This window comes from Maniola jurtina, chromosome 10, assembly GCF_905333055.1.
Source record: "Maniola jurtina chromosome 10, ilManJurt1.1, whole genome shotgun sequence".
NCBI classification, from domain to species: Eukaryota; Metazoa; Arthropoda; class Insecta; order Lepidoptera; family Nymphalidae; genus Maniola; species Maniola jurtina.
Genome location: NC_060038.1, coordinates 3,136,020 through 3,188,312, shown reverse-complemented (window position 1 = coordinate 3,188,312; position 52,293 = coordinate 3,136,020). Strand labels below are relative to the sequence as shown.

Here is a 52,293-nt window from a genome sequence, read left to right as displayed (position 1 = left end):
CCTATAGGGTAGGTACTTCCCGTTAACCTAGAGGTCAACGGGAAGTACCCTATAGGTTTTCTTGACAGACACGACGGACGGACAGACAGACAGACAGACAACAAAGTGATCCTACAAGGGTTCCGTTTTTCTTTTTGAGGTACGGAACCCTAAAAACTGGTAAAACAAAATAATATGAATAGCGGTATACACAGACAAATCGCGTAGAATTGCGCTGAAAACAAAAGATTTTACATTTGAATGGCCAAAGAATCTTTGTGCACACTCGTTTACAGACAGACAGAACTGTAAACGTGTAAATGAGATTTTTTGTTATGTTTTGCAATCATTGTAAGCAAATGTTAGTTACATGCCTCTTCAAAGAGTTGCAAACTATTGTGGAAGAAATAGTTAACGAACTGTAACATTTTCCTACACAAAATCAACGGTTCAGAAATTATGATTAGCTTACTAGATTTGTAATTTGATTGTTTCAATATTATTGAGTTAAAGTTCTATGCCGGCTATTTATATAATATCTATGGGTTCTATCATCATAGGCCTTAGTTCAATAGGGCATAGAGATTAGGTATCTAATACGAGAAATAAGTTAAGGTTCCCTAATTCTAAGACTTCAAAAAATAACTAAACAAAAGGGTGAAATAAAATAACAACAACAATTTCAAATTACTTTTTATCAATTGCCTGTATTTATAACATTTTAATGATTAATTTAATTACTGAAGGTGGAACATTCGATGTTACAAACTAAGTTCTATCAATGGTAAGTAGATAATATATAAATAGGTATAAAGTCTAATAGATATCAATTGACTAGTAATAGACTTGACATTAATTTTATAATCATTATTACAATAATTGGCACATTTATTTAAAGTAAATAAATAAAAATTATATGAATAAGGATGACCTTTAAATTTACGCCTCGTTCATACGAAGATAGTTTCTAACTACTAAGTTTTGTAGCAAAAAGTAGATATACTTATCTTTAGACAGTTTCAAAACCTAAGCGATTCGTATCAGAAACTTTAAACAAAACGTTTTGTGTGAGTAGAAAGAGTGAAGGAAGAATAAGATTGTGGAGTTCTTGAGCACACTCTCTAAAATATATCCGATAAAAACCTATACACATACATACATAGACTGCTAAAATCATAACCCTTCCTTTTAGCTTTGCCGCAGTCGGGTAAAAAACCAGTAGGCAGGCGACATTGCGACGGTATTGTAGACTGAGCAATTTCGCTTGAGCTAGTGATTGACAAATCTATTCTACAAAATTGCATTTGTTTATGGTCAAACAAAAATCCAAAACTTGTAATGAAGTAGATTAACGGCCGTATTCACAATCATTACTATGAGGTCTCACAGTGCACTCGAAAGCATAGTGTAGGTTCCACCAATCAGATCATTCTAAATTGACGTTATAGAGTCATCTGATTGGTGGAACCGACGCTGTGCGTTCGAGCACACTTATGAGATCTCTTTAGTAACGTTTGTGAATACGGGTATATAAGTGATTTATTCCCTACAATACAACGCACAATATTACCTATTTAATTAGTTTACACGTTTCTACAGGACCAAATTATTCAAGTCCAAGAAAAAAATTACCCTATCTTTGAGACGAGAAACTATCTTCATATAAATGAGGCTCAATAAAATACTTATTGGCTAATGATTTAGATTTAGTATGAAAGGATGGAAACACAATATTGTTGTCTGCTATGATGAGCGGCGTAAAGTATGATAGTTTGTTTTAGTTAATGTTGACTCGATGGCATTGCGCCCCTCATCTCCTGGCGTAAGCCAACCAGGCTGGTATATCCGGCTTCTGTAAACAAAAGTGATATTTAATAAATTAAACTTAACTAAAAAAGCGGCCAAGTGCGAGTTAGACTCGCGCACCGACGGTTCCGTACTCGGGTATTTTTTCCAACATTTTGCACGATAAATCAAAAACTATTGTGCATAAAAATAAATAAAAATCTGTTTTAGAATTTACAGTTAAAGCCCTTTCATATTATGATCCCCCCCCCCCCCCCCACTTGGTATAGTTATCTTACTTTGAAAATTGAAACATATTTTAACTGTTTTTCGCGGTTTTCACATTTATTCCTGTACTTGTGCTATAAGACCTACCTATCTGCCAAATTTCATGATTCTAGGTTAACGGGAAGGGAACGTGATCCTGTAAGGGATCCGTTTTTCCTTTTGAGGTACGAACCCTAACAAAGTTACAATACGCGTCTAATTTTACACTTTTTAGTGGATTTCAGTGTGGTCCATTACCATATAATATCTCAAAGCGACACGGTTATAGATTGGTACGATGGCTGCAGCTTACCACCAGATCTTATTGAGCGAATTTAAATAGAATAAAAATATTTCGATATACCTGTAGGTACCTTACTTTTCTGTACCTTATAATGGTGCAAGTAGTTCGCGCAAGTTGAAACACTTGCATGGATTACATGCGCCCTGTACATTAAGCATAAGAGGACTAAGCATATAGTAAGTAGACTTGATTATAAGAAATATTTAACGTCTTTGTGAAAATCACGCTACCTACTTAGCTACTATTCAAACATCGCGTTGCTTGTTTGCTCTAACATTTCCTTGATTTCGTCAAACCTTTCATTAAGAAATGTAGTATCGAAAGAAAACCAACTCAAATTAGGTTAGTTAATAAAAAAAATAGTTAACACAAAACTAGACTAAATTATATACCTATCTACAAACAATTTATTTGAAGTCATCTCATTAATTTCATATCATAAGTCCCCATTAATATTTATTAAATATATTTGCAAACTTAATATTATTTCCTTAAACTTAAATATATCGATAGGTAAGTAATATGCTTTGGCATATTATTTTCTTCGAAGAACTGTTCCAATTTTCAAATGATGCATATGGATTTTTTTAATAGTGAAAACCAACAATTAATTATTATTAATCTATTAGCCTTGATACTAACTAAGTATAACACTTTTGAGAAACAACAAAACGACAAACCATTCTCTAAAATTAAAATCTTATTTGAGGTTCAAGTGAATATAATGCTACGTAAGTTAATCGCAAAAGTTTAAATAGTTTTGTGTTTTCTAATATAAAACGAAATTAGATAATTTTCGTGATATATCCTCTTGAGGCGTTGAGGGATCAAAATCATTATAAGCAAAGAATCATATTAAAGCCAAATCAAAATAGATACATACCTATTAAATGTATAAATCATAATAACTCCAGGGAATATTTGTTACTCAAACTAATTATAGTTTTTGAATTATTGTTCTTTATGTAATTATGTTTGTTCTGGTTTTAATAAGAAATGTATAGATAGGCTTCACAGTTCACACTAATATTATAAAGGCGAAAGTTTGTATGTGTGTGTGTGTGTGTGTGATTGTGTGTGTGTGTCTGTGTGTGATTGTGTGTGTGTGTGTGTGTGTGTGTGTGTGTGTGTGTGTATGTGTGTTTGTGTGTGTGTGTGTGTGTGTGTGATTGTGTGTGTGTGTCTGTGTGTGTGTGTGTGTGTGTGTGTGTGTGTGTGTGTGTGTGTGTGTGATTGTATGTTTGTTACTTTTTCACGCAATAACTACTGAATGGATTTGGCTGAAATTTGGAATGGAGATAGATAATATCCTGGATTAGCAGTTAGCACATAGGCTACTTTTTATCCCGGAAAATCAAAGAGTTCCTACGGGATTTTAAAAAACCGAAATCCACGCGGGCGAAGCCGCGGGCATCTTCTAGTCAAAAATCCCTTCTTAGCGAATGTTTCCATCATAATCGTTATCTGCATGCCCAGACCGATCCGTCCAGTAGTTTGAGCTGTGCAAAATTATGATACGTAGCCACAAATTCATGGTTTTCGGATTTTTTCCTTTACACAGCACAAGCTATAAGACCTACCCAACTTTAACGGGAAGTACCTACCGTATAAGTTTTCTTAACAGACATGATAGACAGACAGACAACTAAGTGATCTTACAAGGGTTCCTTTTTTCTTTTTCAGGTACAAACTCTAAAAAGACCATATGGTTTTTAACAATAACAACGTTGCTTCGTAACTTATCAACAAAATGATAACAGACAGGAACGATTATTATTATTATAATTTTGGCTGCTAGTAACTGGATCAATCCCCTTTATCAAAATCTAAACTACCTAACCAAATAGAAGTAAAATGTTTAACATGGGTGTAGTAAACTCAATCGTTTCAAAGCGAGCCAGCTTTGTGGGAGAAGCGAACCGATTCTAACAATATTAAGTCACAATTTAATTTAACGATACGCAAGGAAATAATTCAGTTAACTATTTCCGATGAAAACCCGTTAATGACTTTAACGTAATATTATGTAAATTGCGACCTACGAGTTCCAGCTATTCGGGATTTTATTTAAGCTTAGTAGCTCTAATAAATCCAATCCGTCTGCTGTCAACTTTTCATGGTTTTTATGGTAGGGACCTAGGTACCAGTTTAACCGACATTGATGTTTGGCAGAGCTTGCATCCCGGGATAAAATACTTTTTATCCCGGAAAATTAAAGAATTATCATGGGATTTTTTAAAAACCTAAACCCGCCTAGTCCGAATCGTAGATATTCATCTAGTTACTAGGTTCTTTTTCATGAAGCCGTAAAGCCAACTTGAAAAATTATCTCTCTTGAAGTTAAAAGCTGTATTACGAAATTAAACTTGTAAGTAAGTTAAGGATTTATAGAGCATCTTTAAATAAAGTATGTTTTAAACAAATTATAAAAATTACAAAGAGACCGAATACTTTGGATGAATGTGTAGAATGGAGCAGGTTTAAGAGGGCCGTCTCCGTCACTCGTTTCATACAATCGTAGTTCCAATTTCATTTGAATATTAAGCAACCAAAGTCCATGAAATTTTGCAGACATATTCTAGAAACTAATATCTATGTCTGTGGTTTTCCAGATTTCTGTTAAAATATTCGGTTTCAAAGTTACGCGGTCTTAAAAATTTACATACAAATCTTTGAGCCCCTGTACTTTTAAAACTACATATTTTTAGAAAAATCTAAAACACCACAGACACAGATATTAGTTTCTAGAATACGTCTGCAAAATTTCATGGACTTTGGTTGGTTAATATTCAAATGAAATTGGAACTACGGTTGTATGAAACGAGTGGAAACGAGTGACGGAGAGAGCCCTGTTAACAAAAAATACGACCATTTTTGTTATAACAAAAAATGTACCTATCATTGATGATCGAATCAAATGGTAAAAAGGGATTATTAACATTATTTTCTTTTTTTACATACATATTATATCATTATACAATTGTAAATTGACACTGACTTTGTCAACAGTTAAAATCTTTTTTCCAAATAAAATTTTCTTTTATTTTATTTTTAATTCAGATACAAAGCCCTTGACTGCAATCTCACCTGGTGGTAAGTGATGATGCAGTCTAAGATGGAAGCGGGCTAACCCGGAAGGAGTATGGCAGTTTTCATTATACCCCCTACCCCTTTGGTTACACAGCATCGAACCGGAATGCTAAATCGCTTGGCGGCACGGCTATGCCGGTAGGATGGTTGGTAACTAGCCACAGCCGAAGCCGCTCACCAGAAATAATGCAGAAACATTATGGAACCAAATAAGATGTCATAATAGCGATCATAAGTATATCCTGGAATAAACGGCAGACGGAACGCAATATTGCAATATACAGCCGCATATTGTGGTCGCTCAGTACCGCATAAGCGATTTAAAAATCCCTTTTCATATGCAACCTAATGCAATATCCAATAAATGATTGTTGTGAAGAAGGATTTCTCTAGACACCTAACGCTACATCCTACCTACGTGACATTCTGAGTAGGTAGTAATGTTTTTAGCCTTCTTGAAAAGGAAAAACGGAACCCTTATAGCATCACTTTGTTGTCTGTCTGTCTGCCTGTATGTCGTGTCTGTCAAGAAAACCTATAGGGTATATCCCGGTGACCTAGAATCATGAAATTTGGCAAGTAGGTTCTAGGTAGGTCTTATAGCACAAGTAAAAGAAAAACTCCATCCAGTAGATCTTCGACCTGTGCGTTGACAGATCAGTCACCTTTTTTTTTATACACTTAGGTACATTTAGAAAACTGTCTCCAAGATCTGTTTCCAATAAACAGATCTTTGTAATTAGTAAATGTTGGTCATAAGCGTGTTAATTAAATCAAAGACAGTAATTTGTATTCAGACGTTGTCATTTTAACCCATCGTTACACTGGTCAGATAGCTACGAAACGTTTCTTGGTTATTGTTACTACTTCAAGATAGACACGACTTCGTTTAAAAATCTCGCGGGGACTCTTTGATTTTCCGGGTTATAACGTAGCCTATAGGTACCTATGTTAATTCAGAGTATAAGTATTCCCAATCATATCGGTTCTGTCAATGTGGCGTGAAGGAGTAACAAACATCCAAACTATCACAGTTATAATATTACTAGCTGATGTCCGCGACTTCGTTCGCGTGGATAAAAGTTTTTTTAAATCCCGTTGGAACTCATTGATTTTCCGGAGTGAAAAATAGCCTATCTATCACCATTCCGAATTTCAGCTAAAACCGTCCTATGTAATATGATTATTATCTATAGCTAAATTGTGCGCAGAGAACTCTAAAAAGTTATTCACTTAGGTACCAAGTTTGTTAAAGGCTGCAAATAGGCAAGCAATATTTTTCTTAACTAGGTATTCGACTGTTAGCAGAGTGATGATGAAAAGTAATTCCTTATTTTGATGCTGTGAAAAATTTTCATCGCGTCCACAGTTTTATAGCAGAGTGTACTTTAGAAAATGAACTTCTTTGATCCGAAAAAATAGTCCTTAATTTTCGGGCGTTTGTGTTAGCACAGTCGATGTAATTTTTAATAAAAATAAACTTGGAAAAAAAATTTCCTTGTAAAAAAATCTGATATAAAATGTTATGACTAATTTACTTTGTTAATATCATGTTAAAATATTCAACTAGAGCCAGGAAAAGTTATTTAAACCTTAGACGGTTTAATCCGTCGCACCCAGGCCATGGTGACAGACAGACAGATAGACAGACACACAGTTTTATTATTATTATTTTAGCCTACCTCTAAAAATATATATATTTACTTAATTCTTTTTATATTTTTTCCTTAATATTAACTATATGCAGGTATGTACATATATTTTTTCCTTCGAATTAGTAACAGACAGACAGAAGAGTGACATTAATATGGCTCCGTTTTTACCCTTTGGGGACGGATTAGGCCTTTACAAAGCGGTTTTAGTAACTGTAAAACTTCCACAAAGCTTTTATGCTATGCTTACTTCAAGATCCTTGGCCCAGTTCGACGTAGCTTCGGAGCGTTTCCCGTACCTGTTAACAAGGAGATTTAAATTAATTTAAAAAAAAAAATTAAAACATTAAGAGGGGTCCCTCCGTCACTCGCTTCATACAAACGTAGTTCCAATTTCATTTGAATATTAAGCAATCAAAGTCCGTGAAATTTTGCAGACATATTCTAGAAACTAATATCTATGCCTGTGGTTTTCCTGATTTCTGTTAAAATATTCGGTTTCAAAGTTACGCGGTCTTAAAAATTTATATACAAATCTTTGAGCCCCTGTAATTTTAAAACTACATATTTTTAGAAAAATTTAAAACACGACAGACACAGATATTAGTTTCTAGAATATGTCTGCAAAAATTCATGGACTTTGGTTGCTTAATATTCAAATGAAATTGGAACTACGATTGTATGAAGCGAGTGACGGAGAGAGCCCTGTTAAAACGTCGGTGAAAACTGCGTTGAAATTCACTTAAAGTTATAGATGAATACATACACGGTAGTTTACCCAGCAGAAATCAAAATCAAGACACGGAGGCAACTAAATTATTATTGTCAGAAGTGGAATTGCTTTCTGATATAAGAACAAAAATACTTAACCGCAATTTTAATTGGTGGTTAAAGATGGCAAGTATCTAAAATAGAAATAAGCTAACCTGAATTGCAGTAGCAATTGTCAATAAATGTAATGTATTCTGTGTACCAATTAGAAGGAACTCTGTTTATTCACCTATAAATGAAGCTCAAAGACAGTTTTCAAACATCTCTTAGAAACGCCCCGCAGCGAACGGTAAATAGTTTTAATTAGTGAACCGATGCAGTTCGTGTTTTACTTGAAATACCTACTCGATATACTGTTTAAACATGTTCTAATTGGTATTGCTTCCATGTGTACAAAACTTCTTTAATTTATCTACTTTTAGATTTTAATTGGTGTCAGTTTTCTCTTACGTAATGTCTATAAACTTAGCTTTAAAATCAAAATCAATATATTTTTATTTTATTTTAATCTTCTATAATATTATATATTAAGACAATCTATAATATTATATTCTATAATAATATTATATATTAGATATTAAGACAATAAGAAAGATAGATTGACTTATTACTATATAGTTATAAGTCAATCTATAAACTTAATGTCTACAACAGGGTTTCCCAAACTATGGGTCGCGACCCACTGGTGGGTCGCGAGCGAATATTGAGTGGGCCCTGCCTATAGTACCAACCGTCCGAATTAAAACTAAATACCGAAATAAATTGGACTTATCAAACTCACTGCGATTAAAAGTAACTAAAGTTGAAGTTGATGTCAAAACTGTAATGGCGAAACATAGGAAACAATTTCATCCTTCCCATTAAATTTATATAATTAAGTAATAAAAGATTGTATTAAAACAGTTTATTTCAAAAGTCCTTTATCAATATTGCTAACGCTTAAATTTCCTAGAGGTGGGTCCCGAGTGTGTAAACTTAAATCAGATGAGTCGTAGCCCAGTCAACTTTGGGAACCACTGGTCTACAAACTTAACTTTGAAATCAAAATCAATATTCTATTTTTATTTTACCGCCTTAGGGGGTAAATTTTCATAACTTCTTTACTATCGGTTGTACCTACCTACGTCATAATAGCCATCTGCATGTCCAGCCCAATCCGTCCAGTAATTGAACTCTGCATTGATAGCTCAGACAGTTAGTCTTTTACTCCCTTAGGGGTTGAATTTTCAAAAAGTTTTTCCTATTGGATGTCTAAATCATAATAGCTACCAACGCGCCTTTCAGCCCGATCCGTGAAGTAGTTAGAGCTGTGCGTTGATAGATCAGTCAGTCAGTTTTTTACTCTCTTAGGGGTTGAATTTTCAAAAATCTTTTCTTATCGGATGTTTACTTCATAATAGTTATCTGCATGCCTCAGCCCGATCCATCCAATAGTTTGAGCTGTGCGTTGATAGCTCACTCAGTCGTTTACTAGGGGTTGAATTTTCAAAAATCTTTTCTATCTGATTTTTTTTTAATGTAAATATTACAATAAAACTTAAAGCTAGCCTTATCTAATTATTAATCTTTTCTTAGCGGATGTCTACATCATGATAGTTTTTTTTTTATGTATGTTTTGCTGGCAACCCTCCGACATGGTTATCGGAGACTTTGTACCTATAGCTTAACACGGCATTTTTTTTTTTAACCTTCTGTTCCGATTGTCATGAAACAGGTTTTTTTTTGTACTATGATCATGATTTATACATCATAATAGTTATCTGCAGGCCAAACTTCAGTCGCATCGTTTGAGCTGGGCGTTGATAGATCAGTCAGTAAGTCAGTTTTTCCTTTTACATATATAGATTGGGGTATTAGTAAGATTTGTGGAAACATCGATATCGTACCTTGGTCGATTGTGGTAGGAGTAAATGCGGTCTAGTTTCTGCAGCTGGAGGAGCCGCACCGCGCGATCTAACGAGCCCGGGCTGAAGTCCCCGTCCGAAACGTCGCGGCGGTCAATCCTGCCAATGTATCGGTATATCGATATGATATGCATTCACAACACTACGGGACCAAAGTACGATACTGATTTTTAGGTTTCCGTACCTCATAATGAAAAACGGAACCCTTATTGGATCACTTTGTTGTCTATCTGTCTGTCTGTCCGTCGGTCCTAATGTCCGTCTGTCGTGCCTGTCAAGAAAATCTGTAGGGTACTTCCCGTTGACCTAGAATCATGAAATTTGGCAGACTGGTAGGTATTATAGCACAAGCGGAGGAAAAAGTCCGAAAACCGTAAATTTGTGGTTACATTACAAAAATTAAAATTAGGTAAAATGTGTTGTTCATGGACAAATAATAATTATTATTTTCAATTTTCAAAGCAAGATAACTATACTAAGTGGGGTATCATATGAAAGGGCTTTACTTGTACATTCTAAAACAGATTTTTATATATTTTTATACACAATAGATTTTGATTTATCGTGCTAATAATGTTGGAAAAAATACCCGAGTACGGAACCCTCAGTGCGCGAGTCTGACTCGCACTTGGCCGGTTTTTTATTATTGAAGGTTTTAACTTGTAACTTGGCCCTCCCTCTTAAAATGCATTGTTACTTACCATCAGAAATCAAAGTCAATAGCTAAGTTGTTATCAAATAAGTAAATAAATAGGAAGTTTAATAATAAAACTTTCCGTAGTTCCCGTCACGCAATGCTTAACTAGGTAATTAGCAATATAAGTTGTTTGCTCAAACTCGAATCCAATCTTATCTAACGTGTACGCAAACTGCAAAGCCGTCAGTAATCACGATACTGTTATACCTATTTATCGGTGATTATATGTCGCTCATTAGCGTAGCACTTGACGGATTTATTAAATGACTAGCCGATGCCCGCGACTTCGCTCGCGTGAAATTCGGTTTTTTCGAAATTCCGTGGGAACTCTTTGATTTTCCGAGATAAAAAGTAGCTTATGTGCTAATCCAGGATATTACCTATCTCCATTCCAAATTTCAGCCAAATCCGTCTAGTGGTTTTTGCGTGAAGGAGTAACAAACATACACACACACACATACAAACTTTCGCCTTTATAATATTAGTGTGAAGAACCAAGGTAGGTCTACATAATTTATGACTACACAGGACAACTGCGACTTTTTGTAGTGATGCAACCGCGTGTATCTTGAATGCACTTTTAACCCCCGACCCATAAAGAGGGGTGTTATAAGTTTGACGTGTGTATCTGTGTATCTGTCTGTGGCATCGTAGCTCCTAAACTAATGAACCGATTTTAATTTAGTTTTTTTTTTGTTTGAAAGGTGGCTTGATCGAAAGTGTTTTTATGTATAGTCCAAGCGGTTCAGCCGTTTGAAAATTATCAGCTCTTTTCTAGTTACTGTAACCTTCACTTGTCGGGGGTGTTATAAATTTTTAATTCACACTTGTGGAAATGGATGTTGACATTTGCCATACAGTTTAGCTGAGTTTATTATTGCAATTTTTTTAACTTAAATAAATTATTAATCTTGTTTGCTTCTATTCTTGTATAAAAAAAAATGCGGTACACAACTTGATCCTTGTGGTACACCTCGATACACCGATATCTCGTAACACCTTGCATTTTACGCTTGTTTGGGATAAATTGCCTCCCGTTAGCCACTAAAATATATGAAACAAGGAAAAATAGTAAAAAATTACTATAACAACAAACATTTTCGTCACATCGCCAAACAGATGGTTGTAAGACGCGTCTCAATTCTCCTCCTTTATTATGGGCCTACCACAGCTACGAAGGCTCATTTATATTCTAGTCCCTGTGGTTTCAACCGTTTTTCATTGACGAATCTATTTCACCATTTCTAATAAAAACCGGCCAAATGCGAGTCAAACTCGCACACCGAGGATTCCGTACTCGGGTATTTTTTCTACATTTTGCACGATAAATCAAAAACTGTTGCATAAAAATAAATAAAAATCAGTTTTAGTATGTACCTACAGGTAAAGTTCTTTCATATGATACCACATTTGATATAGTTATCTTACTTTGACAATTGAAAATTCTAATATGTGTTCGTGAACACATTTTAATTTATTTTTTGTGATGTAACCACAAATTTACGGTTTTCAGATTGTTTCCTTTACATGACGTGCTATAAGACCTACCTACCTGCTAAATTTCATAGACACGACAGACGGACAGACGGACAGACGAACAGACGGACAGACAGACAACAAAGTGTTCCTCTAAAGGTTCCGTTTTTCCTTTTGTGGTACGGACCCCTAAAAATGGTTAATATTGATACATTATTATTTATTTTGTCAGTCAGTTTATGCTTTTATTTGTATAAGTACTTAAGTATGTAGATTAATTAATGTCTGCCTCGTGTCTGCCTATCTAATCTAAGAAGCTGTAGTCTTTGCTAAAGTGCAACAGCATCCGTCACTCACGGAAATTACGATAAGCACACATTGTTGGGACCAAAAGATTTTACGTGGGTCGGTACCTTTGATCACTACCGTTCTAAAACAACATAAATAATTTCTACACACATTTAATTACAGATGCAATAAATGAGAGCATTGATAGCTTAGTGGTTAAGACGCCAGATACCTATTAGGGGTCCCGAGTTCGATCTCAGACATGTACCTCTAACTTTTTGAAGGTAGTAAGAACATTTTAAGCTATTTATCATTTAACGGTAAAGAAAACATCATGAGGATACATGCCTGAGAGTTTTCCATAATAATCTCAAAGTTATGTTAAATCTATGGTTAGGGTTGATAAAATGCTATTGATAATGATGGCCATAAATTACCTACCTACAATATGGTATTGTGAAATGGCATTATTTGCAACTTTCTAGGATTATCGTGGTGCTTAATTTTCACATTAAGTAATTTAGTATTCTATACGCATTTCCATGAAGTTCTTCACAAAGAAAGACTTCGGTTTTTAAAGCATTCACTGAAAGTTTGAAAAGCTTCGTATTATAACGTTAGAGTTGGTACAAGGCATTAGTTTCCAGCTCCAACGGCCATCGCCTCTACGATGGGCATAGCCTGCCCACTGCCACTTCAGCTTGCTAATAGTTTGGGATATGTCAGTGAACTTGGTTCTCCTGCGGATCTCCTCATTTTGGATCTAATCCCTCTGGAAAACTCCTAACTCTCCATAGCTCGCTAAGCAACTTTGAATTTGTGGACAAGACCGTTTGTCAGTGTCCATGTTTCAGCACCATAGCTGAGGACGGAAAGGACCCACAGAGATTAGTTTGAGTTAATCTGATTACCTAGTAGAGGGTACTGTAAAATTATCATGATTGTATGTTAGTAAAATCTCACTTATTAACCTTGTTGTGCCGATTCTACTTTTTTACAACCGCTAAGTGTCACTATTAGAATTTTTTAAGTGTTTCAGTTTTTTTTATACTTCTTTTACTTGCATTGATTGTGGCACATAAAATTGTGTGGCATTAACCGCTATTTCTTATAGCTTACGCCAGCTGTAGAAAGTACGATAAATTCGTCACGTAAGAAACATTTTGTAATAACGTGTTTCACCATTAGTAAGCTCTAAGCGATTGGAATATAAAATTGTGGTGGAAAGAGTCTTGAACGGTAAAATTACATTCTACTCGTGCTAAAAGTGTTTTAGCAACAAAAATAGTGACATAATAGGTATCTCCTGAATTTTATACCTTTAAATTTTTTCATAAACTAACTTACAATTTCCTACTGCGATTTCATCTGCTTTGGTTGTGAATATACTAAAAAATTCACCTACTAAAAACTTTTAAATAGGTATTCTGGTAACATAATATTTTAATGATCTTAATAAAAATCGCATTGAAATCCTCTTAAAAACACAGTAACATCTCCCTCTCTTTCTTCGACTTTGTTTGAAAAAAACAAGATACTGGGTAAAAACGTCCGTAGATTCTAAATACCGTTCGTGACACCCTACAGATATCCAAATACTTCATATCTACTAAAGCCTAATATGTCTAGGTACAAATATCTTGGTCAATAAACATAAATAGTTTAAAAAAAATGATTCGTTAGCCATTGCTCTCATACGCAATAAGAAGTAGTAACTCTATAGTAGAGTTTCTTTCAACTTCACTTGCGTAGTTCTTATACCTAGCTTCCTGGAAAGTCGGCAGGTGGTATAAAGAAATAAACAAATGACACCTGAGTTGCAACAGGAACTTCAAGAAACTAGATTATAGTTCAAACAGTACTATTCCTTGTGTTCCAACTATAAGTATTAAAGTTTTAAAGGTGAAACTTTTATTATTTTCAAGACACTGGTGTTGGAAAAGAAACATAATTATGTTCAGTGACAATACGACTTTACGAAGGTGGTTTGGCGTCTTCTCTAGCTTACCGGTACTTAAGAGGGCTCTCTCCGTCACTCGTTTCATACAATCGTAGTTCCAATTTCATTTGAATATTAAGCAACCAAAGTCCATGAAATTTTGCAGACATATTCTAAAACTAATATCTGTGTCTGTGGTGCTTTAGATTTTTCTAAAAATATGTAGTTTTAAAATTACAGGGGCTCAAAGATTTGTATGAAATTTTTTAAGACCGCGTAACTTTGAAACCGAATATTTTAACAGAAATCTGGATAACCACAGACATAGATATTAGAGTCTAGAATATGTCTGCAAAATTTCATGGACTTTGGTTGCTTAATATTCAAATGAAATTGGAACTACGATTGTATGAAACGAGTGACGGAGAGAGCCCTCTTAAGCGCTTTGTTTACCTTATAGAGATTCCAGATTTTACATAGAAAACTCAACTTAGAAGAATCCCAAACCAGACGTTCATGACTTTTGTAGCTTAGTTTTAATAGACAAAATATTATCAACGCCAATTTTTTAATTTTAATTTTTGGCATTCTTTGAATTTATCCCATTTGGTAACTTCCAAACTTGGAATATTTTATTGCGATCAGACCAGATTTTAAAACTAAAATCTGATCTGATCGCAAGCTTCCTCTGGCAGGCATTCTCACTTTCTTTGGTCACGTAGGTATCTATATGTGATGATATGTCTATTGAACATCTAATAGTTTAACGACATCCTCCTTCAGAAGGCACCAGAGCATCAAACTAATAACAATAATTATTTTTATTTTTGGCATAGGTACATTAACTTTGTCTTGTCTTGTGTAACTATTTGGTGCATGTGGCTTGGAATATTTTATAGACATTTTCAAATCTGGTCTGATACCAAGCTTACCTGGGTAGGCATCCCACTTTCTTTGATCACGTAGCCAGACGTGACGATATCTCTATTGAATGTCTACTTAATAGCTTAAGGAATTCTTTCTTGGGAGGGCACCAGAACACGTGGTAGATCGCCCATGAGTGCATAGGAAGACAGCCATCAGAGAGGAATGGAGACGCGTAGTCAAAATACTGCAGTAATGACCACAACCACTCTGCCATGAGTTTAATGACAGAGAAGAAGAAGAACAAGCGAAGGCTTTCGCCATGCCTAGACCCTACTCTACTGGCAAAACTGCACCTCCAAGCAATCTAGCTGTTAGGTACATTATAGCTGTTCAGATGCACTAAATCTTGATGTGAGAAAAGAGTCAAGAGCGCTGATTTTGAACAAAACATAATATTTTCTAGCGCAAAGCAGTAAATCACAATTTAATCGCTTAAGCACTTAAGGAATGCCAGTTAGCGCGTTAATTTTAGTTACCCCAATATGCGACTCTAAATCTTTATATAAAACAGCAGCTCTATGTAATTTAATTTTCTTAATGCTGAGGAGACGTTTCAAGTTTATACATTTTTATTTAGATTCTTTATTTTTCAGTGAAATTATTAATAATATAATCAATCAGTTTATTTTAGAGACGTTAACTTATAACATGAATTATTATTTCTAACAGCATAATCTTTCAATTAACATCTTATTTTGGTTGCACCAAGTCATGGTTACTTATACTTATACGTCCAAGGCTTAAAGAAGAAATAACAAAGGTCCCTCAATAATTAGAGTACTGTCATACTCGCAACTGGTCACAAGTCAGTAATCTATCCGTAACGTTGCAGTGACAGGGGGCAAATTACAGTTCACGTCCGTGACGTTTGTATGATGGCTGTGCGTGCCCCTGGGAACTACGGTAATAGAAAAGCTGGCACTTAGCAACTATGGTATTAACGATTTTATGGTGTAGGCGTGTTTTGGTAAATAAGAATAGGGCAAGGGATAGAACGATAGCCCGGGGAGCCGCTGAATGCAAGTGGTGCAAAATCGTGTCGTTTGGAAGTCCATACAATTAGCCTATATCCAGCAGAGGACGTATAACAGTTAGCAATGATGATTATGATGAAACAAAGTGTACTGATAATAAACAGATCAATTGAACAGAATAAGTGTTCAGTTCGTGAAATCTATACATAATAATATAGATCAGTGTTATTTCTATATCTATGGAACCCTAATAATTGTATCCTCAAGGTTTAGAATAGAAATAACAAAGGTCCTCTATAATTAGACACACTCTGTCTGTCACTGGTCATAAGTCAGTAATCTATCCGTAATATTGCAGTGACAGGGGGCAAATTACAGTTCACGTCCGTGACGTTTGTATGATGGCTGTGCGTGCCCCTGGGAACTGCGTTAATAGAAAAGCTGGCACTTAGCAACTGTGGTATTAACCATTTTACGGTGTAGGCATGTTTTGTTGAATAAGAATAGAGTTAAAAATATATTATTATATTTAGAAAGAAAGAAAGGAAAAGTATTTATTTGGTGCCACAGAAAGTACAGATAAAATAATTATATAATATATTTGCTAGAAATAAGATGCGTGGTTTGTGGTACCAAAATGGGCTCACCTCAGCATTTACCTTACTAAATTGCTTTACTTTTTTTAAATAGCTGATATCCGTGACTTTATCCACGTACAAGTTGGATTTTTCAAAAATCTTTGATTTTTACAGGATTAAAAGCATGCTGGACCGATGACCTGAAGAAGGTGGCGGGGAGCGGGTGGATGAGGAAGGCGGAGGACCGTGTTTGGTGGCGCGCTCTTGGAAAGGCCTATGTCCAGCAGTGGACGCTTACAGGCTGATGGATGGATGGATGGATGAAAAGCATGCTTGTAGCCATCTCATCATCAACGTCGCATGCTAATATCATCAACGTTGGTTGGTCGGTCGTATGATATACTCATATTATTACCTACTTACTAAATAAATCAAGTGACAAGCGTAAATTAAAAATTTTCAACACCCCCAACAAATCATTTTCAAATAAATAATTATGTATATCTAGCATGGACGTATTAAGGCAACGTCCATCTTGACAGCTTGACATTTGTCAATTGACACTTGAATATTATGAACCTAAGGGTTATCTAACCTTCTTTTCTACAAGAAAACTAGAAAATAGCTGATAACTTTTAAACGGCTGAACCAATTTTTTTGGATTATAGCTAAGAACACTCTCGATCAAGCCACCTTTCAAACAAAAAAAAGTAAATTAAAATCGGTTCATTCGTTTAGGCGCTACGATGCCACAGACAGATACACAGATACACAGATACACAGATACACAGACGCACAGATACACACGTCAAACTTATAACACCCCTCTTTTTGGGTCGGGGGTTAAAAAGGCAATCAAACGACACATGCTTACATAAATAATATAATGGATTTCCTCAAAGTGCAGGATTTGTATACATCGTCAGACTATTGTATATTTTAAAGCCATCTATATATTATTTACTTACCTACTATTTTATCAAAATCTAGAATTTCATTTCGGCTCACAAAATTTAGGCCAGGACTTTAAAATACTTCGATAAGACTTCGATACATTAACAAAACTAAAGTTTGTAAACTGTTTTGAAGTTAAGTTTAAGACCATTAAAATTTAAGACTTCTCTTTATTTTGTTTTCGTTTCAATGCTATCTCGTTCCTCCTATGTTATATGTTTTTCCTCTATATCCGGTTTTGATGTAGGTAAAAACTAAATAAACAGGTATTAACTACGTACGTTATTTCCTTCGTTTATTACATTTGAAGCCACAAGTGGCTGGAATTAGCTTTGCAACATCGAATAACAAAACCATTTTACTACGGAAGTGTTTCATAATGGAAACTTAGCTGTACTTTATGCTCGACGCAAGACTATTATTATGTAATTTTTTCCAGTTTTTATGTTTTTTATTGAAATCATCAGCTGAAATCCTAGCTGAAAGTTTTTTGCGATCTTCACGTATTAATTAGCTGGAAGTTAAATTAGTTACTATATGTACCTATACAATACAAACCAATTTACTATAAGCCGGTAAACAGAAAACCAAAAGTCACCTATGTTGTTTTAAATAGTTTTTGAATTCAAAACCAAAAAGGGAAAAAATACTACTATACCTAGACAATTAAATTTGCACCGACATCAAAAACTACCTTAGACCACTAAAACAATGCATTAAACTCATTTTTTTTTTTAGCATAGTAGCACACGCCGGCTATCCGCTAATACAAAATAATAAACCGATTGATACCTAGCTAACTGACTTTAGAAATAACTAACCCCTACACAATTATAACAGCAGTGGATGAATAAGTTAAAACGTTGAAATAACACCTGCATATGCGATAATTGAAGGAAAATATAAAACGGTATAGCGAACGCGTCTATGTTAATCAACGTCTCATTCAACCCCTATCTAATTTAAGACAAAGTCCTTAAGAAAAGGTTCAAGTAGGTATAATTTTAGAAAAGATTACAAAGCAGTTTTTTTAGAAACTTGATATCGGCGTCGTTGTTACAATTTAGAAAAAATATTCACCTTGTACTAAATTTTGCTGTCCTACGTGCAACTTAGTTTATTTTTAGGAAATCTTCACAAAATAGTAATTGTATGAGGAAAAAAAGAATTCGACGAATTGAGAACTTCCTCCTATTTTTGAAGTCTGTTAAAAACCGGACCAGTGCCAGTCAGACTCGCACGCGAAACGTTCTTTCACAAGTACAAGATAATAATATGGCAATGGCTTTTTTTTTAATTTGCATGCTAGCTATTTTGAAATTTTAATTTTAGTTATTGCAGCAATAGAAATATTATACAATCTGTGAAAATTTCAACTCTCTGCCTAGTACAGTAATATTATACTACTAAATAAGACTGTGTATTGCGTGTTACTAGTACTACTATCCAACAGACCTTGTTTCTCCTTTCATCAAAGGTTGCCTGGTGGAGATTGCTCTGAGCAATAAGGCCGCCTTTGCTTACAACTGTTTTTAGTTTTGTAGTTTCTTTGTTTTGTCTTGTTTATTTTATGTGTCTGTGCAACAAAGATTTCTATCATACTATCTAGTACAGTTCATGAGATACAATCCGTTGACAGACACACATAATCATGATCGACCCATCGCCAGCACACTACTGAGTGAGTTAACACCAAGTGAAGGTTACAATAACTAGAAAAGAGCTGATAACTTTCAAACGGCTGAACCGATTTTCTTGGATTATTATAGAAGCTAAGAACACTCTCGATCAAGAAGCTACCTTTCAAACAAAAAAAAAACAAAATTAAACTCGGTTCATTATTTTAGGAGCTACGATGCCACAGACAGATAGATACCCAATATGTCAAACTTATAACACCCCTCTTTTTGGATCGGGGGTTAAAAATAGGTAAGTATCTAAATATTTTGAAACAGTTTTATTTTCCACACTTTCGTTTATTTGATTTATAAGTAGGCTGTAAAACGAGTGTGAGCTCGACTTGCACGAGGATGATTTTTATTATTAGGTAGTGTAAGGTTATTTTTAAAAATTGATTTGAGTTGTCAAAAATAATATAAAATTATTAATTTATCTAATGCAGGTAGTTTGATAAAATCGATATTTGGCTCATTCGATGTCATACAATCTGTTGCTAGGAGGCCAACAAGATTGAACTTGCATAAATACGGGTGTTTCGAAGGTTTTAGTTCAGTCTCCTTCTGAGATTCGGAGCGATATCGCATATTTTCGGTATTTCGATTGTGAACTGGATAATTAGATGTTGTGATAGCAATCACGCTCTAATTAAATTACTTATATTGGCATTAGTTTGTTTAGATTATAACTCTCGGATAACCTTACACATTGAACTTGTGTTTTTTGTGTTGGTTTTGGAGAGGACATTCCAATAATTCGATAAAAATATTTAAATAATACCTGTTTTTCTGAGTGACGCCAATAGTAGATACCTACTGAACTGATTTTTATGAAATTTTGGAAAAGAATTTCATTTCCATGAAATCCTGCAGTGATACATTGTAAAAAAAACACTCATTGATTAGCGATACATAATACCTAAGTATGCACTACAAACTTGATTGAACTTGATTTGAAAAATCATGATTCTAGAGTTCCTGGAACTAAGAACGTCATGAGGATACTTCAATATTGGCTAACATCCAAAAGTGCCTCTATTATTATCTATGTCTGTGATCAAACGATGATAGGTGGTGATAGCATACGGAGTTTACCTATTATACCACCATAGTCCATAGCTATCTCATATCAAGTACCATCAACTTGATTGAATAGCTTGCATGCTTAAGCTTGATCTACTAGAAAAAATTAAAATAAGTATTCCTAGATTTTATGGTGATACTATACCGTTGAGTCTGGGCGATAAATCACGATAAAATCTAGGAATACTTATTCTAATTTATTACGTTTTATGGAATTAAGAAAGTAGAACTTACTAGATACCTGTAGCTAGGTAGAGTCAGCGACAAATGTAGGTTTGCACTCGTCCATAGTCGCTTACACTGGCGGATGCAAACTTAACTTTGTCGTTGTTTGTACTATTCTAATCAATACTTTAAGGAAAAACCGGTCAAGTGCGTGTCAAAATACGCTAGGTGGGGTTCCGTATCCACGCTAAAAACTTTAATGACCACCAGTCATTACTTCTTATATGGTACATACCCTATCAAAAAAAAAACTAAGAAACCTAATTATGATTTTAAAGTATTTATTTAACGAGGGCCATCATTTGAGATGGAAACCAATACGAATGGAGTGGAAACGTGGACATTGACGGTTGGCCTCGTCCACAAACTGTTACTCAGCGCGCTGTAGAGCAAGCTATGGAGGTTAGGTATCGTTGTCGGGGGCAAAATCCAGAACGAGGAAATTCGTAGAAGCATAAAAGTACTATCTACTAATGTACTAACACTATATGGGCCATGGCCTGAATTACAGAAATGTTATTTCATTTATAGCTCAAATGATAAGCTAACTAAACGATCAATGGGCAGGTCATGTCTGTCGCAGAAACGACGGCCGAGGAGCAAACGTGTTCTGAATTGGAGACCGTGTACCGGTACTTAAGCGCAACCAGGATGGACTGAAGAAGCTGGTAGGCTAGTTACCACCCTACTGGCAAAGCCGTGCCACCAAGCGATTTAGCGTTAAGGTACGATGCCGTCTAGAAACCAAAGGAGTATGGGTTCAATGAAAACTGGCAAACCCCTTCCAGGTTAGCCCGCTTCCATCTTAGACTGTATCATCACTTACCACCAGGTGAGATTGTAGTCAAGGGCTAACTTGTGTCTGAATAAAAAAAATGCGTGGTCACGTTTGAAAGCCCGCTCTCTTAAAGGGCTATGTCCAGTGGACACATACAGGCTGTGGTTTGGATTGGGCACATACCTCGGTCTAGCAGCTTGAGTGTACAGGCGATCCAGCTCCTGTAGCATGCGGAGTGCGTCAGCCATGTCGTGAGGACCTTCCTCCCTCGCCTCAGCTAGACACACAGCGGCAATGACGACTGCGATGGCGACGACGATCCTCTTGCTCAACATTGTGCCTGGAGGACAACCAAATATTTAGCGCCAAAAATAACCGGCCAAGTGCGAGTCAGACGGATAGACTGACAGACGGACAGACAGACAGGCTGACCGACAGACAGACCGGCAGACAACAAAGTGATCCTATAAGGGTTTTTCCTTTTGAAGTACGTAACTCTAAAAACCATTACCAAATTTTGATTTTGAAGAAGTTATAGATTCCTTACATATTAAATTCACATAGTATTTCAAAACTCAGAATTATACAGAAACCATAAAAATATAAACATCAAACCAAAATAGTCATAAAATATTAGGAAATGTCTAAAAATAAATTATACGTGACCGCAGACCACTTTAGTAATCCGCACACCCACCTATAAAACTCTACTTTATTATAATTAATAGCATTAACCTATGACCCGTTTAAATAACACCCTCGTAGATGATACAATGAATGCTTTATTGGCATTTAGAATTAATTTTATTCATGTCGCATTAATATTACTACGGTACGGAACCCTAAAAAAGGTTGACATACCTACTTACTAGACGCGAAAGTAAGAACTTACTTTCTAGATTCTAGATACAAAAATAAACTTGTGGCAGTCGTAGAGGGGTCTCTCGGTCACTCGCTTCATACAAACGTAGTTCCCATTTCATTTGAATATTTAAGTAACCAAAGTCCATGAAATTGTGCAGACATACTCTAGAAACTAATATCTATGTCTGTGGTTTTCCAGATTTCCGTTAAAATATTCGGTTTCAAAGTTACGCGGTCTTAAAAATTCACAAACAAATCTTTGAGCCCCTGTAATTTTAAAACTACATATTTTTAGAAAAATCTAAAACACCACAGGCACAGATATTAGTTTCTAGAATATGTCTGCAAACATGGACTTTGGTTGCTTAATATTCAAATTAAATTGGGACTACGATTGTATGGAGTAAGTGACGGAGAGCGCCCTGTTAATCGATGATAGTTGAATAAAAAACCGGAGAGAAAAATAAAAGTAAGTCATAAACAATTATAACGCGGGTACTTATTACGTACTTTGAAGCGCGTACAGCTTTCATACGCGGCAAATTGATAAAGTTTCACGTTCTCTCAAACGTAAATGGTTCTCTATTTTAAAAACCGACAGCGTCAGACTCGCCCATCGAGGGTTCCGTAGCTTGGAAAGAAGCATACCTAAACATAAATACCTAGTTATTAGCTTAAATTAGTCCCGACCCAAAAACAATCCCCTTTTATTTGGGACAACCAAAACACAGAATAAGGACCAGAGACTAGAATGTTAATCTGTGACGATTACCAACGCATGTTTTTTCGAACAGATTGTCAAAAAAGTAGATAACCATCATTGGACCCAATTCCCAGCTTCAGTTACGGATTTCGTTGACAGCACTGATATTACAGGAGCTCCGCGCTTATGAAGTTCCTAACTTTTATGATGAAGTTTGGTTGTAAAATAGGTACTTGGAGCATACATTCATATTATTAAAATGTCTTAAAAAATATTCGTAAGTGTCTGACCCGGTCCGACTTCAGATAGGTAGAATTTCTAAAATACTTTTTAGTGGATAATTCCCTCTAATCTTTGTCTTAGTTTGAGCTCAGTCAGTCAGTCAGTCAGTTAGTCAGCTTTTTCTCTCATATAATATATTTGAGTAGAAAATAAAAATGAGAAGATACGCAGATTTGTACACAACTAATAAAACATAGGTAGAAAAATAGTTTATAATTCAAAAGTTAATCTGAAAGAGAATAAACAAATTGGCGTCTTGAGAGAACTGCAATACACCAAACCTTTTGCATTTTATATTATTACAGGAAAAATGGAGGCTTTTTATTTTATTGTACCGTATTATGTTATCGCGCGTACAAATGGCTCGAATTACAGCCTAATAGGTAATAGTGGTAATAGCGTATGATAATAACCTTACCCATCTGCACACAGATAAAATTACTACAGAACATAAGAGATAATAATATTAAATAGGCATTATACGTTATTATAAAAGGATTCTGGAAATTTCATTTTATATCCTTTCAGTAGTTTTCGCGTGATGCGGGCACAGGCAGATAGACAAAAATTCTAAAAAAAAATTTTTTTATGGTCAATATCGATAGTAATTTATTTATTTATTTATTGTCAACCAAAACAGATTACAATAACTACTTTAACTTAATTCTTAAATTGATACATTTGACCTTATTGTAATCCTATATGGTCGCACAACATGACTATGGTTTTTTAGGCACGCTTAATTATTATTTAATATTAATAAATTAAATTTAATATAAACACTTAATAAGTACACTTATACTACAATAAATAATAACCTAAGAATTCGACGAAATAACAATGTTATTCTATTATTTTACTTAATTATTTTAACTACTTTTCTAGCAAAGATATTAAATCTGTGATCAAAAATATCTAAGTCTATATCTGTTATATTATTATAGGAGCGGCACATTCTTATAACAGGATTATAAAATGAGGTGTTATTTTTATAAGTTTCCAGTATAAAAGTTTTTGGTTTACGATTTTACATATCTAACATTAAGGTTTATCTGAGAAAGTAAAGTGGGGGAGTCTATATTGGAATGTAGTATTTCCTCCGTAATGTTTCCTCCGATCTAAATTTTCAAAACACATTTTATGTAAGTATAGAAAACGTCCAGTTACAGTTTTATGATAAGCATATAGATTGTATGATGCATAATAATAATCGTTTTTTTTTTTTGCTAAGTAGGTATTCAAATATTTTCCAATTTAAAACGATAAGAGTTTCCACCTCTTTCATTTATTGTAGACCCGATTTTACCTATTTTAATTATTAAAATTATATCTTTGCTAAATAAAATGATAAAGTGGAAAGGAAATTAATTCACCGTCATCGATTGTTACGAGTGCTACGTCGTAGTAGATGTTCTAAGAAAACCAAAGAGCCAATAGGCAGATAATATTTCAAACAGTAAGATTGAAAATTTTATTGCTTCCCGCGGGCATAGCAAATTGAACGGAATAGATATTTTTGTTTTAAATGCTTATGACAATACATTTACATAGAAACTTAGTAAAATCATATTATAATATCCTGACCCTTTGAGGTTTTATTTCAGGTAAAATTTAGTCGGGACTCGGAGGATTATCAATTTTATTTTGTATGTCTAATTTAACCTTTATTTATATAAATTGATACGGAATTTATTGGGATTGATATTATGTTATTACATGTTCACGTTTCTTTCATACAATTTTTTTTCCTCTATCTACGCTTTCAGATATTACTTAAGTAGTATTTTGTGACTTTACAATAAAATTATTTCAGGTCTTTATAAAACGCCATAGTTATACAGAACAAATCTGAAACACGCTTAAAAAAAACAAACTTTTTTATTTATTTATGAATAATTTTTAAATACGTATCAAAAATTGCGGAACTGGCAGGATTCGAACCTGCATCTTTCGAGGAATCGCACCCGTTGGCCTGATGGACTATCATATGTACATATGATATTCCATCAAAATTCTACACTATAGGTACCTATAGTGTAGAATTTTGCTGCCGATTGTAGTGGCTAGAAATCATATTACTATTTATATTTACAAATCGTTGAAACCTTAACTAAAGTCATATAAAAGGTAGCTGTATATATTTTTAATATGGCGTAAATAATAGGGTAGCCCCTATGATAGTTGCTTCGTTGGATTCATTGCAAATGAATGGGTTACGTGGAACTTACGGAAAGTAGAAAAGATAACGCTCTTTTGAGATATTTAGATATAGATGAAATATTTAGGTAGGTAGGTATTTCATGTAGGAAAACTGATGCCAATAACTATGATATCAGGACTCTTGCACCGGTTCAGAAACAGATTCTGCTGTTCTCAGCAGGAATCTGGCAGGAAACTTGGCAGTTATTCTTTTTAAAATGAAAAATTACATACTTAATATTAAATAGATATACAAATCTACTTATCCGCTCTAAATGAGGCTGATTGTCCGCAATTTCTAGACAAAAATGACAGATCTAAATGTATTGCTATCCCGTTCATAGCGATCCTAATGAAAAAAAAAAATCTCTATTCCACAAAATTTAAGGAAATGACTATAATGCAATCCAAGAATTTACTTGCCGTTCTGTTAGTGAGAAATACATATATAACTAAATAAAATTTTGCAAATATTACAAGTTAGTGATGAGATTTTACCAAACATCATCACACTATCACACTTCATACTAACATCGCACTAATATTATAAAGGCGAAAGTTTGTGTATGTGTGTATGTATGTACGTGTGTATGTGTGTTACTCTTTCACGCAAAAACTACTGAACGGATTTGGCTGAAATTTGAAATGGAGATAGAAAATATCCTGGATTAGCACATAGGCTACTTTTTGTCCCGGAAAGTCAAAAAGTTCCCATGGGATTTTGAAAAACCTAAGTCCACTCGGAAGAAGTCGCAGGCATTAGCTAGTTACATCATAAGGTCAGAAAGTAGGTACATATTTACGTTTTGGGATCAGAGGAAAATCAAAAACTACGCGGGGTTTCGTTCAACAATAACCTGTAAGTATTAAAAAAATATTTGGAGTTTACATTTTGGGAAAATGAATCGTTACAAACACAATAGGGAAAACAATAGGCGCAAAGTACAAATGAATATAAAATTACTTAAAACAAATTTGGTCGAAATACGATGGATGAAATAAATGTTTGATTTTTCCCTCCATACCAAATGGAAAACTGAATTGTTTTATTTGTATTAATGTTTAGCTAACTGGTGAATACGAAGTCAGGTGCCTAAGGCATTCAGTCGTATTATTATTTAAATAAAACCTTTTCAGGGTTCCGTATAACTCGAGGGGTGCCAATCTATTACTAAACTTCCGCTGTTTGTCCGTCTGTTCAAAAACTTAATGAATTGCAAACAGTGAGTTTTTCTGCTTATTAATAACTCTTATACATACCTACTTATAGTAATAAACAGTTACCATTCCATTTTCCATTTTCCTAGTAAAAATTTATTTGTAAAAAGTAAATGCCAATTTTTTATTTTATTTGGAAGTTTAGCATCCTGTTTATAATAAATAATTTTCAGTTCATAATTCTCATCAGACTGTAAAACGGGGATGAGGTTATTTGTGCGTGATTCTTAAAAATAATATTTTACTTTTAAAACTCAACAAATTTATTCTAATATTTTCAGGAATTCAAAAAGATTCGCTTGTTAAATACAATTCAATAAGTAACTTTTTAGGCCTCATTCGCACGAGAGCTTTTTTAACGTCCGTTAAAAAAGCGTTTCAAATAGAACAAATGCATACCCAAGTATCTGTTCACACGTCAACGCTTTTTTAACGCGCGCTTTTTTTGTTCAGCGCAACGCCGGGTTTTAACGCAACGCTTTTTTAACGCTCGTGCGAATTAGGGCTTAGGGTTCCGTGCTCGAAGGGTGCCAATGTGTCCCTAAGTATTACTAAGCCTACGCTGTCCACCCGTCTGTGCATCCGTCAGTCTGTCAGCGGGCTGTATCTCATGAACCGTAATAATTAAAAAGAGAGTTGAAATTTTCACTAAGTGTGTATTTTTTTGCTTCTATAACAACAAATAATAAAAAACCAAGATGGTAACTTCCAAAATGGGGTAAAAAGTAGCCTGTATCTGTTTTCGTAACGTAAGTTATCTTTGTATCTTTCGTCAAAAGGATGGGCCCTGAAAAGGTCAACACCATGGAACTTTTTTGTCTGTCTGTCTGTTTGTCTGTCTGTCTGTCCGTCCGTCAGTCCGTCCGTCGTGTCTGTCAAGAAAACCTATAGGGTACTTCCCGTTGACCTGGAATAATGAAATTTGGCAGATAGGTAGGTCTTATAGCACAAGTACAGGAATATATCTGAAAACTGCGAATTTGTGGTTACATCATTAAAAAAAATTAAAACTGTTTCAATTTTCAAAGTAAGATACCAAGTGGGGTATCATATGAAAGGGCTTTACGTATACATTCTAAAACAGATTTTCATTTATTTTTATGCATGATAGTTTTTGATTATCGTGCAAAATGTTGGAAAAATACCCGAGTACGGAACCCTCAGTGCGCGAGCCTGACTCGCACTTGGCCGGTTTTTTTTTTTAGTTTAGACAGTTCAGCTTACTATAAATAACTTACTACTTAGATGATTCCCGCGACTTCATCCGCATGGATAGGTATAAGTTTTTTGATCCCGCAGGAACTCTGATTTTCCGGGATAAAAAGTAACCTATGTGTTAATCCAGGGTAATCTATAATCTATAATCTCCATCTCCAGTTCCAACCAAATCCGTCTAGTAGTTTTTGCGTGATCAGCTAGTTCTCTCTAATAATAATTATGATTAAAAGTACGTCATACCTATACCTATTAGTCATTGAAATATAATGCTAAAAACCGCCCTCTTTTAGGAAGTCGATTAGTACGGCAAACAATATTGTAAGAATTCTGGGAAAACTGACATAATAGAATTATGGTGGCATGAAAAAATTGTATCATAACATTTCCAAACTGTACCTACTTATCTATTCTACTCCCCATGGATAGTAGAAGTCATTTTACGGTTTACGCTTTTCACTTAAGACGGGAACAGACATTTTCAATGCAACGCGACTTAAATCTTGGATATTTAATGAAATTAATAGGAATGTGGATCCTATTGGTTTGTAGGGGATTTTGGAAGTTTGTTGGTTTTAGGTTTGTAGTAATTTGAGTTTAACGAGTTTAACAGGCGTCGAGTAGAATTCATCTCCTCATCATCTGAACCCTTCATGGACCATTACTGAGTACGGACGTCTCCTCTCAGAATAGAAAGGGTTATATTCCTCCCCGCTGGACAAGTGCGAATCGGCAGACTTCACAAAACTTTGAGAACATTATTCTTTCAGGCATTGAGGTCTCCTCACGATGCTTTCCTTCACTCATCAAAAGTAATATTTATTTAGATAATTACTCAAAACGCACACAACTCCGAATCAACAGCATTAATAATTTTTGAATTGGATGGGATGATTGCATCGAATTTTGAATGTTGGTTTGCTCTAGGTAATTTCTGTATTTTATAACTTTCTAGTCAGCAATAACCTAACCCCACGGGATGCGTACGACTACGTGGCTGGTTTTTCAGGTCTCCGTATTATTATTGTCATCTCTACGCAATAAAAAGTCCAATATTAGTACCCCTTCCACAAATCATTATTTTCTAATCATACAAAAACATGTTTTGTACCTATGTGTTCTGATAGTCATCTGTACTTATGGTTATCTAACTTATCTTATCCAAAAGTTTTACAGTAAAACGGACCACATTTTAGGATTTCGAATTTTGAAAGCAAGAAATTCTTTAACAAAAATACTTATTTAAAAAATCATTGAATCTCAGAAAAAAATATTGCGTTCATCTGTTATCTTAAATCTACATACGTAGACACTAGACCATCAAAATTTTGATCTATCCTTGATACCTCATTAAAATTATGTACGAAATTTAAATAAACTGTAACAGGCATACTATTTTTTATTTTGTTTTCAAAACAACATGACTTTCTAATAATTTCACTTATCGATTTTCAAAATAGAAAAATAAAGAATAGAATTCCAATAGAGAATCCTCAATACTTTTAAGAGCGCAATAATATTTGATGCTACTTTAAAAGTTGACCTTTGAAAATAAAAATTACCTCCAAAGTTTATTCATCGGCTTAGAATCACTTGCATTCGTTTTCGTACCAAATTATTTTTTAAATAATTAAACACAATCTGCTGAAGTTGGTATTAATTACAGATTACAGCAGAAGAAAAAATATTATTTGGAACTTTTGAAATAAAAAAACTTACCTGAAGTATTTCACGGTGCGTTTGGAAAACGAGTTAGAAAGTTGAGAGCGCGAAGTGCAACAAGTTCTGACGCGTCCGTGACGTTCGCCTTTATAGCCGCAAGGGCGGGCGTAGGGCGGAGCCACGCACGCGTGGGCGACATTAACACTAACAACCTTAGGGTGACAGCACACATATCAACTCGGAAACGGAACGTCATTGTATCGCCTTTCGCCTCGCCGTCAACCAGACATCAACCTCATGTAAAAACGGATCAGCAGCTCCGATACACCAACTCCGCTACGGCTAGGATGGCACGCTGACAGCTCGCCGAACGCACACAGGCCAGCGATGATAAACGACGAGCCGTAAGCGTGGGAACTGCAAGTCCGTGAGCTTGTCACGAGTTGATACGGCGAGGACCCCTTTCTGAGTTGATGTGTGTGCTATGACCTTTAGGGAGAATCCACGTGCACCACAACCTCACCACAACCGCAACCACAACACGTGGGCGGGCACTAATTTGTATTAAAATAAATAGTTTGACTATATGGACCATATTTTGTCGCCAAATTCAACCGTGTGAGTGTTATCGACCATATCGCAACCACAACTCAACTACCAGCGACACCGCACACTAGTGGCTAGTGCAACTACAATCGACAAGGCAACCACATCCATATTTTGTAGTTACCATAATGCAAGAAGCTGTAGCGACAGAATTCACACGTAACCACTGCTTGGCCACTTTTAGTCGCTGCGATGTGGTGTGGTTGCGGTACGTGTGAATTCTCCCTTAAAAAGGTGCTTATCTGTGGTGTTGATTTTCTGCCATCTTTTTCTAATAAGTAATTTAAAAAGTTTTGGAAAACTCCCCGACTGCGGTTTGCACTGCATTATTTTTTTAATAATTGTATGTACTTAAGTATCCAGTGACCTTTTCTCCATCAAGGCGAATCTAATGAGTATCATTTATCAAAATCGGTTTAGTAGTTACGATCGGACATAGTCACATACATACAGGTCAAATACATAACCTCTTTTAAGCTTTGCTGCAGTCGGGTAAAAAGCAGCAAACTCCAAAAATTGTGAGTTATCGTCAAAAACCATAGGAATTCAGAAAAACTGATCATACTTATAAACAAGGAACCAAAAGACGCTTAAATGGCTATAATCCACCGAAACAGACAAATCTGTATGATGCAACATATAGCATGTGAAATGCACCGCCCATCGCTTAGACATGCAGGAAAAGCCAACCAGCAAGCAAGCAATACGCATCACCACCACGTAACACCTCGTCTTGTAGAGACACACGCCACGGTCTTGCGCCGCCTGAATCCAGCGGCTCTCTGCTAGTCATTTGATGTCATCAGTCCACCTAGTGGAAGGTTTTTTTTTTGCTCTCTCGTCTGGCTTTACAAAGATTAGCAAGTCAATGCAATTACAATGTCAAGTTTGTAGTTATTTGTAACAAGTTAGGGAAACTATACAAGTATGGACCCCGTCTGTGCTGGCGCTCGCCGACACAAGCACGGCACCCACTTAGAGCGCTTTCCAGTCAGTTTTAACAAAAAAAAAACACTCCAAAAAGGCAGAGCACGCCCGCCAGCCTAACACCAACACAGACGAAGTCCTAGTGGAAGGTTTTCCAACGCTCCACATTCGCCATTCCAGCAGCGTGGAACTCCAATCGGTTTTTCAAACGATATGCTCTATCTATTATCACTATAACTTTGAGCTAGTCTAGTAACCTCTGGATCTCCTCATTTCTGATTTCATTTCGTAGAGAAACTCAAGCATAGCTCTCTCCATCGCCCGCTCAGTGATACTTAGCTTTCTTATAAGATCATACACGTGCCTACACGGTACAGCTAAATACTGTATCATAATGAGAATCGGTATACCGCAAGCCGTTTTCAAGTTTTAATCGTCTTACGATTTCCATAATAAAATGTAACATTCACAAGGTACACACGGAATTATTAATAACACATTAGAAACACCTTTTTAGATTACGCTCTACGCGGTCAAAACTCGGAAGTGTTTTCGATAGGTAGTTCTCAAAAGGTTGAATAAATAAACTATTGCAGACCCAAGGCTTACGTAAAACTAAGGATTTGTAGATATTATTATGAAAATATGTATTAGAAGTAGGTAGGTACTTATGTAGATATTCGGGTGATTTTTGTGCTAGGTACAAAGCACCATCAAATATTTTATATGGTTTATAATACGATAAAACTTAAAATATTAGAGAATTAGAGATATCAAAAAATTCAAGTTAAACAAAGAGATAATTAATTGTAAGCTGCTGTTCAATTACTTATCTAAACGATTTCTTGCTATTGTAGTAATTATTTTCTATACTTATATGTTTTCTATAAATTGCGCTGACTGTATTCCTTAACAAAAAGAATAATAATTAACCTAAAAGAGATTCAAAGCACCCACTCAATTTTCTACTCTACATCAAAGGATCGGTTTTAGAAGAAAACCTATTATGCTGTAGTATACAGACATAGTAGGTACCTAATTAAAAACAAATGCTGAAAATGTTGTCTCATTATTTTCATATTGGTTCTAATTAATTAAAAAATCTATAATTTTCATATACAAGATAAAGTTGAAAACTGAAACCCGACTGCGATCGTCTTAATAAACGCTGAAATATTATAGTAAAATTGTTGTAGTATGTTGTACATTTGCATTTATGAACTCGGAATTTTCTCCTCTTTCATTTGACTTCCCAACTCGATACAATAGCAAAAAAAAATTTTCGAGACCGTAGGGGTCTCGAAATTTTTTTTGGTTCGTGGTTTTTTGATGTAACATCCGTTAGGCCAATTTTTTCGTAAGTATAAAATGTAGCCTATGTCACCCGGACCTTTAAGACGAATCAATAGACACCTCATTCATCAAAATCGGCCCAGTAGTTTAGGCGCTTCGGTGGAACACACAGAATCTGGATACAAACATACATACATAGATTGCTAAAATCATAACCCCTTTTTTGGCTTTGCCGCAGTTGGTTAAAAATAAGAACTTAGGTAATTAGCGTGGGTACCTAATCGTTAGTGGCGGTTTTCACATTCCATTTTTGAATATAATTTAGCGAAAGGCTTAACTTACTGCCAGAGACATGCTACCTAAACTAGATTGTGCACTGAGACACCAAAAACGAGCCTATTGAGATAGCGCTAAATTGGAGTGTGTCCCTTTCTATTAGGGTGACAACACGATTTGATAATGTAAGACATTTGAGGGATTATATGAGAATAGGAGAGGATGAATCATCATGATAACCCATCGCCGCCCACTACTGAGCACGGGTCTCTTCTCAGAATGATAAAGGTTTAGGCCATAGTCTGCCGCGCTGTAGTTATAAAAGTAGAGAAATTCAATTTTTTTTGTTCTGCGAAAAAGTACCAGTCATGTTAAGTATGGGTACCTATAATATAGGTAAGTAAAATTATTTTGTATAATCTGGTGCATGTGTTTAGGTCCTAAACAGTTTTAGGAAGTTCGTAAGCAAGGCATACTTTTGGGAAAATTGATGGTACAGCGTTTCTTTTTAAAAAAATTCAGTGCACACGAAGCCGTAGCAAAATCTTCCGCTTTAAAATGCATTCCGCAAACTGCCGAATATTTGGTGATATTTCCTGGAACGACAGCGATCCATTTTTGCCTTAAGTCTTCATTTTTGAGAAATCTATCGATAAACAGAAAAAAACACTTCCATTAAACAATCAAATTATGGTTACCTTACTACTTCTGTATAGTATAGTACAGAATGTTCGCCATATTGTTTTGCTTGATACCAGTGTTGTCATCCTATTAATTTAAAAAAATATTTATAATACTTTTTAAACTAAATGATATTTTAATGACATTATAAAATAAAGATAACGGTATGAAAATTACTGCGAAAACAAAAGAAAGTAATCTTGTTGTTTGAAATTAAATAAACAATGAATAAGAACTTTGTGAGCTACATCATAATTCGTACCATAGAAAATATTTTTTTATGCTTGCAATCCATTAGACAGTGACACAATCCAATTTAAAGACCTCTCGCTCGGCTCGTTTTTCCGCTTAGCATAATTGTATTAGAAATTGGACTTTATGCTAATGCAACAGAGTTTATTTTTGCAGGGAATTAAATCTGAAGTGCACAATCATGTTTAGGTAGCACATCTCTGCTTACTGCATAAAAATACCTCTGTGTTCGCGTTACTTGATTTTTTGATTAATTTGGAGGCGCAATTTGTTCAAGATAGAGTTAATACATTTACAGTAAATTGCAGGAAAAAAGGAAAAATCTTATAATACAAATAAAGTTAAGCACCTAGTTGTAAATGTAATTAGTTTTCAATAAAGTTAACATTTTGAACACTTAAACGTTTTGAATTCACCCGTTATGCCCGTTATAAAAGTTTCACGCCCACCACTCGCCTTTTTGAATACTTAGTTCTCTTGAAGCTCTTTCTTTAGGACGAAACTTCACTTTTTCAGCATTCAGCAAGTTTTATAGCTTCCTTTCTGGAACTGAAAAAAAAATCGAACTAAACGGCTGCCTCGTAAAATTGACTCATCGTCGTCGGCTGAAATTGTTGTCTGAACCGATCAACATCGACAGCTGGGCAAAGGTGTCTTATCATTTTAGTCATTAGTCATTTTACACAAAAAAAAAAAAAATAATCAGTGTAGGTCACACACTACACACTAAATCGAAGCTACAAGGCTTTACTAAACAGACTTAAGGCAATATATCCAGTCAGGAAACCCTGACATACAATTTTTTGACAAAGTAGGTAGGTAGTTAAGTACAAATTTCAATACTAGCGACCCACCCCGTCTTCGCACGGGTAACAACTTCTTACAAATTTCATAGGGATCTCTAATTTTTTTTAAAATAATGTAGTTTTCTACTGGTAAAAGAACTTTCGAAATCGGTTCTGTAGTATCAGAGCTTTATACAGGGTGTAACCAGAACGGAAGCAAAAACGAAGACAGGAGTTAGTTCTGTTGATTAGGTATCTACTGATAATATACCATAAAAAAAACTACAAAACACTGTTTGAAAGGTGGCTTGATCGAGTGTTCTTAGCTATAATCCAAGATAATCAGTTCCGCCGTTTGAAAGTTGTCAGCTCTTTTCTAGTTACTGTAACCTTCACTTGTCGGGGGTGTTATAAATTTTTAATTTACACTTGTGTATTTATAATATTAAGTATGGATTAAAGCATTATGTCTACCAATTATCCGTTTGAAATATTTTTCAGGTGACTGAAATGTTACCTTTACACATCGTTTAGTCGGGCCGCTAATTCGGTTCGGGCAGACCCATGGGAGGTTGCTGTAAAACCAATTTGTAATTCGTCACAAAGTAGATTAGAAAGGTGCCTACTTAAGTGCTAAGGTGAAAAGTCAATAATACTTACTTACTGTGATGTTTTTTTTTTAAATTATATAGACTAGCGCTTGGCTGCAATCAGACCTGCTACCAAGTAATATAAATGCAGCCTAAGATGGAGCGCGCTTGCCTAGAAGTTGCCTATTCACTCTTGACTTGAAGGTACCCATATTATAGGTGGAAGGGAAAACTGATGCCGGAAGGGCGTTCCATATCCTAGCGGTTCGAATTAGGAAAGAGGAAGCAAATCGTTTCGTACGTGTTCGAGGAATTTCGACTACACGTAAAAATGACACTGGTGCCTAAGTATTGGGTTGATCATAAATCTCGAAACTAAGCTAGAATAACAGAGATCTGAAAATTTTTGCCATTCTTTTTTCTAAAGTACCTAATTATGTAAGTACCTACAATACCATCAACATCTCTTGATACAATCTATTCTTATTTTATAGTAATTGTTATAACTGGTAATAAATAAATGGGACAATCAGTGTGGGTGGTCCTTATTAAGAATGCCTTAGAGGAAATCGTTATTTGATTGTTGATTACGACATTCATTATTATTTATTATCACACCCAAATAAATAGCGTCCTTAAGAACATGTATTAGCTGTCTTAGATACTAGCATCTTAAATTGAACCTTTAGGTAATTTTACTGTTTCTCCTCTGGCTAAGTAGGTATTTCCATCTTTCCACTGCACCGGTTGAAATTTCCTTCGGGCCATCTCCATGCATTCAAAGTGTCAGTGGTAAAATAGGCAAAGGGGGTAGAACACGATAGCGATAGCTCCTGTATTACTCAGGTCATGGTCGGCCTCAGAATTGGAGTAGTAATCCGTGAAACTATTGCATCAAAAACTATGAATTTTTTCTAAAAACACGTCACACACACCTAACGCATTGCATAACCGTGCCACGCGAATATGACCGTTAAGGTGCTAAACGGTTTACGGCGTTTGAGTGTATTGTTTATTGAATTTTTTCAAATCCTTAGAAGTCAGTCCTGGATGGAGGTTCAAATTGGGAGACTTCAAAGCATGACTTTTTACTAGCTCTGTCTATGCTTTTTGTTTTCTGTCCAGCACCTAGCATGCTGTTTGAGAGTAACATTCCACATCGAAATGTCAAAATGAGGTGTGGTCTCCACGACCCATTGTCAAAGTAGGATATAAACACACACAACCAGCACAAGACATTAATCAGAATTTTCCAACCTGTTGTCAATGCCATTACCTAAAGTATTAAACCTATACGTTGACGTTACCTGTTGAATGGCTGGGACTTGAAACATTGTCGCACGTCAAAAGACAGAACTGAGAGATGACAAGTCTTGATGACTCAAGTCCCGCGGGATATTATTGTCCGTCATGCTAAGGTTGCCTATACTAGCGGCAGATTTTAACATAACTACATGTTAATTATTCCTGACTAAATTAGACGACAAGTGGTGATAGTCTAATGATTTATGATATCTCCATCCTGTTTGGTCTGGGGTTCGATCCCGGGCCGCGCCACCGATTTCTCGGAGCTATGTGTGTTTAAAGGTACCCACGCACTCGAACTGAACTGCAGCTGAACTGCGCGTCGCGGCAGCGCCCCGCACGATATTCTCTCCAGCCGCGACGCGCGTACAGCGTAGCGCGTCACTGCCGCGCGTTGCGGCTGAAGAGAATATCGTGCGGGGCGCTGCCGCGACGCGCAGTTCAGCTCCAATTCAGTTCAAGTGCGTGGGCACCTTTATGCAGTTAAATACATGCATTCAATGGTGAAGGAAAATATTATCATGAAGCTACTCACATGCCTAATTTTATTTTATTTTATTCAGATACAAGTTAGCCCACATCAGCTAACTTACAAGTTAGCCCTTGACTGCAATCTCACCTAGTGGTAAGTGATAATGCAGTCTAAGATGGAAGCGGGCTAACCTGGAAGGGGTATGGCAGTTTTTATTAAACCCATACCCCTTTGGTTTCTACGCGGCGTCATACCGGAACGCTAAATCAGCGGCATGGTTTTGCCGGTAGGGTGGTAACTAGCCATGGCCGAAACCTCCCACCAGACAAAGACAAATGCCTAAAATATTCTCAAAGGCACTTACCTATCCCCACTTGGTCAGCATGGTGGACTATGGCATAAGCCCTTCTCAATCTGAGAGCAGACCCGTGCTCCGTGGCCGGCGTGTTTGGATGAGATAATAATGATTATTTGCTTAGCTAAATAAACTGATAATACTACTTCTAACCTTTCATTCAGTAATCTGAGCTTTTAGCAAACCTATTAAACAAAATGTGTTACGCGTTTACTAATTAAGTAGGTACAGAGTGGGAGGTTTCGATATGCTCCGGGGCGGAACTATCGTTTCGCATCGAGAGATTTTGTCGTGATTTAATCGAGTTTGACGTACCTACCTAGTTGCTATAATCAGCTATACCTTTAGTACGCGACAGGTTGAGATGGCAATCGGGGTATGAGGCGGGGAGACGTCCCGCACACCCGCACGTCACCAGCGGGTATCCGCTCTGCGAGTTTGCGGAAACAACTAATTTGAAAAGTTTTCAAAAAACCCCGATTGCGGTTTACACTGCAGTCTGCATCTTTCTAAGCCCGCACATTCCGCCATTTTGTTTTTTAAAAATTTTATGCACCCAAAGACACAAATCTAATGACGTATCATTTGTTAAAATTGGTTGAGTCGTTACGAGAGCACATAGGAACAGACAAACATACATACAGGTCAAACACATAACCCTCCTTTTGGGTCACTTTGGGTTTAGCCGTAGTCGGGTAAATGTAAAGAAATGTCTGATCAGAGACAGCCTCCTACCTGATTTCTTGTACCTACATCGCAGAATCGGGAAAGGCAGTCTGAAAAGGCAGGAGGATTTAGTTCATATGTCACCAAAATCGTCTTAACTCTATGAAGTCAGACATATCAGTCGTTGGGGTCCCAGGGTGCTGAAATGTTGACCTCGAACCGGAAAGCGCAGCGTTTGGAAGACCCCCCAATCTAGGTGGACGGACGATATCAAAGCGAGTGGCAGGGAGCCGCTGGATTCAGGCGGCGCAAGACCGTGGCAGTGGACGTCTATCGGTTGATGATGATGATGATGATTGGTGATAGTGAAAAAGGAACTTAGTGGAAAAAAGGCGCTTTCTTGTAAGTAAAAGAATTATGAAACCCCAATAATTTAAAAACGTTTCGTATAATGCCATAGGCTACAATAATAACTACGTCGCCTTATAGAAGGTACTTATTATTGATCGAGGACCTCAGGGAATTTTATTTCTTCTTTAATTCTTAGAAAAACCTTTGGTCGAAAAGTACAAGCGCGAGTCAGATCTCGTTCTAGGGTTCCTTACATAATGTGACGAATAATAATTTATTACTGTTTTGGTCACATCTTACAAACTAAATAACGAATCGGTGTTTTCAGTTGTTTAAAAATTTAAATTAGTTTAATATGATACTGATTTTGAGATCCTGTGAAAAAAATAAATGAAGAGAAGAATAAAATTATTAAATAAAGACCTAATTAGGAGGCCAGGCAGTCTATATATTCCATATACTTATAGGTGAAAAATTCAATATAAGATTTCTAATCCAATATTCAGTTTTTATCCACATTTTACACTGTTACTCATTCTGTGATCCTTCTAGGAACTATCCGTGACGTAGATACGGAGTAGGTACGAACAGACAGAAAGACAGAGAGACCCATGAACGGTGAAACACTCACGCAGTCAGTTAAAAAAGGTTTTATCCTGGCTTGTAGTAACACTTTAGCAAGATTTAAAATAAAAAGTTAGGTACGTGAACCTTTTTGGTTTGCAAATTAGCCAAGGGCGATATGCTCTTTATTCGATTGGAAATAAGACACGCTTAACTTTTTATGCTGATTGTATTCGCGTCGATAAGTTTCATTGTTAGATACCTTTTCTGCTGGATCGTTAAGGAGAAGCACCTATTTAATTAGGTTAAAAATAAAATTAACTAAACTGTAGGTCGGTACCTACTTACCTGCCTTGTAAAAACTTGCAGGTTGTTTAATTAATTATATCAGAGTCAGGCAGTGACGTCAGAATAGGTCTGCCTGAATTCGGACAGTTTGAAACCCAACTTATCAATAACTAGCGACCCGCCCCGGCTTCGCACGTGTAGGTAGCTTGTTACAATTTTCGAAAATCTCTAATTTTTTGAAAACAAAATATAGCCTGTGGCACCCAGGAATAATATAGCTTCTACTGGTGAAAGGATTTTCAAAATCGATTCAGTACCAGTTCCAGAGATTACACAAACCCTACAAACAAACTAACAAACTCTCTTTATAATTTTAGTATAGTATCCGCCTCTAGATTTACCTGCCTGCTTCAGTAAGACCTGTAAGGTCGATTCTGGAAAACCTGCATCACTCACGTATAACTAGGTACACAATAAGCGACACAAATTTACAATCCTACGAATCACAATAAAATTATTATCAGTGGTTACAATCGCAATTGCTGTGATTGGCAGGATTATTGTATTTTAGCTTTTATTATCGGGATCAAAAGTAGTAAGTACTTATGTCCTTTCCCGGTATGCAAGCTATCTCTGTACCAAATTGTTAAAATCGATTAAACAGCCGATGGGCCGTGAAAAGCTAGTAAACAGGTAAACAAACAGACATACTTTCGCATTTAGGTACAATATTATAGTGTGTGTATAATCTGTGATATTAGTATGGATTGTAGTTGTACTCAAATTTATTTTATTTACAAGAAATAGGTACTTCCCTACCTAAACTCTAAGGTTAACAGGGCTCTCTCCGTCACTTACTCCATACAATCGTAGTCCCAATTTCATTTAAATATTAAGCAACCAAAGTCCATGAAATTTTGCAGACATATTCTAGAAACTAATATCTGTGCCTGTGGTGTTTTAGATTTTTCTAAAAATATGTAGTTTTAAAATTACAGGGGCTCAAAGGTTTGTATGTGAATTTTTAAGACCGCGTAACTTTGAAACCGAATAAAGCAAAATATTACTAGCTAACGTATGTGTTTGATGAACGTATCTACGTGGATCAGATAGTTATACCTCGCTGCGTCCCGAGTGGCATCGAGGCATACCACTCGATCCCTTTAATAAAATCAAGCACAAATAAAATAGGTAGATAGGTATTTAGTAATACGTATTTTATTAGCGGGAAAGCTTGGAACAACCACGCACTAACTAAGTTAGGAGATTTACATTTAAGTATGGCACATAAAGAGGCGTGGAGCTAGAATTAAAAAAAAAACCTAGCCAGTGCCTAGCAGTTATTCAAAGCTTCTCTATCCGCGTAGGAATGAATAATACTCCATGGAGGTAATTTTTGTTTTCTTCGGAAATCTTCCTATTAGGATTCAAGAAACAGGTATAATGTATAGAATAATAATAATGGTGCGATCAGCATAGTCTACCTACCTTATTAGTTTACCTATTAGAAACAAATTAAACCATAAAAAATATCAAATAACTTTATTCCTATATCGGAGGGCTGGAACACTATCCTGATTTATTTTAAATTTGCCGCCATTTTCACATCTTTTATTAGACACAGATTAAACAACTAGTCGATTCCGTGCTGGAAAACTACACTAGAAATGGGTAACATTAATATGAACCAGATTTAGTATGGGAAAAAGGTGTCTAGATTATTATTTTTAACCCCCGACCCAAAAAGAGGGGTGTTATAAGTTTGACGTATTTATCTGTGTATCTGTGTATCTGTCTGTGGCACCGTAGCGGCTAAATTAATGAACCGATTTTATTTTAGTTTTTTTTGTTTGAAAGGTGGCTTGATCGAGAGTGTTCTTAGCTATAATCCGAGAAAATCGGTTCAGCCGTTTAAAAGTTATCAGCTCTTTTCTAGTTACTGTAACTTTCACTTGTCGGGGGTGTTATAAATTTTTAATTTACACTTGTTATTTTTATTGATTATAAAATTAAGTTCACCCAAAAGCTCAAGAAGTGGTGGGTAAATATCAAAGTGCTTTTTAAAAATTTTGAGAATCCTAAAAACATATTATTATAACAAAATTAAAACACTATTATTATACCTATAGACAGTAAAAAAACTACACTATGCTTTCAAATGCTTATTAATCGAAAATAAACCTAAGTACATTAATGAAATATTTCAGTTTTATTTGGTTGAATGCATAAAGGAAGAATGCTTTTATCTTATTTTAAAATAAATAGCATTTGCAGATGATTTTTTCATAATAATTTTTATGCCATTATATTTCATTGGGCTGTCGACTAACAAGGTGACAACAATGTTACCCATGACGATTACAAACAGTTGCTTGAGGTGTAAGTGCACCATGACTTCGTCTGTGATGGCGTTTGCTGGCGCGCGTGCTGTGCTTGTTTGGAGTGTTTTTTTTTGTTAAGAGTGGCTGGTTTTTGTGTTAGTTGGTGTTTTTTGGTGGTGGAACTGACTGGGAAGCGCTCCAAAGGGGCGCCGCGCGTATGTCGGCGGGCGCCGGCGCAGATGGAGTCCATACTTGTATAAATTCAATAACTTGAAAATATCACAAACTTGACATTGGCTAATCAGAGTAAAGCCAGATTTAAAGAAAAAAAAAAAAAAAAGTGCACCCTTATGAATTCTGACAGTTGTCACTGTCAGTTTGACAGTAACTTTTTGAATAAGCAACGGTTTAGCTTTAGCGGCTTCGTACAAAACCCAAAAACATTTTCGAATTTCGAATAAAATTGTTGTAATTTCTTTAGATAATAGTAACAATACAAAGTTTAAATGGAGAGTTTATTAAAAGGAATATTTGAAAATTATCCTAAATATACAATAGAAAAACAAGCAAGCCCCAGTTATGTCGAAATGTACACGCGAGAAAATAAAGAAATTATCATTGTGTACGCAAAAGTGTGTTGCATTTCATTTCTAGGATTTCTACGTGATATTCTAAATTTAAATTGGTATTGGTCCATTTGTTCACCTTCGTAATTATCCTGATTTATTTTAGGCAAAACAGTCGAGCTCTACATCAGAATATAATAACAAAAATATTGACGAAAAAGGTAAAGTAATTTTATTATGTGACTTTCTGTTTTTTCTTTTTGTAGTTTAGAATTTAGATCACTATCTTATAACAGCCTAGTAAATAATATCAAATAATAAATAATAACAATCATAATTAATATTCCTATTAGCTATATTCGTCAAAAAGACCACCCCTGGTTGCCCCTGGACCAAAAGTGCCCATCAAGCTGGCAGCATTGCCCCGCTGAATGGTGATGGACAACCTTTGGACCAGGTAGGCCCCAGAGCGTGGATCGCAGCCTCTTTCTCTTCTTCATCATCAATATCAATCATTGTTACAATTGCAATAAGTTGTTATTGGCTAAAATGCTATTCTTGTTGCAACAGTGCATTGTAGCCGGTAGTGAGCGACCATCAACTAATCAGAGGTGATTGCGATCCTGGCATTGTAGCTTTCATTCTAACCCAATCGAGCAGCTGAAATCATTGATATAGAATAATTATTTACCTACATGAAATCATCTACATACTTACTTGCCTGTGAATGTTTAAATTAGGTAGGTAGGTATTTCAACAGTTACCACCAAATGACCACCCTGGTTTCTCTTGGGTGGATTTAATTTCATTTTCCGTTTCTTTTCTTTTAGTTAGAAATTATTACTAGCGGTTTATACTGTAAGACATAGTGTACAACAGAATTAGCTACAATTTATGTTTCTTTGTTTACACTTTGCAGAAGAGTTGGATCTAACAGGGTCTCCACTTAAGTTGGACTTGAGTTTGCACACAGTACTCGATGAGACCTTAATATCTGATGAACCACAGTTGTGGAGGAAGGAAGAAGTCTTTCATGCACCTCTAGATGTGGAGCAAGCAAGGTACCTAATTCCATGCATGAAAATTTCCATAAACTAATAGTTTAAGGTTTATTTCATGGTTTAACAGCACAATAACTATACTTAATGTCATGTCAAAAAACAATTACAGTAAGTATTACATTCCATGTGACTGAGACAAAATGTTGACAATGTGACAAACTGCATTCTTCTCTGTGTAGAGTCTATTCTCTAGATGGTTGTAATATGTCTACTCTACATGTCTATGTGGTGTCTACATTCTAGATGGTGAAAAAAACAGTGATAGGTAAGATGTCAGCTTTCTTACCTGGCCTACATCCAACCTGGGTACACGTTGAATGTTGTCTCATGGGGATTTGTAAGCTGATAACTACAAAGATGATCTTAAAGGAAACTTAAATATTTAAATAAAAATCCATATGTTTCACTGGTACTGTCAGGCTCATTGTATTTTTATTTTTTTTTCCAGAGAAATACTTAACCTTTACAACAAAAGTGTCAGTTCAGTATCTCAAGAAGACTCAATACCTATGTGGGTAGTCTGCAAACCAAGTGAGAGTAAAATATTACTGATTACTAACCAGTCTAATGCAGAGGAATTTGCTCGAGGTCTAGTCACTTATGAAGGTTCAATGTTGCTAGAAGAAGTTGATGTTGAGAATATGGTTCAAGAATTTGCATCGCAAGAACATATTAGTGAGGATTTGGTAAGTCAAGCTTTTTTCTCTCTCTCATCTGGCTTTTACAAAGATTAGCCAATGTCAAGTTTGTAGTTATTTGTAACAAGTTAGTTAAACTATACAAGTATGGACCCCGTCTGTGCCGGCGGCGCTCGCCGACATACGCAAGGCGCTTTCCAGTCAGTTATAACAAAAAAAAACACTCCAAAAAGGCAGAGCACACCCGCCAGCTGACACCAACACAGACAAAGTCAAGTAAAGCTTATTATTATGTAAACTTGCATATCTGCATGGTATAGTATATGTAATTTTTAGAAAAACTGATGTCTCAGGTTAGAAATTGTGTAAATAATAAGTTGTTATCTCAAAAAGGGCGTCTGGTTTAGTTTGGACAGCACATATCAGTTAATCATGCTGGTTAAAGGTGAAATTTGTGGCATAAGTGCAACTGCAACAGAGCCGCAGTAATGTATGATAGGCAAACGTAGGGAACATTGTTCGAGCACAACCACACTGATCCTGACTGCAGCGCAGGAGTTGCAAGCTTATTACATTTTCTAGTTACATCATTTAGGAGGTTCTTAGGAGTATTATGAGCTTGGGAGCTTGATTATATAAACATGCTAGCTTTATCTAGTAATTTTCTGGGATACAAGCATGTATAATCTATCTCCTTTCTAAATAACAGCCAAATCTGTCCAGCAGTTTTTGCTTGAAGAAGTAACAAACATACACAAATACACACAAACATTCGCCTTTATAATATTAGTCTTGTAAAAATTATGTTACTTTTTCTGCTCCAGGTCACAGTATCTATAGACTGCAAGTACTCAATATCAGGTATTTCATACAGCTCTCTCACGATGGAGGAACAGCTCAACGCGCCGCATGGAGGCGTCACTGAGCTGTATTGTGAATGGAAAGCCAAAACTTTGCTCACGCCATTTATTAGCTGCAAAGTGCATTTTGTAAGTACCCATGCACCTACACATTGTAAATCCATACTTAATATTATAAACGCGAAAGTGTGTCTGTCTTTTCACGGCCCAACTGGTCTAACTGATTCTGACGAAATTTCCTGGACACGTGCATAAGCTACACTTTATCATGAAAAATCATAGAGTTCCCATGGAAGTGTTAAAAAACCTTAATCTCAACAGACAAACTTTTCTTTATAGGAACAAGAGGTGGCAATAGGTCACTTGGCGAGTCCTTGCAATGCAATATGGAAGTCAGTCACAGCGTTGCACAATATCAATCAACTCCTGGTTGATATGACTGCAGCTGGACTCAACACCGTCAACTTGGAGACTGCTGTTATTAGGTAAGACTTACATTATAAGGATGCCTCTGTGTCTTACCACAGATATTTAATAGTACCTTCTAAGTCCAGAAGGAACAGGAAGTGGCGATAGGTCACTTAGCGAGTCCTTGCAATGCTATATGGAAGTCAGTCACAGCGTTGCACAATATCAATCAACTCCTGGTTGATATGACTGCAGCTGGACTCAACACCGTCAACTTGGAAACTGCTGTTATTAGGTAAGACTTACATTATAAGGATGCCTCTGTGTCATACCACAGATACTTAATAGTACCTTCTAAGCCATACTCCATAAATACTCCATATACTCCATTCCTCCATAAAGATGTTTAAATTTCGGGTCTCCATAGTTGGTCACTCATCTAGTTACCGACTTGGGTCAACATTGCTTACCCTGGGGAATCAAGTGACATGTACACTGTTGTAATGAGATTACGCGTGTATCTGGAACAAGAAGTGGCGATATGTCACTTGGCGAGTCCTTGCAATGCTATATGGAAGTCTGTGACAGGGTTACACAATATCAATCAACTCTTGGTTGATATGACTGCAGCTGGACTCAACACCGTCAACTTGGAGACTGCTGTTATTAGGTAAGACTTACATTATAAGGATGCCTCTGTGTCATAACACAGATACTTACTAGTACCTTCTAAGCCCAGAAGGATTAAACCATAAAGTTGTTTAAATTTCGGAACTCCATAGTTGGTCACTCATCTAGTTACCGACTTGGGTCAACATTGCTTACCCTGGAGAATCGTGTGACATGTACACTGTTGTAACGAGATTACGTGTATCTGGAACAAGAAGTAGCGATAGGGACTCAACTCAGTCAATTTGGAGACTGCTGTTATTATGTAAGTCTGACATTGTCTGACTCTGCGCCATATTACAGAATGCTTAAGGTACAGAAAGATCACTCCGCAAAGACGTTTAAATAAAAAGCGACTCTTGCTACAACACAATAAAGTGCAATTCAACTCGCACAGCGCTATCGTGGTTTTCGATTTAGTAAACATCTCTTTCTCGCTCCCTTTCAAGAGAAAGAGCGAGAAATATAGATGTTTACTAAATCGCCCTTCCCCCCTCTTCCCCCATCCCGCCCTCACACCACTCCCCTTTCTCTCTGGATTTTCTTAATAATATCAATTTTTTTTTCTAGAAACGTTTTCCAAGGAATGAAACGTCTGAACAACACGAAACGTCTCAACAACTTGCTCAATGAGACTGAAACGTATACTTATACCGCAGAGTGTCCCGCGGGCGGCTGCCTGTGTATTACTGAAGATACTAGCAGCTTACGACAATGCATGACTAGCATGTCCACTCAAGGGTCCAGTAATGATTTCACTTACAAACTATGGGATATTTTAAGAGGTCAGTGGCGTCGATTCTAATGTTTTTCTCTAAACTTAGAGTATCTGCATCTTTTCCTTTTTTCCTTTTCCAATAGTGCTAAAAAAGGATGGAACATAAATTTTTCATTTATTTTTTGCTTGATTTTAGGGCTAAAAAAATAGGGTCGCTACTGGTACCTAATGTGACGAGGTTTGACAGGTGTAAAATAAATTAGGTTTGTCTGTCCTTTTTTTATTACATTGGTAAGAGAAAGATTCAAATACTCTAAAATTTAGTTGCGCTCAGAATCAGTACTAGTGTCGAACATAATCATAAAAGATTCTTATCTTGTGGAATACAAAGTGGCCCATCAAGTATGTCTACGGATCCAGTAATGAATTCACTTATAGTGAAAGTATTATATTATGTCTGTATTCGAACTTAAACAGTTGTTATTTTTTTATTCCAGATTGTGAAACGGCTGAAGAACTCATAACATTATTAATGCAAGCCCTCAAATTCATATCTTCCGGAAAAATACGACCTTTTGTAAGTATTAATTTACAAAAAAATAGTCCCATGTCCAACCCAACACTAAAATCACGCAGAATTCAATAATTCTTGAAAATAGATTTTTGCCATATTAGTCTTCAAACAGTGTGTGTTGCCAGGGTGACAGGATCTGAAACATGGTCTTTTACCATGGTCCTCATAAGAGGCTCAGTCATTCAGAGGGCCATAGAGAGAGCTATACTTAGAGTTTATCTATGTGATCACATTAAAAATGACGAGATCTGTACTAAATAAAAAATTGGGTTTGTAATCTATGGCATTAACTAGTTGGTACCACCTCAATACAAGATGGCGGTTTCAAAACAGCATTGTAATTGCTTCTATGATAATTTCTATTTCTATGGCTACCTACTTGGTATCACCTTGATTGAACATGACTGCCTCTAAAAAGCAGTTCTGTTTGGCGACCATTTTTGACTGAAGTGACGTTTGATGGCGAAATCGTTTGAAATTGCGCCTAAAGAACTTTTATTTATTTATCTTTTTATAACAATTTAATTAAATTTTTGTATTAATTAAACTATTTACAGATAGATGTCAATAATAAGAGTTACCTGTCAAAACTAGTGCTAAAACTGTCCCGTGGCCACTCGCAAACGGCGAAGGTGCTGAAAAACCTTCGCTCAAGCCCGCCGCAAACACTATCCCTCGTCGCGCAAGTCGGGATGGAGAAGACTATGTGGGAGTACACCAGAGTCATGTCGCTTCTCGAACATTCCTTCTTCATAGCTGGGATCTGGAATACAGATGCAAGGTATAAATCCATATCCATATTATCCATAGTTACTAAATATTATAAATGCGAAAATGTGTCTATCTGCCTATGTGTCTGCTAGATTTTTACGGATTCAGCTGATTTTGACGGATACAGAGTAAGCTTATCCCTGAGGGGATGAATATAATCTATTTTTCATCCCGGAAAATTCAAGAGTTCCCATGGGATTTTCTAAAATCCTACGATAGGCTATTTTTGTCCTGGAACATCAAAAGTTCTTACGGGATTCTTAAAAATCCGTATTTTATTTATATAGGTTCTGAATATAACTAAACAAAATGGTATAACGATAATAGTAAATAGTAGATATATGTGAAAACAGCAACCTAAGATTTTACTGGTTCTTCTCAGTAAGAAAGACCTTGACCTGTTAGATGGCCACTTAGCTCATTTGACATTTATTTTCAACCCCCGACCCAAAAAGAGGGATGTTATAAGTTTGACGTGTGTATCTGTCTGTGGCATCATAGCTCCTAAACTAATGAACCGATTTTAATTTAGTTTTTTTTTTGTTTGAAAGGTGGCTTGATCGAAAGTGTTCTTAGTTACAATCCAAGAAAATCGGTTCAGCCGTTTGAAATTTTTTAATTTACGTTTTGTAATCCATTGAAGGTACAAAAAAGATTTTAATATCACACAGTGCAGCAGCAATGTAGAACCAACCAATGTCAAATGGTTCGGTGGCTCGGTGGCTATCATTCAGTGTTGAACACTGAGTTAGCAAAGCACCCCACTGTGCAGTGGTAAACTCTTTTGACGATTCAAAAGATTATTTAGGTTAACAAATATTTTTATTTCTATTCTATATATTTTTTTAGATCCCATGAATCCATAGAGCAAATAAACCAAACTATAAACGACATGACTATGGGCGGAGACTTCACTCTAAACCCCTTCGAGAACATCGCCTCATCGGAGCATTCAATTCGAATCGACGCCGAATCGTTCTGTATAGAAGATCCGAACGAACTAACTGTTGATGACTTTGCCTCTCTCAAAAAACATGGACTAGTGAGCGAGAAGAAAGATGTTAATGAGGTTAGTGCGAAAGAGATAATATAATATGTAACTTCACTCTAAACCCCTTCAAGAACATCACCTCATCGGAGCATTCGATTCGAATCGACGCCGAATTATTTTTTAGAGAAGATCTGATAAAGCTAACCGTTGGTAACTTTTCCTCTCTCAACAAACATGGACTAGAGAGCAAGAAGAAAGTTGTTAATGAGTTTAGTGCGAAAGAGATAATATTATATGCAAGTAACTCATGCCTGCGACTTTGTCCGCGTGGATTACAAAATTAATATCAAATTTTGAACCCCCTATTTTATCCCCTTAGGGGTTGAATTTTCAAGAATCCTCTCTTAGAAGATATCTCAGTTATAATAGCTAACTGCAACTTGCATGCCAAATTGTAGCGACCGAAAAAACCCAAAATAATAACTAACCGATTTCTAAGTAAGTGGGAGAAAAATATACTACATACAAACATGTACGTTCGGCGTCAGAATTTGAGTAGCAATTCCGCAAAACAATTGCATCAAAAACCTGTCCCACTTATAACCTTTTTCTATAAACACACCACATATACCTAACGCATTTGCATAACCGTGCCACGCGAATAATATGATCATTGAGGTGCTTAACGACTTACGGTTTTTGGTTGTACCTACAACTTATTATGTTTTCCAGGTGCCATTGATAGCGGACGAAATAGACATCAGTCCGTGGAAGAATTTGCTGATGAAGTTCGCACAAGTGCACGCTTGCTTGGAGCATCTGTACCGCGCCGAAATGTGCTTGAGGGCGGACTTTGGTAACTATTCATACCTCATACTAATTTATATTTATCTTCTTGCGTCTTGCTCTCTGGCGTTTTCTCGCTGTCTCTCTCTCTCGCCGTGTCTCTCTGTCTGTCTCTCTCCCCCCCCCCCCCTCTCTCTATCCCCCCCCTCTCTATGTCTGTCCGTCTGCCTGTCCGTCAAGAAAACTTATAACTTAGGGTACTTTGCATTGACCTAGAATCATGGAATTTGACATGTAGGTAGTTTTTATAGTATAAGTAAATGAATAAATCTGAAAACCACAAATTTGTAGTCACATAAAATTAAAATTAAAATGTGTTTCAATTTTCAAAGTAAGATAACTATACCAAGTGGGGTATCATATGAAAGGGGTTTACCAGTACATTCTAAAACAGATTTTATTTATTTTTATGCATAATAGTGTTTGATTTATCGTACAAAATATCGGAAAAAATACCCGAGTACGGAACCCTCGGTGCGCGAGTCTGACTTGCACTTGGTCGGATTACTCAATCTACTGACAAGTGATTTTATTTAGTACGACTATCCTGATGTTTTAACAATTTTGCTAGTAAATACGATATTTGGCTTCAGGAACTTTTTTTTTTATGTTAATTAATGATTTTTCATAGCCCAACTAAAGCCCATGGCATCAAAACTGTTGGAACACTACGTATCAGAAAAGTCCCCCATCAGAACAGTGGGGCAGCTAATGAGCGAACCAGCTCTTAAGATACGCATCCCCATCGCGAACAACGTTGTGCAGGATCATTTGAAGTAAGTTATCATTACTTTTATATACAGCCAAACATCATCTATAATCTGTCAACAAGTTATGTGGTACGCCACAGGTCGCCTCATACCCCGATTGTCATCTCGATCTGTCGCATACAACAACGTTGTTATTTGTCAAAGAAACCTTATTAGAAATCTATCCATATAGAAAAAATCTATCTCTCTCTCTCTACAATCAATCCACTTAAAATCCCCCTCTCTCTCCCTCCAATCAACTCATATCAAAAATCCTCTATACAGCTTCAGACGTCACTATAGTGTTAAGTCTTTACTTTTCTTATTATCTCTTTGTGTTTTGTGTATTTAAATGTCACAAGCTATATTTTTTCTTTGTCATATCCGCCATGTTTAACTTCATGACGTCATATTATAGTCTATGACACACGAACTGCTAATACAAAGCCAAACTAGACCTGTCTGGCTTACACATAATGTGTGCCAATTTTATAAAGAGAAAATCTATTTTTTTTTTACAGAAAATCAGCCTTCTGGTACCGAATGGAGCTGAAGAAGAAAGCGAATTGCTCCGAAGGGATTCCCAGAGAATGCAGAATGATCTACGTGTTCTCTCAACAACCTGTGTTCCCACCTCAAGTGTGGCAATACTTAGGTAAATCCTTACCAATTATATAAATACTAGATGATGCCTGCGACTTCGTCCACATGGACTTAGGTTTTTTTAAAATCCCGTAGGAACTCTATGATTTTCCGGGATAAAAAGTCTTTTGTCGGTTTTCGAGATGCAAGCTACACAAACATCAAAATCTGTTAAACTGTTGGGCCGTCAAAAGCTAGCAGACAGACAGACACTTTCGCTTCTATAATATTAGTATAGATAAATGCGAAAGTATGTCTGTCTGCTTTTCACGGCCCATCTGTTTAACCGGTTTTGATACAGAGATAGCGTTTTGAATAGAACACAGGCTATTTTATGTCTCGATAAATCAAAGCGTTTCCTCGGGATTAAAAAAAATTAAATTCACGCGGACGAAGTGGCGACTCGTGGGCATCAACCCATCAATCAATCATCAACCCATCGCTGGTTGACTTTGACTTTGAACATCTCCTCTCAGAATGAGATAATATTATGCTTTCGCCATTTAGTCCACCAAGCCGGCCAAATGCGGATTGGTACATTTACTCACCTTACTCCTTACCTTCATACTCACCTTTGAGAACATTATGTATGGAGAACTCTCAAGCATGCAGGTTCAAGCAGGTTTCCTTACAATGTTTTCCATCACTGATAACGTATAGTTCGCGAGAGAGAGAAATGGCAATCGGGGTATGAGGCAGGGGATCGCCCCGCACACCCGCACGACACGTTTTAGCTTTGTGCGGTGGTGGTGCGTATTGCTCGCTTTTCCCGCATATTTAGTAGTTGAAGGGCGGGCGGTGCATATCGCATGCCGTTGTACCATACAAATTTGTCTTTAGCGGATTATAGCCAATAATAAGTTTCTTCCTCCTGGTATTAATTCACTTTCTTATTCTTCCAGAGCCTCCCACTGAAGAAGTCGCCGAGTTAACAACCGTTGAGGAGTTGCGTTTCCATTGCACCAAATATGTATTTTTGAGCAACCAAGTATCTAGGAAACTGGATTTCTTGAATAATGTTTGAATTAGGTACTTTTCGCTCAGTAAAGTAGAAAGATAGATAGACAGAAGTCTTTATTGCACACAAAAACACATGTAAAGGAACACAACACAGAAAGAAGAAAACAGAAAAAACAATGTATATGTATGGAAGTATATTGATAAAAATTCTCAAGAACGCGTTCCATCTACTAATACGTAGTTATAAGAAAAGCTGTTATTGTGATACTTTTGTAATTTTAACTTACATTTTTATATTTCTATTAAAACTTTTTAACACTACCCTTGTTTTAATTAAGTAATAGTTAAGTAATTAACTGCTACATGCCATTGAGCTAAAATTAATAGCTATTGGAGGGTTATTTGAAATGAAAATTATGGACTAAAAGCCAGCGCGTACCAGAATCCATCGTTACCATCGTTATTTTATAACACCTGAAAGTTTCTCTGCGTATTGTCCCCAACACAGGGAGGAACGATCAGTAACTGAAGTTTGGATCATGGTGGCTTTGGGAGATAACAACAATATAAGGGTGTAAAAAAATCTTACGTCAAAGTATCAAGTTAAATTTTTTATAT

General features: G+C 36.0%; 2 protein-coding genes and 1 long non-coding RNA gene across 4 annotated transcripts; 2 read left to right on the top strand and 1 right to left on the bottom strand.

Annotated features, from left to right (window-relative positions):
• Positions 1–655: 655 nt before the first annotated feature.
• LOC123869030 lies at positions 656–29,647 on the bottom strand. Of its 2 annotated transcripts, XM_045911758.1 has the most exons (6): positions 29,558–29,643; positions 26,620–26,630; positions 21,531–21,693; positions 9,735–9,851; positions 7,328–7,376; positions 656–1,831 (listed from the first exon to the last, which is right to left on the bottom strand). In XM_045911758.1, the coding sequence occupies exons 3-6, from the start codon at positions 21,680–21,682 to the stop codon at positions 1,790–1,792; spliced, it is 360 nt and encodes a 119-aa protein (XP_045767714.1). In that variant the 5' UTR covers positions 21,683–21,693; positions 26,620–26,630; positions 29,558–29,643; the 3' UTR covers positions 656–1,789. The 2 variants fall into 2 exon arrangements, with proteins under 2 accessions (XP_045767714.1, XP_045767713.1); XM_045911757.1 differs by lacking the exon at positions 26,620–26,630 and having other exon boundaries at positions 21,531–21,687; positions 29,548–29,647.
• On the top strand, positions 20,700–37,954 carry LOC123869031. Its single transcript, XR_006796804.1, has 3 exons — positions 20,700–20,711; positions 23,220–23,223; positions 37,880–37,954. It is a non-coding gene; the product is annotated as an uncharacterized LOC123869031 (long non-coding RNA).
• A 3,664-nt stretch (positions 37,955–41,618) lies between these two features.
• Positions 41,619–51,996, top strand: LOC123869029 (protein zwilch-like). The gene is made up of 14 exons (XM_045911755.1): positions 41,619–41,854; positions 41,955–42,009; positions 42,708–42,849; positions 43,298–43,535; positions 44,312–44,476; positions 44,687–44,832; positions 45,995–46,209; positions 46,640–46,719; positions 47,274–47,497; positions 48,337–48,556; positions 49,211–49,334; positions 49,956–50,100; positions 50,595–50,728; positions 51,618–51,996. Exons 1-14 carry the CDS (start codon positions 41,729–41,731, stop codon positions 51,737–51,739), a joined length of 2,136 nt encoding a protein of 711 aa, XP_045767711.1. The 5' UTR covers positions 41,619–41,728; the 3' UTR covers positions 51,740–51,996.
• Positions 51,997–52,293: the final 297 nt, after the last annotated feature.

Bases quoted from the DNA above. Each gene is read 5' to 3' on its own strand.
- LOC123869030 (XM_045911757.1), bottom strand. From the start codon at position 21,682: ATGTTGAGCAAGAGGATCGTCGTCGCCATCGCAGTCGTCATTGCCGCT. The intron at 9,852-21,530 runs GTATGTGCCCAA...ATACATTGGCAG, and splicing joins ACTCAAGCTGCTAGACCGAG to GATTGACCGCCGCGACGTTT. The intron at 1,832-7,327 runs GTAAGCATAGCA...TTTTGTTTACAG, and splicing joins ACTGGGCCAAGGATCTTGAA to AAGCCGGATATACCAGCCTG.
- LOC123869029 (XM_045911755.1), top strand. From the start codon at position 41,729: ATGGAGAGTTTATTAAAAGGAATATTTGAAAATTATCCTAAATATACA. The intron at 46,210-46,639 runs GTCAGTGGCGTC...TTTTTATTCCAG, and splicing joins ACTATGGGATATTTTAAGAG to ATTGTGAAACGGCTGAAGAA. The intron at 49,335-49,955 runs GTAACTATTCAT...GATTTTTCATAG, and splicing joins GTGCTTGAGGGCGGACTTTG to CCCAACTAAAGCCCATGGCA.